Source organism: Xenopus laevis, chromosome 7L (assembly GCF_017654675.1).
Source record: "Xenopus laevis strain J_2021 chromosome 7L, Xenopus_laevis_v10.1, whole genome shotgun sequence".
Classification (NCBI taxonomy): Eukaryota; Metazoa; Chordata; class Amphibia; order Anura; family Pipidae; genus Xenopus; species Xenopus laevis.
In genome coordinates, this window is record NC_054383.1 from 79526062 (window position 1) to 79598150 (window position 72089).

At 39.7% G+C, this 72089-nt stretch overlaps 1 protein-coding gene across 1 annotated transcript; it reads left to right on the forward strand.

The window, feature by feature from the left end:
- Positions 1 to 1111: 1111 nt before the first annotated feature.
- On the forward strand, positions 1112 to 51371 carry LOC108696419 (jhy protein homolog). Its single transcript, XM_018225756.2, has 8 exons — positions 1112 to 1190; positions 11604 to 11944; positions 30458 to 30935; positions 36364 to 36905; positions 38030 to 38246; positions 45329 to 45403; positions 47777 to 47911; positions 49087 to 51371. Exons 2-8 carry the CDS (start codon positions 11640 to 11642, stop codon positions 49282 to 49284), a joined length of 1950 nt encoding a protein of 649 aa, XP_018081245.1. The 5' UTR covers positions 1112 to 1190; positions 11604 to 11639; the 3' UTR covers positions 49285 to 51371.
- The last annotated feature ends 20718 nt before the right edge of the window (positions 51372 to 72089 follow it).

Sequence of the window (72089 nt, forward strand, 5' to 3'; positions counted from 1 at the left end):
GGGGATGTCCATAGACTGGCACAATGTACCACATTTGGCGGCCCAATTATTTCCAGATTTTGGATCCAGGTGTACAATGTAATTTTTTCTGTTATGTTATGTCTATGATTAGGCTAATGATTGCAGGCTAATGTAAACAATGCTGTAGCCTGTGCAAAGATTGTGCCACCCCCCCATTCCAGAATGAGTAACAGAACCATCACTCCAGCGTAGGCACTTTACTTATTGGAGTAGATACCATTGGGCTTGGAGGTGGTTTGGGGAAGTTTTGTCAGAAAACAAGAATGTGGTGTTTCATAAGTAAGTAAATAATACAGGCATATTCTTATATGTTATAGAAAATGCCAATATAACGTCTAGTTACACAACTGTTGCTCCCTGTTGCACTCAATATCCCCTAACCCAAAGAAACATTTCTGGTAATCGCTGTTCTATTTACTGTTTCAATTAGGAAATGATTTCTGAAGGTGGAACACCTGTGATGAAGTGATTCAGCACTGATAATGAACATGTTTAGGATATTTTGGATATTCTTCCATACTTTAGGGCACATTAAAAATTTAATTTTAATGTTCACATTAAAAAATGTGAACAATTGAGACCAAATATGACTGTGAATTTTCCCACAATTGAATTTTTTTTTTGTCACGATTTTCATGAACATGAAAAATCTTAAATGGCTTAACTGTAGTTTTCCCCAAACTGTAGCAAAATCCGACCTCAAAAATGTGTTTTTGTTAGGTCGATTGGTTATCTTGTGTAATCCATGTATTAGCATGATAACTGTGAATTATTGGTCTAGGTTTACAAAGCTGTCATTTTATTTTCACTTGTTTCATCATTCAATCTCTTTTGAATGATATACGTATTCACTTAGAAACACATGTTGTTATAAAATCTTCAGAAACCAACATATAGTAGCCTGGCAAATGAACGCATAAAGTACATTGAACATCTTTCCGGATGTGTAATGAAATAACCCATCTTTGCAAGGCAATAATCTCTCTCCTATTCAGCCACATTCAGCAGTGATGACTTCCTAGGCCTCAGCAGTGTTGTGTGCAAAGAAGTCTTTTGTTATGGGCTGTTTGTTGTTCACTTGGGAGCCATAGCAACCCCGGGATCACTAACAAGGAAGCAGTTAAGAGAGAGCATGTTATGTTGCTGGTATCCTGCTTGTAACCAGCCAGGTAAGGAATAAAACACACTTATCTTAGTACTTTATTTCAGGATTTCAAGTGTTTACTGTTATCAGCACTTTGTTACAATGGCAAATCCATTAAAAACAACTTTGCTTCAAAGCCTTAATAGTTAGAAAACAGCATTGCATTAAACATATAACCCTGCATACGTTGTAACGGGGCATTGTGTATTGTGAAGTAGACAGCACATTCACAGCTATTTTTATATACTAAATATCATGTACAAAATAGGAAATTGTATAAAAGCAATTCCCGTGTATAAATGCATTCAAAGTGGCATTTAGGCCCTATTGATAAAATGGTTAAAACGAAATCTGAGTAAATTCTAACATTTTTTCATATTGTTTAACTCATTTTTTCAGTGAAAAAGTGACAATTTTAAGATGTATTTTTGTTTCAACAGATTTCCACAGTTTTTCCTAATTCTAGAGAGAAGCCTTTTCATAGAAAACGTTTATAACATTTGAGGTCATACTCAGACCAGGCAAACCCCATTGAGCCCATTACTAATGATAATAAATATTCCAGTTCAGTTGCAGATTTCCCTATATATTCAGTAGAGTGTTCCTTAGACTGGTAACTAAATAGCTAACAATTGTGGGTGTGTAGGAAAAGTCTTCTCTGGCACATTTATTGACACAAAGGGGTGTAACATTTGCACTTGTATTAGTGTATCAGTATTGTGACTGGCAAAATTACATTGAAATTCTGGCATAACTATTACTGGTTATGGTGGGTACCACATGGCAAATTGTGCCGAAATGTACTATTTGATGTTCAGCAAGTGAATGGGGCCCACCGATTGAAAAAGGTTGAGTTGCTGCAGGTGAAATTACTGCAAAGTGTATACAAATTCGGACTATCAAATCGGGCATTTATAGTCAAATTATGCATTTCTGATGTGTTTTGTTAGCATTTTTCATTTTTATTATATAATACATTTAATTTTTATTACATTAATACATTGTTACGTGCATGATTTAAAGGAAAACTAAAAATCAACAAATAAGTAGGCTAGAAATGTTGCACATTATGCTTTTGGGTTTTTGTATCAGCCGAAGGCAACCACAACCCTTTAGCGAGGGAAGATCTGTGCCTCCAAAGATGCCCTAGTAGCCCCCCCCATCTTATTTTCTGCTGATTCACTGCACATGCTCTGTGTTGCTGTCAGTTACCTGAAATTACAGACTGACTCACAATATACTGTAATGTCACAACATAAGGCTAATCAGTAATTGATTCAGATTCTCATTAATAACAGCTCTAAAACCGAAGCTATTAGCATCTGATAATGGATAATAAATAGATAATAAATAGGACTTTTGTTTTTTAACCAAGAACTTGTTGCTCATTCAACAGATATACAAATTAATGTATATAAAATGTTTCTAATATGTAACTGAACTATCAATGTTACTCTAATAACATAGTACAATGACCTATTAAAGGAGAAACAAACCCTAAAGTAAAAAAAACCCTACCCACTACCCTACATAGACCCCCCTCCCTCCCCCCCAACCTAGCTGCTACCCTTAACTCTTTACTTACCCCTCTGTGCAGATTCTGTCCAGCGGAGTTCACGGCAGCCATCTTCTTCTCTTCGGTAATATTTGGAATGAGACCAGCGAATCGGCGCATGCGCAGTTGGAGCAATTTTCTGTTCTTCACATGCGCCGAAACTCACGAAAATTGCCAAAGCGCCTGTCTCATTCCGAAGATTATTGAAGCAGCTGAAGATGGTGCCCGTTAACTCCGCTGGACAGAATCTACACGGAGGGGTAAGTAAAGACTGAGGGGCATTTGCCTGGGTAGCCGCTAGGCTGGGGGGAGGAGGGAGGGGGTCTATGTAGGGTAGGGGGTAGGATTATTTTTATTAAGGGTTTGTTTCTGCTTTAATAGAAAATCATAAACTGTATATGACACACATTATATATTTGTGTACATGTCACACTACTAGGGGGTATCTAGAAGGAGGCACAGGGAAAGTTCCTTCATCAAATTCTTTCCTAACTTTACCCAGCCTAGTGAGCCTACTATCTGTTAGGGCTTCCACAGCAGGTGAAAAGGCCATGCGATGCTCTAGTTGTGTGAATGCACCTAACTCCTAGGTTTTGTATATCAGTGGGATCAGCAGAGTCACAGACAGACATCATTGATCTTTCATCTGAATGATTTGGGCTTGTATAATGGTATGATTGATTTGGGCCTAGTAGTAGCAACCTACCCACTGTAACAGTCTGGTGAACACCTTATCTGGTTTATCAGATATAGTCATTTAACACACATTGGGAATAGACAAAAGACAGAAAGCAGGTCTAGGAAAGAGAGATGTAAAGAAAGAATGGCCATTCTTATACCCTACAATGGCATTTGCTCCTAGGTAAACCATGGGTTACATTTTCTATTCAGGACTGAAGATGTGTAATAGGGTGAGAGAGAGGTAAGACAGCAGGCAAGTTAAGTGTTCCAAATGGAATAAAGGTGAACATTTTGTAATAGATATGTATTACAGTGTTCATTATTTTGATGTAGGGAGCAATAGTTTGACATTTTGTTAGATGTTTGATTTTTGTATGCACTCTGTATATAAATTTTTTTCTATTTAGGGGGTATTTATTAAAGTCTGAATGCCAAATATTGGAAAAAAAATGTTTTTTTATTAGAAAATAAGAAATTTTAGTGGGAAAAAAAACCTTTAATTTTTTGTGATTTATTATACACCAAGGATGGAAAAAGTCTTAAAACTAAAATCCGGCATCTCAGACCTGCCAAGGTTGTATATAAGTCAATGGGAGAAGTCCCAAAGATTTCCTGATGCAAAAATCTGAAGATTTTGAGGTTTTCGGGCAAAAATCCTAAAAGTTTGTACGATTCGAATTTTCATATGATTTTCTCGAGTTTTTCCCCACACTGGAATTTTTCGGAAAAATGTATTGATAAATAGAGATGTCGCGAACTGTTCGCCGGCGAACTTGTTCGCGCGAACATCGGGTGTTCGCGCTCGCCGGAAGTTCGCGAACGTCGCGCGACGTTCGCCATTTTGGGTTCGCCATTGTTGGCGCTTTTTTTTGCCCTCTCACCCCAGACCAGCAGGTACATGGCAGCCAATCAGGAAGCTCTCCCCTGGACCACTCCCCTTCCCTATAAAAACCGAAGCCCTGCAGCGTTTTTTCACTCTGCCTGTGTGTGCTGAAGAGATAGTGTAGGGAGAGAGCTGCTGCCTGTTAGTGATTTCAGGGACAGTTGAAAGTTTGCTGGCTAGTAATCGTTTTGATACTGCTCTGTTATTGGAGGGACAGAAGTCTGCAGGGGTTTGAGGGACATTTAAGCTTAGGTAGCTTTGCTGGCTAGTAATCTACCTTCTACTGCAGTGCTCTGTATGTAGCTGCAGTGGGCAGCTGTCCTGCTTCTGATCTCATCTGCTGACTGCTGCAATAACAGTAGTCCTTGTAAGGACTGCTTTTATTTATTTTTTTGTTGTTTTACTACTACTACTACTACTACTATAAGAGCCCAGTGCTATTAGTCTAGCAGTGTTGGGGAGTGGGACTGGTGTGCTAATCTGCTGCTCCTAGTAGTTCAGCAGCACCAACTTTAATTTTTTTTTTTTAATATTCATTTTTTTTTATTTTACTTTTTTTTATTTTACTACCGCTGTAGTAGTGTATAAGTTGACCTTTTAGGCATTATTTGCCCTGTAGGCATTATTTGCACAGTGTTTTCTTCAACCCGCCATCTAGCTGTGTGACCTTGTTCACATTCTGTCTAAATATCCATAATATTACCGTCTCCAGAAAAAACACCGGAGTGACTTTTTTCAAGCAGCCATAATATATTTTACGTAATCCGTATCCACCGCTGTAGTAGTGTATACGTTGACCTTGTAGGCATTATTTGCACAGTGTTTTCTTCAACCCGCCATCTAGCTGTGTGACCTTGTTCACATTCTGTCTAAATATCCATAATATTACCGTCTCCAGAAAAAACACCGGAGTGACTTTTTTCAAGCAGCCATAATATATTTTACGTAATCCGTATCCACCGCTGTAGTAGTGTATACGTTGACCTTGTAGGCATTATTTGCACAGTGTTTTCTTCAACCCGCCATCTAGCTGTGTGACCTTGTTCACATTCTGTCTAAATATCCATAATATTACCGTCTCCAGAAAAAACACCGGAGTGACTTTTTTCAAGCAGCCATAATATATTTTACGTAATCCGTATCCACCGCTGTAGTAGTGTATACGTTGACCTTGTAGGCATTATTTGCACAGTGTTTTCTTCAACCCGCCATCTAGCTGTGTGACCTTGTTCACATTCTGTCTAAATATCCATAATATTACCGTCTCCAGAAAAAACACCGGAGTGACTTTTTTCAAGCAGCCATAATATATTTTACGTAATCCGTATCCACCGCTGTAGTAGTGTATACGTTGACCTTGTAGGCATTATTTGCACAGTGTTTTCTTCAACCCGCCATCTAGCTGTGTGACCTTGTTCACATTCTGTCTAAATATCCATAATATTACCGTCTCCAGAAAAAACACCGGAGTGACTTTTTTCAAGCAGCCATAATATATTTTACGTAATCCGTATCCACCGCTGTAGTAGTGTATACGTTGACCTTGTAGGCATTATTTGCACACTGTTTTCTTCAACCCGCCATCTAGCTGTGTGACCTTGTTCACATTCTGTCTAAATATCCATAATATTACCGTCTCCAGAAAAAACACCGGAGTGACTTTTTTCAAGCAGCCATAATATATTTTACGTAATCCGTATCCACCGCTGTAGTAGTGTATACGTTGACCTTGTAGGCATTATTTGCACACTGTTTTCTTCAACCCGCCATCTAGCTGTGTGACCTTGTTCACATTCTGTCTAAATATCCATAATATTACCGTCTCCAGAAAAAACACCGGAGTGACTTTTTTCAAGCAGCCATAATATATTTTACGTAATCCGTATCCACCGCTGTAGTAGTGTATACGTTGACCTTGTAGGCATTATTTGCACAGTGTTTTCTTCAACCCGCCATCTAGCTGTGTGACCTTGTTCACATTCTGTCTAAATATCCATAATATTACCGTCTCCAGAAAAAACACCGGAGTGACTTTTTTCAAGCAGCCATAATATATTTTACGTAATCCGTATCCACCGCTGTAGTAGTGTATACGTTGACCTTGTAGGCATTATTTGCACAGTGTTTTCTTCAACCCGCCATCTAGCTGTGTGACCTTGTTCACATTCTGTCTAAATATCCATAATATTACCGTCTCCAGAAAAAACACCGGAGTGACTTTTTTCAAGCAGCCATAATATATTTTACGTAATCCGTATCCACCGCTGTAGTAGTGTATACGTTGACCTTGTAGGCATTATTTGCACACTGTTTTCTTCAACCCGCCATCTAGCTGTGTGTATTATCGTTTCCAGAAAAACCAACTGAGTTTTTGTTGTTGTTGTTGTTTTTTAAAAAATAATGCCAGGCAAAGGCAGGCCGCCACGCAGAGGCCGTGCTAGGGGCCGTGCTGCTATGCAATCCTGTGGCCCTAGCAAATTGCCCAGTTTTAAAAAGCCAATGACCCTGAACTCCCAAAATGCTGAAGAGGTAGTTGACTGGCTTACACAGCACACCCCATCCTCTACCGTTTCTAACTTTACCACAACATCCTCCTCATCCTCCACTGCTATGGCCACCCCACGTAACACTTCCTCCACCACCGGTGCCCCTTCTTCACTGGGGTCAGAGGAGTTATTTTCCCATGAGTTTCTTGAACTGAGTAATGCGCAACCATTATTGCCAGAAGAAGATGAAGGAGATGAGGACCTTACACCAGATTTAATTCTGGCAGAGAACACGACAGAGATGGACATAATGAGTGATGAGGAGGAGGTCCCCGCTGCTGCTTCCTTCTGTGATGTGTCAGAAGAAATTGATGCATCTGAGGAGAATGATGATGAGGAGATTGATGTTTTGTGGGTGCCTAGTAGAAGAGAGCAAGAGGAGGGTAGTTCAGATGGAGAGACGGAGAGTCAGAGAGGCAGTAGGAGAATAAGACTTAGAAGAAGCAGGGAGGACAGCCCGCAGGGATCAGTAGGGCAACAACATGTATCGGCACCTGTGTTCAGCCGGCCAACGCACCCGCCATTGCCGCCAATGCCGCCAACTTCTACTGTTACCGCCAGATCGCACACTTCCAAAAAGTCAGCAGTGTGGGATTTTTTTAATGTGTGTGCCTCTGACAAAAGCATTGTAATTTGCAATGAGTGCAGTCAGAAACTGAGCCTTGGTAAGCCCAACAGCCACATAGGTACAACTTCTATGCGAAGGCACATGAGCGGCAAGCACAAAGCACTTTGGGAGCAACACCTCAAAGGCAACAGGCAAACTAAAAGCCACACTCCTTCTGGTCCAGCATCTTACTGCTCTACCTCTGCTCTCCTTGACCCGTCTGAACCACCCTCCACTCCGCCTTCCACCTTGACCACCTGTTCCCATTCCCAGTCATCTGCCACCAGCCAAGTTTCTGTGAAGGCCATGTTTGAGCGTAAGAAGCCAATGTCTGACTGTCACCCCCTTGCCCGGCGTCTGACAGCTGGCTTGTCTGCACTCTTAGCCCGCCAGCTTTTACCATACCAGCTGGTGGACTCTGAGGCCTTCCGCAAATTTGTAGCAATTGGGACACCGCAGTGGAAGGTACCCAGCCGCAATTTTTTTTCTAAAAAGGGAATACCACACCTGTACCAACATGTGCAGAGCCAAGTTACCGCATCTCTGTCACTTAGTGTTGGGCCAAAGGTCCATATGACTACTGACGCATGGTCCTCCAAGCATGGTCAGGGCAGGTATGTCACCTACACTGCCCACTGGGTGAACTTGGTAATGGCTGGGAAGCAGGGAATGGGTAGCTCAACAACAACAGTGGAGTTGGTGTCACCGCCACGGATTGCACGCGGTTCTGCCACCACCTCTACTCCTCCATCGCTCTCTACCTCGTCTTCTTCTTCTTCTTACTCTGCTGCTGGGTCCTCCTTCTCCTCCTCCACACCTGTGCACCCCCAGCTCCCCCTAGGCTATTCGACGTGCCAGGTACGCCGTTGTCACGCTGTCTTGGGGATGACGTGCCTGGAAAGCAAAAACCATACCGGATCTGTACTCCTGTCATCTCTGCAGTCACAGGCCGATCGGTGGCTGACCCCACACCAACTGCAGATCGGAAAAGTGGTGTGTGACAATGGAAGCAATCTGTTGGCAGCGTTGAGACTAGGCAATTTAACACATGTGCCCTGCATGGCACATGTGTTAAATTTAATAGTCCAACGTTTTGTCTCCAAGTACCCAGGATTCCAGGACGTTCTCACCCAGTCCAGAAAGGTGTCGGCCCATTTCAGACGTTCCTACACAGCCATGGCACGCCTTGCTGACATTCAGCAGCGCTACAACATGCCAGTCAGGCGTTTGATTTCTGACAGCCAGACTCGCTGGAATTCAACGCTCCTTATGTTGGAACGTCTGCTGCAACAACAAAGGGCCGTCAACGAGTACCTTTTTGAACTGGGTGGTAGGACTGGATCTGCACAGCTGGGGATTTTTTTCCCCCGTTACTGGGTGCTTATGCGCGATGCCTGCAGGCTCATGCGACCTTTTGAAGAGGTGACAAATATGGTCAGTCGCACCGAAGGCACCATCAGCGACCTAATACCCTTCGCTTTATTCCTGGAGCGTGCCGTGCGACGAGTGACAGATGAGGCTGTAGACCAGCGTGACGAGGAGCTGGAAGCGCACGATTTCTGGTCGGAATCACCAGAACGAACCCAGGCACCTGCTGCAACGCAGGGAGAGGTGCCAGAAGTGGAGTCAGAGGAGGAAGGTGGCTTTGTGGAGGAGGAGGAGGAGGAGGACCAACAGGAGCAGGCTTCCCAGGGGGCTAGTGGTGACCTTTTGGGGACCCCTGGTCTTGTACGTGGCTGGGGGGAGGAGACAGTGGATGATGCAGTCCTTGATAATGAGGAAGCGGAGATGGATAGCTCTGCATCCAACCTTGTGAGAATGGGGTCTTTCATGCTGTCATGCCTGTTGAAGGACCCCCGTATCAAGAGGCTTAAGGAGAAGGACCTGTACTGGGTCGCAACGCTACTAGACCCTCGGTACAAGCATAAAGTGTCAGAAATGTTACCAACATACCACAAGTCCGAAAAGATGCGGCATTTACAAACCAGCCTGCAAAACATGTTGTACAATGCTTTTAAGGGTGATGTCACTTCAGGAACTCATCAACATTCCAGGGGCAGAGGTGCCAGTAATCCTGCCACGAGCACACCTGCAAGGACAAAGCCCTTTGGCCAGTCTGTAACGTCAGACATGCAAATGTTTTTCTGTCCAAGGCAGCGCCACAACCCTTCTGGATCCACCCTCAAAGAACGCCTCGACCGGCAGGTAGCGGACTACCTGGCGTTAACTGCAGATATCGACACTCTGAGGAGCGATGAACCCCTGGACTACTGGGTGCGCAGGCTTGATCTGTGGCCAGAGCTGTCACAATTTGCCATGAACCTCTTGTCTTGCCCAGCCTCAAGTGTGCTCTCAGAAAGGACCTTCAGTGCAGCAGGAGGGATTGTAACTGAGAAGAGAACTCGCCTAGGTCACAAAAGTGTCGATTACCTGACCTTTATTAAAATGAATGAGGGGTGGATCTCGGAGGGTTACTGCACGCCGGAAGACTTGTTCTGACTTCTATGCAGCTGTCCTTCTCTTCAAGCCTCATGACTCCACACACAGCTGTCCTTTAGCGTCCTCCTCCTCCCTCCGCCACCGTTACAAACTAGGGTGCAAACCCTACTGGTTTAATTTTTTCTGGCCTCTGTGCTTCAGTGGCTGCAACCAAAAAAACTGGGCAAACAATGTCTACAAGGTCAACGTATGGCAAAAAATGACTATTTTCAGCATTTATATGGCATATTTTTTCTGGCAACTGTGCTTCAGTGGCTGCGTCCAAAAAAATGCATATTTTCTGCATTTATATGGCATAATTTTTCTGGCCTCTGTGCTTCAGTGGCTGCAACCAAAAAAATGCATATTTTCAGCATTTATATGGCATAATTTTTCTGGCCTCTGTGCTTCAGTGGCTGCAACCAAAAAAATTTATATTTTCAGCATTTATATGGCATAATTTTTCTGGCCTCTGTGCTTCAGTGGCTGCAACCAAAAAAATGCATATTTTCAGCATTTATATGGCATAATTTTTCTGGCCTCTGTGCTTCAGTGGCTGTAGGCATTGTTTGCCCAGTTTTTTTGGCCGCAGCCACTGAAGCACAGAGGCCAGAAAAAATATGCCATATAAATGCTGAAAATAGTCATTTTTTGCCATACGTTGACTCAACGTATATGGCAAAAAATGACTATTTTCAGCATTTATATGGCATATTTTTTCTGGCAACTGTGCTTCAGTGGCTGCGACCAAAAAAACTGGGCAAACAATGCCTACAAGGTCAACGTATGGCAAAAAATGACTATTTTCAGCATTTATATGGCATATTTTTTCTGGCAACTGTGCTTCAGTGGCTGCAACCAAAAAAACTGGGCAAACAATGTCTACAAGGTCAACGTATGGCGAAAAATGACTATTTTCAGCATTTATATGGCATATTTTTTCTGGCAACTGTGCTTCAGTGGCTGCAACCAAAAAAACTGGGCAAACAATGTCTACAAGGTCAACGTATGGCGAAAAATGACTATTTTCAGCATTTATATGGCATATTTTTCTGGCAACTGTGCTTCAGTGGCTGCGTCCAAAAAAACTGGGCAAACAATGCCTACAAGGTCAACGTATGGCAGTTGTTTAAAGAGAACAATAGATTACTAGCCAGCAAAGCTACCTAAGCTAAAATGTCCCTCAAATCCCTGCAGACTTCTGTCCCTCCAATACAGAGCAGTATCAAGCAGATTACTAGCCAGCAAACTTACTATCATCTGTCCCTGAAATCACTAACAGCTCTCCCCCTACACTATCTCTTCCAAGCACACACAGGCAGATTTTTCAGATACATTTTTGCCCTTGATCCCCCTCTGGCATGCCACTGTCCAGGTCGTTGCACCCTTTAAACAACTTTAAAATCATTTTTCTGGCCAGAAATTTTTTTTTTAGATGTTAAAGTTCGCCTTCCCATTGAAGTCTATGGGGTTCGCGAACCGTTCGCGAACCGCTCGCGTTTTTGCGCAAGTTCGCGAATATGTTCGCGAACTTTTTTTCCGACGTTCGCTACATCCCTATTGATAAATAAGGGGAAATTTCCCGTGTGGATTTGGTCAGAGTATATTTCAGAAAATAATGATTTTGATAAATAACCCCCTAAGTGTGGTCAAAAGGAACCTAGAAACATGTTCTTGTTTTACTTCAGTTTAGGATTGGTTTGCTGAACAGCCTCTAAACATTAATGATGGGAGAAAAAACAAGACAACCCTTAGAGGAATTAGATCTAAATCTAAGTTTAGATAGCTTGGAAGAATCTGACTCTGAAAGCTTAACCCAGGAGATACAATATCAATCTCAACTACAAGACAGGATTTTTGACATTGAAGAACTTGTGGAGGATGTACAGACTGCCAAAGGCCAAAATGATGGCAAACAAAAGGTTGTTGATTCTGACAGAGCAAGAAAAGAAGTTATCCTTGATGGAAATGTTAACAGTGCAAATACACCTAACCACAACAATAAAGAGACTGGGCACAAGAAAATAAGGTAAGGTTCTACATTTTATAATACATCTGAATAATATGTGTTGGTAAATACAAATAGGTACACTTCTGATTCTGTAACAACACAATCTCTCCAGCTGTTCCTTACAAATATCTGAGGAGCATAAATAATAATATTCATTAAAAGTAAGAAATTTATAGTAAGATTTGTTAGATAATAGTTACCTGTAGCATTAGAACATTGTAGGGGTAATGTAATCGAAATTCTTGATGGGGAACTATTGTAAAAATAAAAATCTAATGTAAGCTTCATCTCACTGAAATAAGAAAAGTTCTAAATATATTATATATTTAAAAATTCTGTACCATTTCTTAAAGGGATACTGCCATGGGTAAACATGTTCTTTTTTCAAAACGCATCAGTTAATCGTGCACCTCCAGCAGACTTCTACACTGAAATCTGTTTCTCAAAAGAGAAAAAAGATTTTTTTATATATTTTTTTTAAAAGGTTTTTATTTTGTTTTTAACGACATACAAACAAGACAATGACAGTCTATGTATAGTTCGATATAGACCTTACAGCATTATCTTCTGACAGAGCAATCACAATACTTATACAATGCAAAAAGAAAAGGAATACAGTTTAGATCCCCAAACAATGATCCGTGCACCACCATCAAGAAAACTAAGCAGGAGGTACCTCTGGGAGCTGAAGCGTTGGGTTGGCATCCAGCCAAGAGGCCCATATATTATCAAATTTGGTAGGAGAGCCTCGAGCTGCATACGTTAGTTTTATAAGTGGTAAAGTTTTATTCACTAGCGTTACCCAGTCCAACAGTTTCGGTGATTCAGAACTCATCCATTTAATGGCAATTAGTTTTTTTGCATAGAACAAGATCGCTCTCATTAGTTTTCTTGAATTAGCACGAGGGAGGAGATCTTCAACTACTCCCAGGAGACACACTTCTGGAGACTTAACCCTAGGTAAGGCCAGTTGTTCATCTACATAGCACATTACCTCAGACCAGTATCTGCTGATGTGTACACATTCCCATACCATATGTTCAAATCCCGCGTTTACAGCTTGACATTTTGGGCACTCGCCATTAAGTGATCTCCCCATAATTTTCAGTTTAAGTGGAGTAATATAGACTTGATGGAAGAACTTAAATTGTATGAATCTATCTCTAGTGGCAATGAGAAAATCATATATATGCTCAGTTGCTTCTACCCAATGTTCCTCCTCAAGCTCAGGAATTACCTTAGTCCATTTGAGTTTTGCTTTGGCAAAGGGGGTAGGTGCAGCTGAAGGCAGCAATTTGTATAGTTGCGAGAGTAGCTTATCAGTTTTAGGCTTCCAGAGTCTATCCTCCCATGTGGTTGTGCCCAAATCCAGTTTGAGAGAACCAAACTGTGACTGAAAGGCATGACGTAATTGCAGATATCTAAAAAATTGCAGATCGTGATTTCCCAATTTCTCCTTCAACACTTCAAACTGTGGGAACCTACCATCCACTGTTAGATCAGATAGCCACTTAATTCCTAACTGAGGCCAGTAATAGAAGTCAGGAAGATCGAGGAACTGCTGGAGATTAGAGTTCCTCCAAACGGGCATATGCGGGGATATAACGGTACTAACCCTTGACTTTTGTTTCATTACCTTATCCCATACTCTGATAGGGGTGCTAAGTACTTCTGGCATACCTGATGTGTCTTTTAGGGACCTATATGGCGCGTTACGTAGGGCCTCTAGTGAACCCACAATATTTCCGTGCAAGGCTGTTAGGGGATTGTCAGGATCCGGATTAAACCAATTATGCACATAAGTTAACTGTCCTGCAAAAAAATAATGTTGCATATGAGGTAAGGCCAGGCCCCCCGTGTGATACGAGGCTGTCAAGGTTTCCCAACCAACTCGAGGGGATTTATTTGCCCAGATAAACGATCTCAGTTCGCTATTGAGTTTAGCAAAGAATCGGTTTGTCAGCATTATCGGAGCATTTTGGAGCGGGTAGAGGAATTTCGGGAGGTATATCATTTTAAAGAGATTAATTCTGCCCCAAACTGTTAACGGGAGCTTAACCCAGTGCAAAGCATCATTCTTAAATTTGGCAAAGAGTGGGTCTATATTGATTTCGCAAAACTTGGATGTATCTCTGCTAATCTCTATGCCCAGATATCTGAATTGGGAAACCCAATTGAGACCACTACTAGTATCCCCCTCCCTCGAGTCCGCTAGAGAAAACAAATTGCTCTTTTGTCTATTTATCCGAAGCCCACTGTGATCGCCAAATACTTCTACCGTGGTTAAGGCTTGGGCGAGTGAGTTACCCTCATCATTCAGAAAAAGGATTATGTCATCCGCATATAAGGCTATTTTGTCTTCTGCCCTGTTGACCTTAAGGCCTCTGATCTCTTCATTTCGACGTATCGCTATGGCAAGGGGCTCAACTACTAAGGCAAATAGAAGGGGGGATAGTGGGCAGCCTTGTCTAGTACCCCTACCCAAGTTAATTATGTCAGATAGAATAGTATTGACACGGATACGTGCAGTGGGTCTTTGGTATAGTAACTGTATCCAAGCAATAAACCTAGGGCCAAACCCGTATCTTTTTAACACTGCCCAGAGGAAGGACAGCTAACTGAATCGAATGCTTTTGTAATCTCAAGGGATGCCATTAGGCCCTCAGAGTGTGTCAATGCGGAAAATTGTACGTGAGTAAAAACCCTTCTCAGATTAAGGGAAGTAGTTTTCTTGGGCATAAAACCTGACTGATCACAGTGTATCAGTTATGACTTTCGCAAGCCTATTTGTCAGTGTTTTTGCCAAAATCTTGGCATCCGTATTAAGTAGGGAGATAGGTCTGTAAGAGTCACAACGGGTCGGATCCTTCCCAGCTTTAAGAATTAGTATGATAACTGCCTCATAGAACAAGTCAGGGAGCATATGGGATTCTAAAGATTCATTGAGGACATTGGCTAATTGGGGAGCTAATTGTTTGCACAGGAGCCTATACCACGCTGCCGGCAAACCGTCTGGGCCAGGAGTTTTATTGGAAGGTAAATCATGGATTGCCTCTGCAATTTCTTGAGGAGCGATAAGATTGTCTAAAAAACAGCTTTGCTCAACAGACATACTGGGAATGGGAATGCTATCTAGGTAATTTTCCATGTTGATACCTTCATTAGGGAGTTGTTCTGCATAGATGTCGCTAAAGTACGAAGCAAATATATTGGCTATTTGTTGAGGGTCTGTATGAAGGATGCCAGCACTATCTTTAATAGTCGAGATTACCGTAATATCCTCTTTAGTTTTGGAAAGATGGGCCAGTACCTTACCATTTTTGTCCCCTGATTCAAACACTTTTTGGCTTTGATTCAGTAATTTCTTCCTAGTCATAGCCACTAATTGCATGTCTAATTCCTTTTGGGACTTCACTAATTGAGCATGTTGTTCATCCGATTTCCCCGTAGCAAAGACGGCTTGTGCCTCTTGCATTTCTGCCTCTTTTTGTTTCAAAACTTCCCTAACATCATCCCTGGCACTTTTTATCGCAGCAATAAGAGACCCCCTCGACACTGCTTTAGAGGCATCCCAAATTATATTAGTACTTGCAGTTTCGACATTAGCCTCCCAATATTGTTCATAATCTTGAACACATCTGGATGCTACTGATTCATTAGTTAACCACAATGGGGAGAGTCGCCATAATGTATGTCTGGAAGCTACTCCCAGAGAAATCGTAAGTTCCAGTGGAGAATGATCTGAGTGTGCCCTTGGCAAATATTGGATCCCCTGGAGAAGCTGCGCAAAGGTTGCAGTGCCTAATGCTAAATCAATTCTTGACAACGTGCTATGGGATTTAGAATGACATGAGAATTGCGTTTCCGCTGGGTACTTATCACGCCATAAATCTAACAACCCTAGAGCTGCCATCCAGCCCTTGAGAGGGGCGGCAGATGCTTCCACACCTGAAAGTCTGTCAACCTCTGGGTTCACCGTGCTATTAAAATCTCCCAAATAGCATATAGGATCCGCAGGTAGGGCCAGTACCCTTTGGGATATTTGTTCTAAAAGTGCCAGGGAGAACGGAGGAGGCATGTATATATTTACAAGGATCAATGGCTGATTGTGAATCTTGCAATGTAAAATTATAAATCTACCAAAGAAATCAGTATGAAGGGTAAGGAGGTCAAATGGGACTCCTTTTTTAATCAAAATAGAAACTCCTCTGGAGTAGGTTGAAAAAGGCGCATGATATGCATGTCCCACCCAGTGGCGCTTGAGGGCCAGCAGCTTTTGGCCAGTCAGGTGAGTTTCCTGTGGTAGGACCACCTCCGGGCACCTTTTATGAATTTGGTTAAGTATGAGCGCTCTTTTGAATTTGGAATTTAGACCTCTAACATTCCACGTTACAAGTGTCACATTCGCCATAATGAAAAAGGTAGAAAGGATTGCCACCAATACCAAATTCCCGGCCGTAGCCTGTCAGATAGCAAACATTGTATAGACTGTGAAAACATACAACAAAAAACATGACATACAAAACCCCAACTTGATGCACATATCAGAATATTCCATCTCTTTATGAGACTGATTATGGCCTTGAGACCCCCTCCACCCTGCCCACCCCCCAAACCTGGGTGGGCCTATACCAAAAACTGCTAACTTGCCGAGGATGATGTCCAATTAGCAAAGCAGTTACTCAACAACCTATAGTCTTACAGGCCTGGAAGACGGAGAATTGAGTTCCAAATTCTGCATGCCGTTGCTTTCGCCATGTTTTCCCTCCATAGAAATAGGACTTGGAACCATAATATGCAATTATAAATGTAGAACACATAATCATAGTATACAAAAAAAATTTGCACTTGCAGAAAAAGAAAATCTCCTTGCAGAGGGGACATGATGGGCACTGCCTGAGGGCCTGTATAACTCCCGCCAAGGGGGGGGAGACGCCAGTAGCTTATCAGGATAGTCATCCAGCAGCTTATCAAAAGTTGTGTTCAGTGGCCATCAGATGCAGGACTTGCTACCACCATAGTACATCAGGCCAGACGGCAAAGTGGCTTAGACAGAAATAGAAGGCTAGATCAACTTTCATCTTGAATCAACTGGATTGAGTTGTGCGTCTGCATAGCGAACGCCTATTGTGCTGTTGGATAGGAGTAGTGTTGGACCCAATTTGCCAGTCTGCGCACTATGGAACTGGTGGTTTATGTCGGGGCCCTATCACCAGGGACGTCACCCTCCCGTTGCGGGCTAAGGCGGGGATCGAGACGCAGAGTGTCCAGCCATTGATCAGCTTCTCCTGCTGTTTGGAAAAAATGTGTGCGATCCCCTTTAATTACTCGCAATTTAGCCGGGTACATCATTGAGTACATAAAGCCAGCACCTCTAAGTCTCCTCTTCACCCCTTGGTAAGACGCCCTTAGCCTTTGCACAGCCTGAGAGTAGTCGGGGTACAGTGAAATATTCGCTCCATTAAAGGTCAGTTGGCCTCGTTTTCTTGCAGCCGCCATTGCTGCGTCACGGTCTCTATAGTTAAGGAGCCGCATTATCAGGGGCCTAGGAGGAGCGCCCGGTGGTAGGGGCCGTGTGGGGATACGGTGTGCCCTTTCCACAATAAAAATATCAGAAAAGGTGTTCTCACCCAGCGTCTTTCTCAGCCAGTCCTCCACAAAGACTTCAGGTGTGTCACCTTCACTGCCCTCCGGTAGGCCCACCACACGCAGGTTATTGCGCCGATTGCGATTCTCCAAGTCCTCTGCTTTAGCAGAGAGAGCCGCGACTTGTTGCTGTAAAGTTGTCAGCATTCTGGGATAAGGGGCCACAGTATCCTCTAGCGTAGAAATACGTGTCTCCGCTTCGACGGTCCGCTCTCGCAGATTTTGCAAATCTTGGCGCAGAAGAGACGTGTCCACTTTAATCGCTTCGAGTTGCGCTGTGGTGCTGGAGTGCGAGCTAGTAATTGCCGCTAATAATTCAGCATTCGAAGGCTCACCAATAGGCATGTCTTGGCTGGAGGCAGGCGGAGGAGGGGATGCAGGCCGCGAGGCCTGATCGTCCTCATGGTCTCGCTCAGGGTGCAGCGTTTGCAGGTATTTGTCCAGTTTCTGCGACTGCTCAGACTTCCCTCTCTGTCCATACTTTCCCATGACTGTTATCGTGCAATTATATCACCAATCAAGCGCCGTTCCAGCTGCTGTGGCATTCAGGATAACTGGGTTGTTAGAGAGCTGCTTTAAACACAACCGTTCAGATCGCCATCTTGGCCACGCAACCAATTTTTTTATATTTAATTTTGAAATCTGACATGGGCTAGACATATTGTCAGTTTCTCAGCTGCCCCCAGTCATGTGACTTATGCTCTGATAAACTTCAGTCACTCTTTACTGCTGTACTGTGATATCACCCCCCCTCCCAAAAGCCTAACAACAGAACAATGGGAAGGTAACCAGATAACAGCTCCCTAACACAAGAAAACAGCTGCCCGGTAGATCTAAGAACAACGCTCAATAGTAAAAATCCAGGACCCACTGAGAAACATTCAGTTACATTGAGTAGGAGAAACAACAGCATGCCAGAAAGCAGTTCCATCCTAAAGTGTTGGCTCTTTCTGAAAGCACATGACCAGGCAAAATGACCAAAGATAGCTGCCTACAAACTAATATTACAACTTAAAGAAAATACACTTGTTGGTTCAGGAATCAAATATTATATTGTAGCGTGAATTATATGCAGTGTAAACAGTGTAATTTAAGAAATAAAAACGACACCATAAAAATCATGACAGAATCCCTTTAAATAATCGTGTTTATCTTTACAGTTTCCCTCTTTGCACCTGTTTCTCTCCACTCTCTCCAATCTAATACCTCTATTAGGCAAAAGGAGCACCCCCCTCAATTAGACCTAACTGTCAATCAGACACACAACATAGTATGAAGAGAGAATGAAGATTTGTTTGTCTTTAAACCGCTGACCTGATTATTGGTTGCTGTGGATTGCTACCTGGTGATTGGTTGCTACTGGTAGCAAACCTAAAAAACCTATTATTACATAACTCCCAGTTTTTTGCGGCACCTTGCTTCAAGTGGATTTGCATGTTGTGCCCTCTTTGCACTCCTAGAATGCCTCACTCTATAGGCAGCACTGCTTGTGTTCAGGAGGTCTGCATACATATGAAGTCCCCTGTGCCTGCAGTGTTTTGCTGTGAAAAATATTTTTACCCTTTGATAAACATGCTTTTAAAAATCATATAGAAGTAAGTTGAGAGTTGTGAAATTTCCCTCTGGTGAACTGGGGTTGTATTCTATTTTTACATTTTTGGTGGTAAAACATGTGTCGCTCTGGCTTTCCAAAGTCTCCCCAAGTTGGCAATATTATTATTATTCAAAAAGCTTGATTTAATCTGTATGGGTAAAATACAGATAGAAACAAGCAAAAACCTGAATAGTACGATTTTTTCAGGGTTTTTCCCACATTTTTCAGATTTTTGCCCGAAAAGTCAGAAATAGTCGGATTGTCGGGCTATTTCCAGCGCAGACCACAGAAACTTCCAAATAGGACAGGGACCTCTGCATTGACTTATACACAACCTCGGCAGGTCTGAGATGATGGATTTTCGGATTCTGGCTTTTTGCAGCATCGGGCTTTAATAAATCTCGAAAAATTTTAGTTTGAAATAAAAAACCTGAAAAATTCTAGTTTTTGGCCCAAAAAGTCAGACTAGAAAAATTTTGAGTTTAGTAAATAACTCCCTTAATGTCTCTGGTTTTTCAGTCTGGCAGTTCAGTAATCCAGGTGCAGATTCTTAACAGTTACATTTTTCTACATTAGTTGTACATTTCTCAGCAGCAGGGCCACCACTAGAAATCACAGGGCCCCGTACAACAAAATTATCGGTGCCTCCTGAACCCCGCCAACCCCAGCCCTCAAGCCCCACCCCAGATCCCGCCCATTCCACACAACAATTAAAAGACCACACAGACATCAGTGCTAAAAAGATAACCCCCCCCCCCAAACACACAAGTTATAAAAAGCTACTGATGGTCAGGGCCCCCTTATAACTGTGGTGCCAGGGCTCCCCTTAAAAGTTTTTTAAAAAATTGGTGGTCAGGGCCCCCCTACAAGTTAAGAAAAATAATTGGTGACCAGGGAGCACCTATAAGTTAAAAAAAAAAACATTGACGCCAGGGCCCCCCTTACAAGTTAAAAAAAAATTGGGGCCCTAAAGAATATTTTTAAAAAAAACATTGGCGCCAGGGCCCCCCTTGCAAGTTAAAAAAAATTGGGCCCCAAAGAATATTTTTTAAAAAATACATTTGCGCCAAGGCCCCCCTTAAAAGTTAAAAAAAATTGGGGCCCCAAAGGATATTTTATTAAAAAAAAAACATTGGTGGCAGGGGCCTTTAGAGTATTAAAATAATACATTGGTGGCCAGGGGATTAAAAAAATTAAAAAAACACAAATTGGTGTGGAGTAGAATTGAACTCATGGCTTCAGGACTTCAACTTCGCCTCCTTTCGTGGCTTTGGGTCTTTTCACCGCTTCAGGACTTCAATTTCGGCTGTTTTTGTTACTTCGGGTCTTTTGGCCACTTCGGGAGTTCGACTTCAGCTATTTTCGTGGCTGTGGGTCTCTTGCCGCTTCGGGAGTTCGGCTTCGGCTGTTTTCATGTCTTCAGGTCTTTTCGCCTCTTCAGGACTTTGGCTTTTTGGCACTTCCACATTTCGGCTGATCTTGACATTGTAACTTCGGAAATAGCTGCATGGCTTCGGCGTTGTCAAAGGGGGGCCCGGCTCCCCCAGCACTGCCGGGCTCCCCTTCATGCCCGGGCCCGGGACACCTGTACCCCCTGCCCCCCCTGATGGTGGCCCTGCTCAGCAGCATCTGCTTTTGAAAAAAAATCTTTATTTCTGATGAATTATCCAAAAACAACTGAACTGAAAAAAGTATTGTAAGGTGAACAACCCCTCTAAGGTTCTTACTTGTTTCCTGTTCTGCTTTTAGAGGTTGTAGTATCTCCAGGTTTCTCACAGTGGCCTTAGTCAATAAGCAAAACACAAATGAATTGGGCACATGTGTCCTGAAGCATTTGCATCTGGAAATGACGTTGAAAACGGACAATGCAGTGGTGTCTGATTCTATATACAGTAAATATGCTGCATTGTTGGCAAATACATGGTGATTGCAGTTGAAAATGCACTTTGCACCTCTGTAGTGTTGTATATTAGACTGTTGTGGATTTTTTTAGATATCAAAAAGATTCATTTACAACAAAAAGTTACTATTATTATTCGCATGTGTTTATAAAACGTTAATATATTCTGCAGCATTGTACAATAAATAGGTGTATACATTAAACATACGAGCAAAAAAACCCCAAACCACGAATAAAATTGCCCATTTGCTTGGCTATTTGATTGTATATACGTGGAAATGGGAAAACAGATGGATCAACATGGCTTTATACAAATTCATAAGGTAGTGTCTTATTTTTGCAGAGAAAAAGTAATTTGTTAAAAAAATATATGAATAGCTAAGCACTATGGGAAGTAGCCTTGCTGTATTGAGCCTTCTGTATTAGTGGCTTTAAGATAATACATCTCATACCAATATACATGTATATGTGTAACAATCTTAGTATGCCATTTGTCAAATAAACAAAAAAAACACATTTATACTGAAAAAAATGAATGTGGTAAGTAACCTTTGAATAAATAATGTATGTTGCAGAATAAAAAGTTTGCTAAAGCCTGGTATTTTTTTTTTATCGATAAAAACCACAGTTTTGTAAATTTTCTGAATAGATCCGTATGAAAGAAATAGTCATTAAGGCTACATGCAGAGTGGCATTGCTCTCATGAAGACTAATGGAATGGAAAGAATAAAAAAATCTGTGGGGAGCTGAGCTGGCAATGATCACTTACACATCCATTTTCTCTACCCATGGAGTTATTACATAATCTATCAAAGGCCTAGGCTGGCAAATTAATTACGTAATGTGCATTAAACACAGTTTCCTGTCAGATAAGAAAAAAGCAAATTGAATTGATATGAACAAATTTGGTAACGCAAACCTGAATTTACACCCCCTGTGCTTATTTGGGTATTACTAGAAATTGCTAACCAAATGCATATTAAAACAGTTACTGTTGTGGGTATTATCTCTATGATAGACAAGTACGTATTATAAGCAAAATATTTTAGATGTTTCGGACGTGAATTAAAAAAAAAATTTTTTTGAGACGTGCAGTTTGGACATAAAGAACGAAAGCAGCATTGCATCTACGCTCCCATCGGAATAAATCCAATAAATTTGTAAATGTCTGAACCAATCCCTGCAGAAGTTGTAGGTCTCCAAACAATCCTTCAAACCAATGACACAATATTTGGAACTTCAGCACCAAAGGCTATGGCATATAAATAACAAAATAATAATTCTCTGTAGTGTAGTCTTTTTTAACAATAAAATTACACCTCTGTGTAAAGTGTCTTAATTTTGTTCTTTAAACGCAACAGAAATAAAGAAAATAGTGAAAGGAGAAAATGAAACATAAATAAATAAAAGTAAAATCCCACGGGATCAAATATATGCATACAACAATGTTTCCATAAATGATAACCACCCTTATTAGTCCTGTAGCTACAGAGGGGAAAAAATGCACATAATGTTCTTGACATATAGGGGCAGATTTATCAAGGGTCGAATTTCAAAGTTAAAAATACTTCGAAATTCGACAATCCAATAGAAATACTTTGACATTGAATATCGAAGTCGAAGTTTTTTTCATCGAATTTGGGTATCCTGCGGTCTAAGTAAAACCGTTCGATCGAACGATTAAATTCTTCGAATCGTACAATTTTAAAGGATTTCAGCGAACGATCGAACGATTTTACTTCAACTTCCAAAAACGTAGAAAAATGCTCTAGAAGTTCCCCTTAGGCAAACAGTCTAGTATTGAAGTCCTGGTCCTGGAACTGGTGTGGAAGGAGAAATGTCCAGCCTGTTTAGGTAGTGCGTTACACCCGACAAGTTTCACCATGTCAGATTCTTCAGAGGCGTTTATGCTTCCACATTAGCACACAAGGCCCTGTTTTCTATTTGCTGTTGCAACATCTGTACATGTTAAAATGGCATACAGCATATGCTTGCACCAAATATATTTTGCCTAGTGTCAATACTTGCCCCTATCAATTGTGACTGAACCACAAAACACATTGCAGATTATTCCAAGGCAGAGCAGGTGAATAGTACAGGGTTCCTCTGTGGTGTATTTTGTAATCTTTGAAATTGCCCAGAGTTGTATAGATTCTGCATTATGGCCATGCCTTTTCCAACTGCTGCTTATATTGACCAACATGGGACTTACACACCATTTTCACCTGTACTATAGGATTGTTGTGCCTCATGTGGGTGCATGACCTAGATTTGCACAAATACTTGAGAATTCTGTGCTGCATTGTGGAAAATAGCATGGCACCAGTTATTTATTTTTTTACACGTATTCCCTTTATGTAAATAAAGCTAACCCTATCCAAAACCCTTTATCTTTCCCAATATGTCCACTTTCATTTTTGGTTTTGCCCTCCTAAAGCTTTATTAGTTAGAACCTCACTAGTGACTGAGTGTAAGGGTTACAGCGTGGAACCGCTGTGATAGTGGATAGCCATTCCATTGGGAGAGGATATGGCGGAAGCCCAGGGGTGTACCCATAGATGATAGGGGAGGCAGACATGGTGAAAATAAAGCAGGTTTACTTGGAGCTTGCAAATAACACAGGAACAGTTCAAAATAAGGTAATTACCAGGAAGGTGAGGATAAGGAAACAATGCTGGAACAAGGCAACACAGGAGCTTGGAATCCAGGAGCTTGGGATACAGGTAAGGAACAAGATACAGTGACCAGATACAGGATACGATTACAATTAATGACTCAGCCCTGAGCAAAGCTCAGGGCGGGGTTAATAAAGGGACGGTAATTGGGAATGGGAAACACATGAGTGTAAACGAGGTGGGTGGAGAATGGGGAGGAACACACTAGAAACTGACAGGTACATGAAACACAAGGCTAAGGATCAGCCTCAAAGAGCCCCCAGTGGCTCAAAAGAACACACATTGTCCAGAATCTGGGAAATAAAGGTTCGAGTCCCGGGCTGATCCTTACAGTACCCCCTCCTTAAGGGTCGACCTCCGGGCGACCCAAACGAAAGACCCCCATCCTTTTTAGTCCAATGACAGGAGATGGGGACAAAAGTTTTGCCAGGGTCAAAGGCTGGAGAGCCGCCAGGGTCAAAGGCTGGAGAGCCGCCAGGGTCAAAGGCTGGAGAGCCGCCAGGATCGGAAGCCAAAACGGAGAAGTCACCAGGTTCAGGTACCGGAGAACCGCCAGGGTCAGGAGCCAGATCAGAGAAGTCGCCAGGGTCAGGAGCCAGATCAGATGGACGGCCAGAGTCAGCCTGCATAGCAGAAGAACCAGCCAAGGCACCCATTACAGGCGGCGGACCAGCAGAGGCACCCATTACAGGTGGCGGACCAGCAGAGGCACCCATTACAGGTGGCGGACCAGCAGAGGCACCCATTACAGGTGGCGGACCAGCAGAGGCACCCATTACAGGTGGCGAACCAGCAGAGGCACCCATTACAGGTGGCGAACCAGCAGAGGCACCCATTACAGGTGGCGGACCAGCAGAGGCACCCATTACAGGTGGCAGACCAGCAGAGGCACCCATTACAGGTGGCAGACCAGCAGAGGCACCCATTACAGGTGGCGGACCAGCAGAGGCACCCATTACAGGTGGCGGATTGCCCAGGACAACAGGAAGACCACCACGAATAGCAACAAGACTGGTAGACTCTGGAGCACCAGAACTATCAGATCCTGCAGCAGGAATGGCAGGTCTAGAAGTAGATTTGTCCGTGGGCCCAGAGGCCATGGTACACAGGTCCTCACAGGCTGAACCCAGCAAGGCTGCTGGCACAGAGGCTGGAAGCGGCAAGGCTGCTGGCACAGAGGCTGGAAGCGGCAAGGCTGCTGGCACAGAGGCTGGAAGCGGCAAGGCTGGGAGCGGCAAGGCTGCTGGCACAGAGGCTGGAAGCGGCAAGGCTGCTGGCACAGAGGCTGGAAGCGGCAAGGCTGGGAGCGGCAAGGCTGCTGGCACAGAGGCTGGAAGCGGCAAGGCTGCCGGCACAGGAGCTGCAGGCGGGACCACTGGCACAGGAGCTGCAGGCGGGACCACTGGCACAGGAGCTGCAGGCGGGACCACTGGCACAGGAGCTGCAGGCGGGACCACTGGCACAGGAGCTGCAGGCGGGACCACTGGCACAGGAGCTGCAGGCGGGACCACTGGCACAGGAGCTGCAGGCGGGACCACTGGCACAGGAGCTGCAGGCGGGACCACTGGCACAGGAGCTGCAGACTGGACTGTAGGAACTGGAGCTGAAAACGTAATGGGAGACATGGAAATTGACAGAGACAGCTTTCGGGGAGCCGGCACAGGAACAGGCAGCTTTCGAGGAGCCGGCACAGGAGGCAGCTGCTGGGGGCCTGGCATTGGAACAAGAGGCAGCTGCTGGGGGACCGGCACTGGAGCAAGAGACTGCTTTCGGGGAGCCGGCACTGGAGCAGGAGGCAGCTGCTGGAGAACCAACACTGGAACAGGAGGCAGCTGCTGGAGGACCGGCACTGGAACAAGAGGCAGCTGCTGGGGGACCGGCACTGGAGCAAGAGACTGCTCTCGGGGAGCCGGCACTGGAGCAGGAGACTGCTTTCGGGGAGCCGGCACTGGAGCAGGAGACTGCTTTCGGGGAGCCGGCACTGGAGCAGGAGGCAGCTGCTGGAGGACCGGCACTAGAAGAAGAGGCAGCTGCTGGAGAACCGACACTGGAGGCAGCTGCTGAGAAGTCGGCACAGGAACAGGCAGCTTTCGAGGAGCCGGCGCAGCAGACAGGACAGGCTGGGAAGCCGGCACAGCAGACAGGACAGGCTGGGAAGCCGGCACAGCAGACAGGACAGGCTGGGAAGCCGGCACAGCAGACAGGACAGGCTGGGAAGCCGGCACAGCAGACAGGACAGGCTGGGAAGCCGGCACAGCAGACAGGACAGGCTGGGAAGCCGGCACAGCAGACAGCCAGTTGGGAGCCAGTCGTCGGGAAGGTCCAGCTGGACACTTGGGTAGCCGATGCTGCTGCGAAGCCTCCTCTCTTGGGGGTACTAGGCACGGCAGAAGCCCCATTTTGGGAGGCACAGAACATGACAGAAAACCCCTCTTCTGGAGGCACAGGATCAGGCAGAAGCCCCACTTCTGGGGGCACAGGATCAGGCAGAAGCCCCACTTCTGGGGGCACAGGATCAGGCAGAAGCCCCACTTCTGGGGGCACAGGATCAGGCAGAAGCCCCACTTCTGGGGCACAGGATCAGGCAGAAGCCCCACTTCTGGGGGCACAGGATCAGGCAGAAGCCCCACTTCTGGGGGCACAGGATCAGGCAGAAGCCCCACTTCTGGGGGCACAGGATCAGGCAGAAGCCCCACTTCTGGGGGCACAGGACAAGGCAGAAGCCCCTCTTCTGGGGGCGCAGGACAAGGCAGAAGCTGGGCCAGGACTGGAGGTAGCTGTTGCAGAGGGGTAGCAGGACCGGGAACTGAAGCAGACCGCTGTGGGGTAGAGGGCCCAGGAATAGACTGCGGAGGGATGGCTGGCGCTGGAACAGGAGCAGACTGCAGAGGCATAGCTGGCGCTGGAACAGGAGCAGACTGCAGAGGCATAGCTGGCCCTGGAACAGGAGCAGACTGCAGAGGCATAGCTGGCCCTGGAACAGGAGCAGACTGCAGAGGCATAGCTGGCCCTGGAACAGGAGCAGACTGCAGAGGCATAGCTGGCCCTGGAACAGGAGCAGACTGCAGAGGCATAGCAGGCCCTGGAACAGGAGCAGACTGCAGAGGCATAGCTGGCCCTGGAACAGGAGCAGACTGCAGAGGCATAGCTGGCCCTGGAACAGGAGCAGACTGCAGAGGCATAGCTGGCCCTGGAACAGGAGCAGACTGCAGAGGCATAGCTGGCCCTGGAACAGGAGCAGACTGCAGAGGCATAGCTGGCCCTGGAACAGGAGCAGACTGCAGAGGCATAGCTGGCCCTGGAACAGGAGCAGACTGCAGAGGCATAGCTGGCCCTGGAACAGGAGCAGACTGCAGAGGCATAGCTGGCCCTGGAACAGGAGCAGACTGCAGAGGCATAGCTGGCCCTGGAACAGGAGCAGACAGAGGTGGGGATTTCAAAGGCCAAGAAACTGGAGGTGGACGACCAGACACAGGCCAGATAGCAGTTTGTAGCTCATCTTCGCTCGAATCTGAATCCTCCCAGCCCACATCGAAGACTGAATCCTCCCAGTCATCGTCAGAGAGAAAATCCTGCCAGACATCATCACAGAAATGGGAGCTGACTTTTGCCTCATTCTCCCCACCCCAAGGGAGTTGTAGTTCCACATCGGGACAAGAAAGCATGGAGGGCTTTCCCAAGGGCTTCTTGTTTGGCTGAGTCATTCTGTAAGGGTTACAGCGTGGAACCGCTGTGATAGTGGATAGCCATTCCATTGGGAGAGGATATGGCGGAAGCCCAGGGGTGTACCCATAGATGATAGGGGAGGCAGACATGGTGAAAATAAAGCAGGTTTACTTGGAGCTTGCAAATAACACAGGAACAGTTCAAAATAAGGTAATTACCAGGAAGGTGAGGATAAGGAAACAATGCTGGAACAAGGCAACACAGGAGCTTGGAATCCAGGAGCTTGGGATACAGGTAAGGAATCACAGGAACAAGATACAGTGACCAGATACAGGACACGATTACAATTAATGACTCAGCCCTGAGCAAAGCTCAGGGCGGGGTTAATAAAGGGACGGTAATTGGGAATGGGAAACACATGAGGGTAAACGAGGTGGGTGGAGAATGGGGAGGAACACACTAGAAACTGACAGGTACATGAAACACAAGACACACAAGGCTAAGGATCAGCCTCAAAGAGCCCCCAGTGGCTCAAAAGAACACACATTGTCCAGAATCTGGGAAATAAAGGTTCGAGTCCCGGGCTGATCCTTACACTGAGCCATTTTGAAAAACCAGGTCTCCTAAACATTTACACTGCTAGTAGAATGCATTCTTCTGGTTTCAGACATTTATTTGTTTCTTTGCATATACTGTGAGTGGTTAGAAGGTATACTGTCTTGTCGAGAACCCTGCTGTGAATGGGACACATTCCAGTTACATTCCAGTGAGTGGTGTGTTGTCATTTCTGTCATTTGTGGACCCAACCAATGTTCTCTGCAGTTATTTTGGATTATTTTGTGTGCACGTTTTAAAACTTTATGCAGAGAAGTGGGTGGGTCAGAATAAGTACAAGTTTGTATTTCCACACAAAAGTGTTTGTGTGCACCACAATTGTTTGTGTGTTTTTTAAACAGATATTTATAGCAGTTGGCAACAATTTATGAGGGGGGAGGGTGTGCACCTTACCATGGATCCCTTAACTACTTGGATATGGAACATTAAGGGGATTATTTATCAAAGGTCGAATGTTTTAATACCTTGAATAATCTCAAATGGTTTCTTATTTAAGAAAAAACTTGAATTCTGCGAGTTTGAGTTGAAAAACCCTGAAACTTGAATTAAGCAAACAAAACTTGAATCACTCGAATTGATCAAGTTTTTGGGCAGAACCCTCAGAAAAAAAACTTGAACATCATTAAGGCTTTTAACATCTTCATATGGTTCAAGGGACGTCTGCCATTGACTCCTACATGATCTCGACAGGTTTTAGATGGTGTATTTTCCAGATTCAAGCTATTTCCACGGTTGGGGTATAGTAAATCTCCAGAAATTTCAGTTGTTTTAAAAAAAAACTCGAAAAATTTCAGTTTTTTTAACCTGAAAATGTGAGTTTTGGCCCAAAAAACCAACCTTGAAACTTAAATTTTCATGGAAAACATGTCTCAAATCTTAATAAATAACCCCCTTAATCTGCCTCAAACAGGTGTAGCATCACATCAAACCATTGGCTGGCTGGGTGTAGGTAGGTCCTTTCATTTTACAGTCTTTTGGACCACTACATCATCTGGGGCAAGACTCAGTTTTTCAGAAAGTGGCCATTGAAGCCTATCTCAGCCTTGTATTATATTAAGGCACCTTCAACAAAAAGAGCAGTCTGTTTTTTAACCATTCTTACAGCATCTTACTATATTTGGATGCAAATGTTGAATATAATTAAAAATATTAGTTTCACTTGGATAGGACCTTAAAAGAAAATAAATCCTAGCCAAATAAATCCTAGAATTTATATTTTATAGCAGCTCTACATGAAGAATTTTAAATGCTCCACTTTTGGATGTAAATGATAACTACTAATGTGCACCAGTATGGCATTAGGCTGTAGAACACAACATTTCCAGATGGTGCTAACTGCAGCAGCTGCTGCTCTCTTGGTTCAGATCCTTTTTAATTGTGACTGTAAATGTTCATAAATAGTTGCAAGGCAAGGTGGGCAGATGTTATTTCAGGTGAAACTGTATCTTAAACAGTTGAAACAATTCTATCCAGTCACTCTGCATGATTTTATTCTTATGTGGCTTGAATCAAATTATGATTTTAAAAAATGAATGGAACTGTATACTTAGATAATTCAGGCAACTTGTGAACTGCAGCTTTTTATTGTATGCCTTGTTAACTCTAGCTGGAGAAGACATTGCCTACACGCAACACGCATTTTTAATACATTGATTCAAGGGAAATGTTTTACTGCTTTCCTTTATTTTCTCTGATTCGTTTACTAAAATTCAAAGTGGGAAATCCTGAAGAATTGCCAGAAGTTAATTTTCTTCCTAACTGGCCACCACAAAATCTCAAATGCCCACTTATTTAAGATGTGCAACTAAAGAACAACATCCCTTATGGGCACAGATTTATCCAAGGTCGAAAATTGGAATTTATGTGAATTTATTTTTACTCTAATAAATTTGAATGTACTACTTGAATGGGAGGTTATTTAAGAAAAAAATAGAATGCATAATATTGACCTGAAAATTCAAATAGAATTCAATCAAGTTTTCCATCTGAAAAAAACTCGAATGTCAGGAGGGCAATTAACATATTCAACAGACCTCTGCCATTGACTCGTAAATGAACATAGCAGGTTTTAGGTGGCTAATATAAGAATTAGAACTGGAGTATTAAAATTCAAATGTGTAAATTCTGACACCAAAAAAGATTTGAATTCACTAATAACCCTTAATAAATTGCCATTTAATAACTTGGAAAAGCATTGCAGTGATATTGCTTTCTACCCTTTATTTTCAATGAATCTACCGAATTTGAAATTAATCTCAAAAACTGAAATAGCAAAATAGCTTAAAATTTGAATATGAAACTTCTTTTTTGACGTCTACACAAAGTCGCTTGTGGTACCTCTGCTTTCTGCTTGATTACCGCGACAGTCAAAACATTTTGTGTGCAATAGGATTTATTCATTAGCAGCAATGCAGAAATAAGTGTTGTTTTTAAAGTTTTCAGGAAGAAGATAGCAGTTATCGTCATCTTAGATATGATCCTAACTGGAAAAAACACCAAAGCCATGGACATAGCATGAATGCTTACCAGGACCAAGATGACTTCTCTGATGACTCTTCTGACTGTTCTAGTTTTTCAGATAACCTATCAGTAAATAATAGATCTCAGCATCAGAAAGCACTTGGTATAAGTGGTAAAACTGAAAATAAACTGCCATATAGGATGAACAATAAACATGCAAACAATGTACCTAATGATTTCAGCAACAAGAGAAGTGAATCGTGTGAGGAATTGAGCGATACCAACTACAGGGTTTTAGTCAATAAGCACAGGTTTAAGTCTGCAGAGTCAAAAGCCTTTAAGTCAAATAAAGATTTTATAGAAACAAACAAGCTCACTCTAGGGGTCTGTACCACTTATACCCAGCATTCATATCTCAAGATGTACTCGAAGAAAAAAGATGCACCAGAGAAGGTAGGATATCACTTGTAACTGATCTTTTTTTCTCAGGATTGAACTCTTTTTGCATTTGTATATATTGGTATATATACCATTACATCTTTAAAGATACACATCCTCCATATTGTCTGTATACAACAAATACGATGTATGCATTTTTTTCTTTTAGCTAGAGTAAGCCTTAGAAGTTTCCCAAAGGAAAAATTCCATTTATTATTATTATCACGCAAAACTCATATTTACAAAATAATTGTGTATTCATGAAACATGCATTTACATTTATCAAGGGTCGAATTTCGAGGGTTAAAAAAACGCAAAATTTTCGATCGAACGATTGAATAAAAATCGATCAAATGATAAAATCCTTTGAATCGAACGATTTGAATGATTTTTAGCGATCGATCGAATGATTTTTATTCGATCAAAAAAAACTTCGAATAGCGCTGGGGAAGGTACCCATAGGCTAACATTGCACTTCGGTAGGTTTAAAGTGGCAAAGTATGAAGTCGAAGTTTTTTTTAAATAGACAGTACTTTCGAATGGTCGAATAGTCGAACGATTTTTACTTCAAATCGTTTGAATCATTCTATTCAATCTTATTCGATCGAATTTGACCAATTCGATGGTCGAAGTACCCAAAGAAATACTTAGAAATTCGAATATTTTTGCATTCAAATTATTCACTCAAGCTCAGTAAATCTGCCCCATAATATAAACAACATTATTATTAACAGAATATGTGTATTTGGATCCCTTGAGAAAGGTCACAATACATGACTACACGATAAACCCCAATATTTTGTTTTGGAAGTCTTGCGAGTGTACTTTTTTTGTTTTTATTTATATATCTCAAAACAAGCACAACAAGCACAGAGGTGCATTCCCAGTTCCCACACAAATCAAATATCAGATGTCTGCGTGTAAGTGAATAAGCTCAAAATAGTAGTAACCAACGCTGCACTCAGCGGGTAAAGGTCAGAAATATATATATATATATATATATATATATATATATATATATATATATATATATATATATATATATATATATATATACATACACACACACACACACACACATACACACACACTACTTAACTGTATTAATAAATATCCCTGCCATTCTACATTACCCACAATAATTGGCATTCATGCAAAAATGCCATTTACCTTAATTCCACAAAACCATAATTCTCAAGGTTTACTGTTTTCAGTTGCTGAGTGTGTTTATGGGTATTTTTTTATACACATTTGTCAACTCATAATATTCAGCATAATATGAACTTTTTAGTGTTTTCTTATTCTCTAAGAACCTTATGAGTTTCTTTGAGAGAAAGAGAAGTAGATGTCCAATCTAGCTCAGCTGTACTCAAAATGAGTTGCTTTCCTACCTACAAACCATCACTTCAAAGGGAGGAACATAATGTACAAATTTTTAATGGCTCTAGACCAAGGCACTCAGACTCTCACTGCACTAGGCTTGCCTCCGTGTAAACACCTAATCAAGATTGTCTGCGCTTCTACAATAGCAGCCAAATGCAATTCGAGAACCACAAGCCTTTGAAGTCTTGGCTGCTAAGGCCGGTTTTCTAGTCTTGGATAATGACATGACATGATTGCTGTCTTTGTTGTACCTTTTCTGTAGAGAAGCAATTATAGGCCTCAATTTAACAGAATAGACATTACACAGCTTATGATGCTCAAAATGCAATTTCATTTGATCATTTTCTCAATTTGATTGGTATTAATAGAATAGTTCACAAAAAATGCTGGCAGAGGTTGTGTCCTGTTCCACTTTCAAAGGCATAATGTAGATGTATGCTTTACTGGCCCTGTAAACTATCACTGCACTGATACAATGTGTTTTCCAAAACAACATAATCACAAAAAGACAAAAAGAATATCAAGAGGATTTTTTTTATTTTAACCAAGTAGATAATGTTTAATGAAAAGTACATCATATAAAAATATATATTTGTAAATTGCAAAGTATGTAAAAATATCTCTCTATTCTATATTTGCATACTGGAATCTGTTGTTCTAATTACTAATCATTGACAACAGTTATGATGTGCTTCTCTACAACTTTGTTCATTTTATATCTAGCATTCCATATCCATATCCCGCTAAGTCTAACTGACATTTATCGAGTAATGTCAGTGCTAGCCAAACCATTAGATCTGTAGTATTCCAATTAATGCCTCTAATCTAGTTTGGGCATATCATGTGTGGAATAATGCCTTGGAAGATGAAGCACACATTTGGACTTCAATGACAAAAAGTACTCCTATAGTAAAATACAAAGTAAAATACAAAGATATTAAATGTTAAAGGGACACAAGCTTGTTTATTTGGTATAAAAAGGTGTGTATACACTATGGGGCAAATTTACTAAAGGGCTAATTTTCGCCTTGGAAGGCTCTTTGTGCAAATTTGTCAAACGTTAATTCGCAGCACATACGATTAATTCGAATTTACGAGTTGGCAGACAAATGCTGCCGAAGTGAAGCAAGCATTTCAACTTCTGCAGCGCCGGATTTCTTTGCCGGCCGCCCCTAGGCCGCACGGTCCGACCAGGCGGCCCCGCGGTCCTAACGCCTGCCTACACTTCCCCTTCCCAGCGCGCCGGCGCAGCTGGTGTAATTGAATGGGGACGCACATGTCCCCATAATGCGGCTGGGCGGCATGCCGCCCCTATTTTTTGCCGCCCTAGGCCCGGACCTATGTGGCCTGAACCACCGCTAGCATTACTTTCTGCCTAGCAAAACTTCGTTAACACATTTACACTTTTTTACACCAATTTGAATAGGGCAGGTACATATAGGTCATATATATGTCTTTATTAGTGATGTCGAACGATTCTAACGATTTTTAAAAAACGTAGAAAAGTGCTGTGGAGGGTCCCCGTAGGCTACAATAGCACTTTGGTAGCTTTAATTTGGCGAAGTATGAAGTCGAAGTTTTTAGTAAAGAGACAATACTTTGATTATCGAATGGTCGAATAGTTGAATGATTTTTACTTCGAATCGTTAGAATTGAAGTCGAATGGTCGAATATAGCCTATTCGATGGTCAAAGTACCCAAAAATTTACTTTGAAATTCGAACTTTTTGACATTCGAACCATTCACTTGAGCTTAGTAAATCTGGCCCTTAAAAATATATATTTAACAGTTACAAATTTTAAACATAATCCAACTTTAGAGCAGGAAAAAACGCATACAGGATCTGAAGTCACTGACATGAGATTAAGGAGGATGTTGCTTCACCTTATCAGTTCTTCAGATATAACCTGTAGAAGCAGACTCTGGTGAAAGGGATAACGTACTGGAAAATTCTCACTTTTGTGTAGTAGAATAGTTAGCCCGAGTGTAAATTCGCCTGGCAAAAGGGCACAAAAGTTTGTTATCGCTGAGCTCTTTTGCTAGCGAGCGAATTGCCCTCTATACCTATAAGTAAATTGGCGTTTTGCCGAATTTTTGCTAAAGATGGCCACCTTGCCCTTTAGTAAATTTGCCCCTATGTGAACTTATAAAAAATAATTTTATATTTATTTCACCCAGACATACATGATTCTTCAGACTGAATGGAAACCCTGATGTTCTGCCTCTAACTTGCACTGACCACTTTGCCGCCCCCACTCTTGCTTAGAGTTCCATGACCATAAAAAGGCACAAGTATACAGTAACAGAAAATCATGTACAAACGAGATGACTGACCACCAAATGCAAGTAACTAAAATATCACTAACAGTAGTATAACAACACTGTGCCCCCCCCTCCCCTGTGGAGGGGCCTGTGAGGCACATCGAACTTCCCGCCAACCCCCTCCCTGCCCACTTGCGGGCACACAAACCTGCCCAGTGCAATTTTTAATGGCCGCACAAATATCAGGAGAGTACAGTGGCTATAGTGAAACCAGACTTAGCTTCCAGGTCCCCCTTCCCCAGACCCAATTTGCTTCCTCTATAGTTACAACACTGATCACTAAGATTGTAATAACATTTTATAGCTTATTAAATGCCATTGCTTCCACTAAGAACTTGAAAATGTTATCTTGTAGTATTTTAAAAACTTGACATGGTTATCTTGCAGTATTTTATAGCACTGATAAATTAATGAGCTACAACCTAATGTGCCGGCCTTGTCGGACTATTCCACTTCTTTCTGCTGAACTTGGGTCAAGAATAGAATTGATGCTCAATGACAAAAATACTCAAAATAGCCCATCTGAATGCTTAGGTTGTTTCTGTTACCAATTACATGCTTTTTCTAAAAACATGTTTACAAAAATTGAGTTTTCTATGATTTACCTTGCAAGCAGTGCCTAAAATTGATCTTATCAATTTCACCTACTGTCTATTCTATCAAGATCTAAAACCTTTTATTGTCCATTTTGCTCATGTAGTCTAGACTATATGGCATATTTTCTTTTGGAACAATGACAGCACCCTCACTGCTACTGCTATCACTTTGTTTCATTGATCTTTTCTACATTAAGGTTTATAAACCATGATTTATTTTTCTCCGAATTACTGTCAGTTGTTTGTATGAGTGGCCATAGAAGAAACCTATTCTGCTGCATTGATTTGGCTTATCTGGCCACATAAAAGGCATGTTTATTCGCTGAGCCATCTTCGCCTATCAGGTAAATGTCATACTGAGTTGCAAAAACTGCAAAATTATTGCAGGTATTATAAAGATAACAGACTATAACTATTGAAAGTGTCATAATTATAACATACTGGTTACCGAATCCCAGTATCTAGATACAATTTTTAGAACTTAGACCTTATCTTGTCTACTAGAAAATCATGTAAACATTAAATAAACCCAATAGGCTGGTTTTCACTTAATTTAAAGAGCTATTTGGTTGCTGAGGTCAGTCACACTTGCCAACCAGACAGTTCATTGTAATTGTATTAGTTTTATTTATTAAAATGTTTTGACTTTTATTGAGAGGCCCTTTGTAATTACAATCTGCCATTTGACCTGCTAATCTAATCGAATTGCTATAGTCACCATAATAACTTGTCATGTCCTTACATTAAAAAATGAAGTTGTGCCTTTTAAGCACTCCACTCTGTAAATAACAGTGAGTTGATAGGTCTCACCATGGTCAATAGCTTTTCTAAATGTATTATTCTCCTTACCTTGATTCTATTGTAGCAAGTCAAATCTCTCATTCCTCATCTCAAAACAAGCAGGCAAATAGGACGAGGGACAATTTAACAAAGCAAAATTGATAGTAGTAGGAGCAATAAACAACACAGAAGGATGGTGTGGCATGTCAGTAAGAGCTGCCTGAACTAAAGAATGCAGAAAAACAATTAAAGTAATCAGCGCCGGCTTTACATAGCTGTCATTTGTCACCCCTATCCCCTCCCTTTTATTCGCTTAAACGTTCATCATGTTTCTAACATTTCAACAATGCATGTTTTTTTAGGTTAAAGAAATTAAAGAAATCAATTCTGTTAAGAAAATAACAGATCCTAGAAACCAAGATCCAAATTTGGTGATTCCATCTGGGAAACCGAATCGTAAGCTTCAAGAACAAAACTTATCAGCACAAAAATTGAAGCAAATTGTTTTAGCAAATGAAAAGCTTAAGGATACAGATATTCCAAGTCACATCATCAAAAAAAGGCAATTCAATAACTTAACACCTTCAATAAGCACGCCAGATTTATTACTGAACGTGGATTTATCAAAGCTAAAATACACTACAACAAACCACTTTATTCCCAAGGAGTCTCCTGCTGGATTTTTCCCAGCTCCAAAAGAAAATTATTATGACAAACATTTTCTTTCTTCTGGTCAAGCATTGAACGATGATATTGCTGCAGATAACCTTCATCTCAACCAATGGCAAATTCAAAACGCACAAAAACAGAATAAAACACATCCACCAAATCAAGACAGTCGCAACGTTTATGATGTTGATGAAATGGAAAATATAATTTTGGGTGGACACAGTTCTAATACAAGGTACCGTAACAATTTCTAGACTTCTCTAAGCACCTGTACATATACATATGTATGTGTAAGCATTGGCATGGAGGGGCAGTTTCAAGAGGATGCACTGACATTTTTTTTTATAATTTTTTTTTATTGAATTTTTAAGGTTTTCATCCAACAAAAGAAAACGAAAACAAAGAAAAAACAAATAAAAATATTCCAGTTTACATAATGTATCCGAGACATTTCAGCATGCACTGACATATTTTTTTCCATAATTTTTCATAAATCCAAATAGCCATACAGTGCCCTCCTTCCTGAATGGAAATATAGGGGGTTATTTATCAAAGGTCGAGTTTGTGAGGTTTTTTATACCTCAAACAAACTCACAACACAAATATTTTCTAATTTATGAAAAAACTTTCTTAGTGAAAAACTCAGTACGAGTTTTCGGCAAAAAAAAAACTCGAGTCACATCACTAAGGCTACAAACATCTTCAAATGGTTCCAGGGACCTCTGCAGTTGACTTCTACATGACCTCGACAGGCTTTAGCTGGAATTTTCTCAGATTCAAGCTATTTACAGCTTCGGGGCATAGAAAATCTTGAAAGATTCTATTTTTTTTTTAAAACAGAAAAATTAGATTTTTTTTTTTACCCAAAAATCTGAGTTTTTACGGAAAACTACCCTTGAAAGCTCTAATTTTTTGGGAAAAAACTTGGCCTTTGATAAATAACCCCCAGTTATGGGATTTTGTATCTGGAAACCTGATATCCATCTTTAAAATGATTTCCTGCATTTCCTGTAGTAATAAAACAATACTTAGTTCTTGATTGTAACTACACTGCATAAATCCATCTTGGTTGCAAAGCAATCCAGTTGCGATTATAAAATATGTTATTGTTATTTTAGCAGAGGGATTATACATACATATATACACGTATACATACATACATACATCTGGAAACCCTTAGATCCCAAGAATTTGCATCATAGATTCCATACTTTGTACCTTCTCATCTTTCCAGGTTAAATTTTTGTAAAAGTTCTACAGTCCCTGTGTGTTCATTCTTTTTCAGTTCATCTTGCCTCAGTTGCCCCATTTCTTTCTTTATAACAAATAAAATTATTTGTATTTTTTTTTCATAAACAGTAATGACATCATATTGAATCAAAATCATTTTGAATCGGGATATGAACCATTTAATGGAGTTAAAGTCTATGACTATTTAGCAACAACATTGCAAATGGAAATTGGTACTTTCAAAAGTGAAGAAGAGAGAAATCAGAATATTCATTCCAATCCAGAATCAGATGGATGTCAAGCAGTACTGAAAAAGACTCAGGAAATCAGAGGAAAGCAAAGAAAGGTGAGCTTTCAAAAATTAGAAATTAAATAAAAGTATTTTATTGTATTTTTTAAATTTTGTAATATGCTAATACTTATATAAGGTACTTGAGGTATCTGCATAGTGAGCACCATTTTTGGAGTATCAAGCAAACATTCCTTCCCCTACTCCATTTATAGAAAGTAGCTGTACTCTCATTTAAGCATATATGCCTGGGTGCACAAATACATAAATATGAAATATTTAATGCTGGGCACTACTTTTTGTAGTATTCATAGGAATGAAAGAAATTGAGTGAGTTTTCCTGTGGTGAGCTCCAACCACTTTGAAAAATGTGCCCCTAAGTCTCAGAAACAAGGAATAGATATAGAATATACTATGTTTAACCTGTTGCTTACTGAAGTTGGCTCCAGTAATCTATACTGCACACAGCCATGTAAAAAATATATGGCAATATTGAGGAGTCAATCAGAAGTGTAGAGACTAGAGTGCTTGAAATGCAGTCTTTTTATGTGGCTGCTGTAGATTTTACTTTAGTTGGCATATTAATAGACAACCACAAAAATGAAACAATATATTGCACTTTATATGCTTTTAAAGGAACACCGGCTTGTCCATTGAATATGTTGCACATGGAAAGTCAACAATGTATCTTCATTTTATATATTTATCCATTATAATGATAGAATCTAGAATATTTTTCTTGATAACATATTTCTGCTCTATGTATAGATAATGATGTTTGACTAGTTTAGCTGTTATCTGTTTTTGTCCCTAGTTTTTTAATTTTCAATTCATTAATAGATTTGTAAAAGAATTACATAAAGTAGAACCCTCATTTTACGTTTTTCAGGGGACCACATAAAAATGATGTAAAATCCAGGAAAATGTAAAATGAGGGAAAAGTATTATGCATAATATATAGGTGGGACCACAAAAAAACAATGTTAAATTAGGGAAAACTTAAAATCAGGGGATGTAAAATTGAGGTTCCACTGTAATGTATCCTTTCATTGGGCAGATTAGCATGCAGTTGTTTATCACACTTAAATATGTAGCGAATAATATAGTTCATTAAATCCACTGCCCTGGCCCTTAAAATCCACCACATAATATGTGCTCCATAACAAAGCAGTGTCGCTCTATGCAAATATACTGAACTACAACCCCTGTATTCTCCAGCATATTATTAAAGGGATGGTTCACATTTAAATGACCAGTAACATCTATTTTTAAAAAAAATAGAATGGAAAAAAAAACCTAAGGACAAATTAAACTTTTAAATCGTCTTTATTAAGAAATAACTTCAAAAAAAGGTGATCTGGCGATCCACTGTGCGATACTCTTTTTTAATTAGAATTTCGAAGTTTTTTAAATTCAAAATTCAATCCTTGATAAATCTGCCCCTTAGTAATGCTTCCAGTGACAACCCTGTCTGCTCTGCCTTGCTTCTATCTTCCTGGTTTCATTTGATCATCACCAAAAACATTAAACACATTTTTCTAGCTCAACTCCTAAACAGCACTAAGTCTACCCTTCTGAATTTTGATTACGCTGTAATATTGGCAAGGAAAAATTGCATGGTAATTTCAATAATAGATAACAAAGAGAGGACCCATAAAGGGCTAATAGGGATGATTATCAATAGAAAATCCTCTTGCATCCGGAATTAAGTTAGAAAACCCTACAATGGAGAGGTAGGGGGGCAAAAGAGGAAATTACTGATTTTCACAGAATTTTGATTTTGACTTTCTGTTTTTTTGAGGGTTTTGATGTTACAGTGAAGGTTTTTATTTGTTTTGGCTAGCTGTTCTTCTAGGATATCTGTAAATGTTTTATTATGGGGAATTTATAACCAGAATAACCAGTAGCCTTTCTTTTTCACCACCTGAACTACAAAATCATTTCATATGTTAAAATTCTCAGTATTTCAAAGCTGAAGAGATACCCTATATTTACATGAAACTCTCTGATCAATTTCCATTCTTGATACTGACTATTAGCCACAGGGTTTTAAGCAGCTCGAGGTAGGAAGAATTTCAGACTTAAAATCTTGCCAGTGGCATGACATTATTCGGCCACGCTGACTGCAAAAAAAAATCTGAAGTGTCCTCAGCTGCACAAACTATACCTACCCAATTACAGCTCTTTTACTTTGGAAAGCAATGGACAAGGGTGGTTGAACCTAACAGAAGATCCATTCTCACCCAGGTCTTCCCAATATAAGGTGGGAAATTATAAAATGCAAAGATCAGTTAGCTGTAGGGATCATGATCATTAAATTGGGCACAATCCCTTTTTATAGTTATTTTACATAATAAACACTATTGGGGCAGTTGCTCCATACAGCTCCATATATCCTCTTCTAGATTACAACCCAGTTGATATGTGGGTTTACGTTTATTGACTTGTAGATGTCAATTGTAGTAGGGGGTTATCTATCAAAGTCCGATTTTATCTCAACATTTTCTGCTACAAACTCCGATCAAATCCGCTCTGGTATTTTACACTTATTTATTATTAAATTTTCCAGAAAATTTGCTTTGCAGGAAAAAATCAGATTTTCATGTTTTTTCAGATTTTTCCCCCTGAAACTCAAATTTCTTATGCTTTTTTGCCTGAAAACTCCAAAAACTTTGGGGTATTACACAAAACCCAGTACACATCAAAAAATCATTGGGACTTCTACCATTGAATTAACCTTAACAGGTCTGAAATGCTGGATTTTATGATTCAGACTTTTCCATGCTCTGGGTTTAATAAATTCCAAAAAATGCGAGATTTTTTAGAAGACTGATTTTATAAAAAAAAAAATTACAAATAATTCAGGATTTTTACATTCGGAGTTTAGTAAATAACCCCCGTAGTCTCTGCTAGCTGCTGTCATGTTCTGTTTGGACCAAAGAATGATTGAGGATGAGATGGGATTGATTTACGATCAATCATGGGCCATTATGAAAATCTGTGTTTTGTACTCATTGGTGATTACATATCCCAAATCCACCCAGGATTCCATAGTTATTGTCCTGTATATATTTTGTGCGTAATGATAGAGGTTAGTGTTATGAGGGGGGAAAAAAGTATTTATTTATTTATTTTTACTTTTTACATATTAACACATAACACATATGTACCACTATATCCTATATCTCTCCTACTTATTAAACAATACTATGACAATACTATATACATTGAAAGTAATTATAAACACTGTTAATTTAGCTACTTGGTTTAAGGGCAGATTTATCAAGGGTCATATTTTGAGTTCATGGGAGTTATTTAAAACACCCATGAACTCGAAATTCGACCAACTGCAATCTATTAATACATTTGAATTATTAAAACTCGGCTGGATGAAATTCGAATTGAATTCAAAATTAATTTTAATCAAATTGGATTCGAGTTTTTTCTCCGAAAAAAACTTGATTTTCAGGAAGGCAGCAAACAACTCCAAATTGATCCCAGGACATCCCCCATAGGCCAAAACAGCAATTCAGCAGGTTTAAAGTGGTGAATAGTCAAATTCTAATTCTTAAAGGGCCAGTGTATGATAAATTTCGAAAATCAAATTTTCAACTATTCCCTAGTCAACTGGAACTGATTTTAAATTGTGTACAAAATTGGATGTAGGGGTGGGGGTAATGCTATGGCCTTCCTCTGCTTAGAACCTCTACACCCAGTGAAAAGTCAGGAGTCAGAGAAAGCCCCAACTATTACTATATGTTTCACCCCACTGGTAACAATGAAAGGGGTGCACTACTAAGGACTCTGAGTTCCTCTATTCAGGGGATCACTAGCAGCTTCATTTTTTAATTGTTGTTGTTTCCCCCTAATTCAGCAGGCACGGGGTGAGATCCGGTGGAATCATAATCCTTATTTATATGTGTGCTATGAAGGTCGAATGGGACAGAGGATGTTAACAATTCACTATGAACTGATCCTCAGCAAGGAATCTTAAATCAGTGCAGAGTAGTTTGTTTGAATCGATTGCTGATCTGTAAATGCTTCTCTCTACAAAATCTGTTTGAATTTTGATTCATTCCCTTCGAGTCACTCATGTATCTTGCCTTATGCTGTTATTTGTAGGCATCAGCCGATTCTTCAGAATGGTTCAATAAGAGCATTTACAACAGAACTGTTTATTTTATTGATTGCTTTTTGTAAAATGGACTGCTCAGAGGCTTGACACGTCGACAGGCAACAAGGGTGTCTATTGATAAACAGATATTTAAAGAAGGCTGCTAAGCCATAATGTCCCTCTTAGTCCTGCTATATAGTACATGTCCTCAAGCAACAACATGCTGGGTGTATAAAGTCATTTTATATACTGAATGCTTCACATATTTCTACTTTTACTATTGCTTTAAGTTGCTGGCTTAGTTATTCTTTTTTTGTTATAAACTTTCTGATGTTCTCTGATCAGTTGGCCACACCCTCAAATTAATTAAATAAACTTTATTGGCTACATTCTGATTCCGGTTAATTTGTAAAGTGGAATTGTAATTGAAAATCAGTATTTGTTTATCCCTTTTTGATTTTTGAGTCTGACCCAATGAAAAAGGAGTCGCATGAACGCATAATGGAAAGTAGCTTAGAATTACATTTTTCATTTAAAGATAAATAATCTGTTGTAAGTATAGTATGAAGGATATTATACACAACCCATTGCTGAAATGTATTTTTATGCAAACAAAAACAGGAAAATTCATAATATGGAAAAGCATTATCCTAGTCTAGATGATTGCTTTTTACTATTACCAGGCCAGGGGTCAGCAACCTTTACTATCAAAAGAGCCATTTTGCCCCCTTTTCCACTAATGAAAAATAGTCTGGAGCCGCAAAACATAACACAGCTTATAAACTTTTAAAAGTTTTAACCTTTTTTTAATTTTAACTATTACAACAACAGAATACAACAAACAGTATTGTAGTGTGTATGTATAGGCCTACTTTGAAATTAATTAAATACTATTAAATGTGAGTGTTCTCGTCTGTTTAATGTGACTTCTGTTTCTGAAGCTCCATGCTGATCTTCCCTCTCTTGGTGTGTGACTGTGATAAGGACCATGATGCATCATCTTGTTGCGGCTCGGTCTTGCCTGTGGATGTCTATACAGCAGCTTCTTGAGTGTGCGACCGTGGTAAGCTAACCATTAGCTTACCGCGGTCGCACACTCAAGAAGCCGCCAGCAGGTGCGAGAGCTGTATAGATGACGTGACAGGCAAAGCCGCAAGAGCCGCAGCAAGCAGGATGAAGAGCCACATGAGGCTCCGGAGCCGCGGGTTGCCTACCCCTGCCCTATATCATGCCCTTGAAAACATTTTTTTTTAATTTATATTCAAAATAATTTTATTAAGCACATGTATAGTATGTAGTATGTATTAAATTTAATGATTACACAATACAGTCATACAATCATACCAAATACTGTATTTTTCCTTTTTTTGCTTTAATATAAAATAGTCTATACAGTTTTTCATAACACCAGAGGTATTCTTAAATATTTCCTTATTATTCATATTGATTCTGAGTTACAACAATCTTTAACAGCAATAGGAACGTGTTCATTTTACTACATTAATGAATGACACTTTATTCCATTAGACTGTATCACATTAAACAAATGTACCCACTCTATTTAGTCAATACCATTTAGGACAAAATCTGCTATAATACACCGAGTTATGTTATGTATCCCCAGGCATAACTTATTTTTGCTCGGTAATCCACTTCTCATTTTGTTCCAGGTATTGATTTTGTTGCTGGCTAAGGACTGTGGTTTAATGCAGGTTGTTTTAGATTATAAATTGGTCTTGCCGGTCAATGGGTTTTTGTTATGCACAGCTGTATACCTTTCATATGGCACTGATCTACAGGAGTGTTTATTTAACGATGTATAGAAATAATTATAAGAAACGCTATTGTGTTTTTAAAAGAAATATAGCAGCCACCAGGTAAAATTGTGAAATCTGTTGCCCCATTGAGATAAAGGGTCATTTTGATAATATTAGTAAGCTAGTGCATATATTCATATGTGGAAATGATATTTAGCTAAATTTAAATGCTAAATTGGTTTATCTTCTGCCATGTTATATAAATCTGAATTATTAATTGGCCTTCTATCATGAATTGTATATATATACTGTGTATTGTTGTTTCCTGTGCTCTGGTAACTGACAGGAACCCAGATTATATGATATGGTTCAGAGAAGATGTGTATATCATGGGGATCTTAAAATGCACAGATTTGAACTGTTGAAGGGATGTGGTGGTCTTGTGTTCGTACAAAGGTCTAAAACTTAAGGTGCAGCATATCTAGCCTAATCTAGCTCTAGTTCTCATTAAATACATTCTGTCTATAAAGTCAAGATCAGTCTATACATATCCCTAGATCATTCTATCTAACATACTGCATTAGCACCTGCTGCCTTTAGCTGAGTTTTTAATCGTGATATCCTTTCCATCATGCAGTAATCCCAAATAAATTTTGTGAGCTAATAGTGTTTATTTTCAGATCTTTAGTTCTATACTTCAGTAGATGGGCTCTTTCTCAAACCTGCTTTGCTCTTGTATTTTGTTAAATATCTTAATGTATATGAATATTCCGTTCTTTGTCACCTTCTTCTTCCAAAAGCTATCTACATTAAAGTAATTTAGTCTCTGTAGTGAGGTCTTATTATGAATGATTATCATGTATCCATCTTTGTAGGTAATACTTCTCTCTGTACAATCAAGGTATCAGCTGTCTTTCTCTCTTCCTTTGCTGCTGTGTCTTTAAATCCTCTGAAATATTTAATTATCTTTTATCTTAAATCACTGAATGGCTCGATCCATAAAAAAAGTATTTTGATGTTTCTTTATTTACACAGCCAAGCGTTATTACTATTTCTGAATTATAATAAAGATATATTATAGAGACTATATAATGTATATAGACGACAGCCCCTTTTGTTTGTGCTTTACAAAGTTGTATTATTTCATAAGTTTTGTAATTAGTAATCCTGAGTTACGAACTTGTGAACTGAGTACTTCAAAATCCAGATAAAAAAATGTAATCTGTTTGCAAAGTAATGAATATTTAATCTTTCTTTGTTTGTAACAGATCCCTAAAGGATATGTAAACCAGGAGATAAAGCTGGGAGGCATTGGTCCTAGTTATACAATTAGCAGACAAAAAGTAAGTCACATGTCGTGTAAGTAAACCTCACTATGTAACTAAGAAACTAACTATGTAACTCTTGTTGCATTTCATTCTGTTTTGGTTATGAAACATGCCATAACCAGAATCACATTTTTTGACATATTTAAATAGTTAAATTAGGTTGAAAAAAGTCCACCTAGTTCAACCCCTCTAAATGAAACCCAGCATTCATACATATACACACTGACCCCTTCCACACCCTCACATCAATTCTATATACCCATATCTATACAAACTATAGAGTTTAGTATCACAGTAGCCTTTGATATTATGTCTGTCCAAGAAATCATCCAAGCCATTCTTAAAGGCATTAACTGAATCAGCCATCACAACATCACCCGGCAGTGCATTCCACAACCTCACTGTCCTGACTGTGAAGAACCCCCTACGTTGCTTCAAATGAAAGTTCTTTTCTTCTAGTCTGAAGGGGAGGCCTCTGGTACGGTGATCCACTTTATGGGTAAAAAGGTCCCCTGCTATTTGTCTATAATGTCCCCTTATATACTTATAAAGTGTAATCATGTCTCACAAGTGTCTTTTTTTCCAGAGAAAACAACCCCAACCATGACAGTCTACCCTCATAATTTAAGTCTTCCATCCCTCCAACCAATTTAGTTGCACGTCTCTGCACTCTCTCCAGCTCATTTATATCCCTCTTAAGGACTGGAGTCCAAAACTGCACTGTATACTCCAGATGAGGCCTTACCAGGGACCTATAAAGAGGCAAAATTATGTTTTCATCCCTTGAGTTAATGCCCTTTTTTATGCAAGACAGAACTTTATTTGCTTTAGTAGCCACAGAACGACACTGCCCAGAAATTAGACAACTTGTTATCTACAAAGACCCCTAGATCCAAGTTCTGAGTTAAGGAAACTCCAAACACACTGCCATTTAGTGTATAACTTGCATTTATATTATTTCTGCCAAAGTGGTAAACCTTGCATTTATCAACATTGAACCTCAGTTTGTTGCCCAGTTTTCTAATCTAATCAAATCACTCTGCAAAGTGGCAGCATCCTGCATGGAACCTATAGTTCTGCACAATTTAGTATCATCTGCAAAAATAGAAACAGTACTTTCAATGCCCACCTCCAGGTCATTAATAAACAAGTTGGTATTAACTTTGGGGCTGTATTTTGTACCATCATTTGTGCTTTTTTAGCTGAAACTATGAATTCTAAATTTAAAATTTAAATTTTAGAGATCCAATGCAAAAAAAATAAAATGCTGGTGAATTCATTTAAAAGTCAATGGAAGTTGTCCTAGGCAAAATGTAAACTTTTATCATTTAGATTTTTTCTATTTTCTTATTTTTTGACCCACTGAAAATGATGAGTAGAATATGAATGTGTTGCATTTGGATTTTTTCACTTTTTTTCAAGTTTTTTATATTTGAGTTCTTTCATTAATAAGCACACATTCAAGTTTGGTAAAGTTAAAAAAAAGCATAAAATCCTCTAATTCAAATTTTGATAAATAAGCCTCCCAGCCACTCTTTTTAAGACTTTCTTTATTTCAATAATATCCTTTTTCAATAATCTTTTGTGATTTTGATTGCTCTATTCTGTGCATTGAGAAAAGTAACTGGGTTGACACTTTATATTTTTCAGACTTCCTTGTAACCAAAATATTTTTATTTTTTTTGTAATGGAAGACTTACAACATGCTTTTATTGTTGCAATCAGTCCCTTATTTTATGTTTTTGCCAATGTTTACATTTCTTTCCTATGTTTTTAGCTCAAAACCTAATATCCCAAACTGTGGGGGTTATTTACTTTAACTCAATTTTTTTTAGGTCTGCCTTTTTGAGGTCAAAAACCTGAATTCTTCATGGAAAAAAAACTTGCATTTTTAGATATTTGCAAAAAGCCAGAATCCGAAAATCTGAAAATCTGCCATCTCAAACTTGTCAAGCTCATGGATAAGTCAATGGCAGATGTCCCTATCCCAATTCTAAGATATCATGGTTTGCGCTGGGTTTAGCCTGATTATCAGAACAATTTTGGGTTTTTGGACAATAACCCGAAAAAATCAATCGCACAATTAGGGTTTTTGCTCGATTTTATTTAGTTTTGTTCCGAATGCTATTTTTTTGAGTTATTTTAATGATAAAGAATGATAAAGAAGGCAAAATCATGGATGGGAGTTTGGTTTTTTTTTAAAAAAAATTATAAAATTGGATTTTAGTACATAACCCCCTATGTATTGAAGTAATGATCTTAATGTAAGTTCTCACTGAAATTTAGAGCTATCATGACAGTCTTTCTTTGATTTTATTATTTGGACAATATGTTGACAATGACTTGGTAGTTGTTAAGTTTACAGAGAAATCGATTTTTTTCTTTTAGAAAGAACAATTATACAATCAGAAGGAATATGCCAAAGCTATACAAGAACGCAACAGAAATAGAACTGCTACCATTCAGAAAGCTCCTGAAGGGCAGACAGAGCAAACTGACCAAAATAAAGGAGCACGGCACAAAGTACATTATAAAATACTTACTATTTATGTTTTTTTTTTAATATCTTGCAGGTGTATTAAAAACTATCTTTAAAAAGATAAAAGTCCAATTAGGGGATAAGGTAGAGGCCCTGGCCTAGCCACTCGTCAGTAATATACAATTTGAAAAAAATTTGATGCCAATACCTTGTCTGCTGCAAATGGGGGGTTCCCAATCTTTATTCCATGGTGCTTCACAGCGATCAAATGTTTCAGGACCAGGTCACTGAGGAAGGGCCATGCGGTCCCGAAACGATTGATCACTGTGAAGTGTCATGAGCACCATGGAATAAAGATTGGGAACCCCCCATTAGCAGCAGACAAGGTATTGGCGTCAATTTTTTTTCAAATTGTTTAGCAAGATAAGCAAGATTTACCAACATAAGCCAGTTCATAGTGATACCCTGAACACAAGAGTGGCCAGATTACATTATCTACAGTGGTTGTTGATTATGTACTTGGATTCCTTCTGGTCAAATCACACTACTAGTACTCCCAACATGAAAAAGATTCTGCATTACTATTGGAAATAAAGTTGCACAGAGCCACAAATAAAGTCATTTGATTGATTAATTAATGGAGACATAGATTTAACTTATATGATTTTTTGCAGATACCATTATGAGGATGTAACTTAAAATCATACTAGCTGGCAGCTTTATTTAGTGGCAGTGTCCAGAGTTTGTGCTCTGACTATATAAATAGGCTTGAATCCCCTTTTAGCAATGTACTTCTTTTATGATATGGATTTCTACATATGAGTAAAGGTGAATCATGCTTTAAAACCTTGTGATAAAATTATAAACAAGCTGCTTGTGAAATAGTAATAACCTTTACAACTCAAGTGGGTTTTCTATAATGTATTACTGATATATAACTATATGTTAAATGTTTTGCGGATGTGGTTAATGGCTCATTGCCGTATGCAATTTCAGCACTTTTTGCTTTTCACCTATCTTTCATGGAACTCCTTCCCCTGGATTTGTGTATTCTGCAATTGGATTCAGGATAAAGTTTTTAATGAGGAAGCACAAAGTGCAAAATGTGACACCCTAAACCAAAGGCATCCCTTGAAATCAAGATTCCTTTCTTTGGAATGTATACATTGGTATTTTTTATAGCACTGACCATTTTAAATACCATAATTTTATTTTACAGAGTCTGGAATATGCAAAGAATATCCCAAAGCCCCAACCTCTGCCAAAGCCCACTGAGCAGAAGAAAGAAGAAACAGCCACACAGCCAGTAGTTCATGATCAATTCTCCTCCCAAATCAAGTTGTTGGAAGCGCTACAAATGAGGCACGAAAAAGAAAAGGTTGCAGTTGCAGCTTTGAGTGCTCTTCATATCCTTTAGTTGATCATTAGTTAGAAAATAGCCTATGAACTGTTATGGCTATTGTTCCAATATAACTCAGTTGGACTCCAATGAAACCAAAATGCCACAAATCAACACAAAGATTCCATGGGAAGGATGTACTTAGTAAAGAGAAAATACCCCTTCCAAGTCCTTTAACATTATTCTTTTGAGCTTATTTCTTTATGAGTAACTATGAAGAGTCTCCTTTCTCTGTAAATGGGGTTTTTTTTATATTGCAAAAGCAAACGCATGCAGAGTTTTACTCAATAACGAGTCTCCATCATTCTGCCACACTGTTCTGTACTGTAGATTGAAGCACCATTACATTTAGCCAAAAGAGATTTACAATCTTTCATTAAATTATCATTTCCAACAACCATGTCTGTCTAAGATGGTGGGAGCTGCAGGTCAGGAAATTGCATATATACGATACAAAACTACATTTAATGTAATTAACCTAAACTGCTCCATGAGGGCAATGACTTTTCTATAATGTATTTATTACAGAAATGTGAGTGTTTTCATTCTTGCATTATCCAGGGTATATGTACACTTGGTTTATAACACTTATATGACTTTGGAAGTTTCTGGGTTTCCAGTACCAAACCATGGTTTACTTCTGAATGCACTTAGCAGCAGCTTTTATACAATTCAATGAGTCAAGAAAGCATTAATCAATTGACATATACATGAAAATGTACTGAATTGATAGGGTGTTAGAGTTCAGAACTCTACATCTATAGGAGAGTGTTGAATGCAACTACTCAAAGCAGTGTCAGATTGGGGGTGTGGGCTGCACTTTCAGGGCTCCCCATCCCAGCCGCAATCCCACTGGCCCCATCCCAGCTGCAACCCTGGGACCCCGCCCCAGTTGCAAGCCCTCCTTGGCCCCCAGCCATCGAGCTTCCTGTCCCAACAGCTACCCCCTTCACCCACCACCGGTGTGTACTTTATTACCTTATTTCCTTATTTCAGAGCCAGGCAGGAGGTCAGGGGTGCACACGATTCCAGAAGGGGAGCGGGTCTGGTTTGAGGGGGGCCATAGGGTTATTTCCTGGTGTCCCACTGCTTTGATAAATGGGTCAATTTGCAGTAGAAATGATGCGCAAATATCAACCGCATGCTTTATATGTTTTTTATTTTGCCATTATTGCCACACAATCCTTTTATGATCCTGGACAGTTATTAGAACATTTAGTAAAATGTTATTTAAGGGTTCAGTCCTATAACTCAAATAGACTTGTTTGTTTTCACTGCATTTATTTCTGGCAGAGATATTAACTGTGAGGGTGTTCATGTCATCAATATAACTCTGCTTTGCCACTTACCTGTGAACTGCTGGCTGAAAGAGGGAAAACGTAGAAGTCTTTGTACTTATAACTAACCTGCACACTCATTTACATTTTTTCCAAGACCAGGCAACATGAAGAAAGGTTTGAAATAATGCAAGACCAGACTTTCTGCAGGTCCCCTATAGAGCACTAGAACATTGCAAACAAATGTAAGGAGTGCATTGAATCCCTTTTTTGCCTTTTAAGGATCCATTTGAATTAGATGAACTGAATCACAACCCTTAATGTTATGTGTCACAAAGTGCTGGATACTTTTTAAAGGTGATACATTTTTTATTAAAGAGGTTGCATTTTTTATTTTACTCAAATTGGAATACAGAAATTAAGATTTGTGTTTGGTTCAGTATTCAGTTAAATCTTCTGTGAGAGTTCTGGAATTCAGTTGGATCTAAAATTGCTGAATCCAAATGGAACCATTCAGTGCAACCCTAGTAATAACATTTATTTTCTTTGCATGGTAGTGATATAGATTGTAACAGTAATTTTCATTTATTTGATTTTTTATTAATAAAGCAGTGACAGTGTAAAACATTGTTCTTCAGTCATTTTATTTGTGATTCAGATACAGAGTAAAAGACAAACTGCTGCCTTTTACAAGATACTTATCAAACGTAATGAGTCTGAAATCAGGACTGATGATTTTATGTGGCATATACTACAATATAATTTACTTACACTGTAACGCTGAATTAAAACAGACACTGTGTGAATAAAAAACACAATTTCTTAATAGATTTGAGCATTTTGTTTTATCTATAAACTCCTTAAGGGCTTCTTCAAAGAGTCACAGATAATAAAATACCTTTAAATAGATCCTATACTTGATAGATCCTGTACGGAAACTTAAACGGACAATTCATGAAATGAAAGTTTCAAAGTCTATACCATACAAAATGTTTTTTTTTCTAAAGTATCCTAAAGCTACAGTAGCTGTACACTGGTCTACATTAGACTAGGTCACTCCAGACCCAGTGCCTTTTTGTATGTTAATTCAGACTCATTGTAACTTGCCTTCTGCTCAACAGGGTTAAGCGGATACTGCCATGGGAAAACATGTTTTTTTCAAAATGCATCAGTTAATAGTGCTGCTTCATAAGAATTCTGCACTGAATTCCATTTTTTTCAAAAGAGGAAACCAATTTTTTTAAATTTAATTTTGAAATCTGACATGGGGCTAGACATAGTGTTAGTGTCCCAGCTGCCCCAGTCATGTGACTTGTGCTCTGATAAACTTCAGTCACTCTTTACTTCTGTACTGCAAGTTGGAGTGATATCCCCCCTTCTCTTCCCCATGAGCAGCCTAACAACAGAACAATGGGAAGGTAACCAGATAACAGCTCCCTAACTCAAGATAACAGCTCCCTGGTAGATATAAGAACAGCACTCAATAGTAAAAATCCAGGTCCTACTGAGACACATTCAGTTACATTTAGTAGGAGAAACAGCAGCCTGCCAGAAAGCAGTTCCATCCTAAAGTGCTGACTCTTTCTGAAAGCACATGACCAGGCAAAATGACTTGAGATGGTTGCCTACACACCAATATTACAACTAAAAAAAAATACACTTTTTTTGGAATAAATTTTATATTGTAGAGTGAATTATTTGCAGTGTAAACAGTATAATTTAGAAATAAAAACTACACCATAAAAATAATGATATAATCCCTTTAAGTCAGTCACTCAGACTGGTGAGTTAACGTCACAGGCAACATTTTGTGTCCAGTTTAGTTCAACTGGCTGAAAAGCATTTGTGAAAGTGAATATTGGCTTAAAAAAAACACATTTTTGATATTTATTAAGAAAAAAAAACATGAAAAACATATAAAAACATCTAAAAAAGCCTATCAAGTACAAGTCAGTGGGGGATCTCTTAGCCAAAATGTAAACTATTTTTTTAAAAGGTTGGTTCACCTTTAACTTTACTTTTAGTATGATATAGAGAGTACTATTCTGAGACAAATTGCATTTGGGTTTTACTTTTTATTATTAGTGTTTTTTTAGTTATTTAGCTTTTTATTCAGCAGCTCTCCTGTTTGCAGTTTCAGCAATCTGCATGCTAGGGTCCTATCAACCATGTATTAATTTAAAAGAGAGAATTGGAGAGGCCTTGAATAGAAAGATGAGTAATAAAAAGTAGCAGTAACGATACATGTGTAGCCTTACAGAGCATTTTTTATTTCCCCAATGGAAAGCTGGGAAGAGTCAGAAGAAGAAGGCAAATGATTTAAAAACTATAAAAAAAATTAAGACCACTTGAAAAGTTGCTTAGAATTAGCCCTTCAATAATATACTAAAAGTTAACTTAAAGGTGAACCTCCCCTTTAATTCTTTTGAGTTTGTAAACTCACTAACAATGATGAGTAAAACACAAATTCGAAGTATTCAAATTTTTCCACCACAATTTTATTAATTCATGTTTTTTATATTCAGGGTTTTTGTTTTATAAATAAGGTAACATTTCATGCTTTCTTAACTTATGAGTTTGTTCAAAGTAAAAAAAAAATCCTCTAAAATTACAAAAATCGTATTTTGATAAATAGGTCGTCCTGTACTAAAATACATTTTATCTGATATCTAAACACTGATGTGGCAAAAAAGGTGTTATAAATGCCCTTTAAACTGGCTCATCCAGAGCTATTTGTTCACTCCTACACCCCAATGGGATCATCTAGCTCACAAAGGATTCTGTTCAGAAAATCAAAAAGTAAGGGTTTTTGCTCTTACTCTATTTTTTATATATTTTATATATTATTTTACTATATTTTATCCCCAAGCCTGTATCTATATGTTCATGTCAGCCCTGTTCTGGTTTATTATACATTGGTAAAATAGTGTAAAACATTGCAAATCAACCACATTATACTCTCCTATTTCTATTGTAAAAATGAACAATTAAAGCGGAATTAATTTGGCTCTAACCAGAACAAATAAAAAGGTTTGGCCAGTTGCTGTACCCTGTCTGAGCATAGTTTAGTGACATGATTACTAGTTTTATGCTGCAGATGCACTTAAATGAAAACTCTCAACCTGCTTCATGCGGCGAATAAATAACTTATCAGATAAATATACAAACTATTTATAGCTAATCTAATTTTGATAGTTAATTCAAAACATAAAATAATATTATTGAAAGAGCCTCGTAATTGCCTCAAATTGTTAATGGCCTAATTTTAAATTGCCATTTAAGTCACAGTGTATTACTTTGAAAGTAATTGAGTCCTGCTGCTTTGCAACCATTTTAACAACATGCTGGAAATCATTTTTTAATCCTGTGACCACAGGGGCTGGGATCTCCCAGGGTTAATGCAAAATGCATTTACAATTAATGGTTACCCGTTTCAACCTGATGGTGCCATATTGTGAGCTGTTAACAAAAGTGCGCTCATTGAAAACAGCAATGCTTTTTAGGGGTTTTTTTTTGTTCGTTGTCACAATTATAAAGCATGCCATTTCATGTAGTTTTATTTGAAAGCCTTTTTTTTTTTTTTTTTACAATTCCACACTTCTTTCAGAGATAAACTGAATTGTGGAGCTTTTGCATACCTCTTAAACGAACGTTTTCATTTTTCGGCAAACAAATCGTTTTAAACTGCAATTACAATGTTAACACTCAAAATCCGTTTCTGCTCAGTTTATTATTATAAATCGTACATTACTTTTTTTTTCTTTTTTAAGGGCTGCAATTGTTCTAGCTCATTTTATTTGATGGAAAGTACACCTGCACACACACACAATTGTATTGGTTGTATTGTGTGGACACTTATACAGATCTGTGTGTTCAGCGGTTTTCATATTGTAGGACAATTATTCACTATATATTTCAGTGCCGGCTTATATTAAACTGATCATGTGGTCCAATGATGTCATTGGAGCACCTGAGAGTCTGGAGGCCATAAAAATCTCTTTTATGGTCACATGTCCACTAAGATAATAATAGATCAGTTGCCATGTCAAGTAGGCTAAAGAGAGTTAATTTTTTGGGTGGAAAGTAACAAAAACAGGTATTTGATCTGTTATCCAGAAACCTGTTATCCAGAAAGCTCCGAATTACATAAAGACTGTCTTCCACAGACTCCATTTTATCCAAATTTTAAAGAATGATTTCCTTTTTCTCTGTAAAAATAAAACAGTTCATTGTACTTGATCCAAACTAAGATATAATTAATCCTTACTGGAAGCAAACCCAGCCTATTGGGTTTATTTATATGTTTACATGATTTTCTAGTATGAAGATCCAAATTACGGAAAGATGCGTTATCCGGAAAACCCCAGGTCCCATACCTGTAGTTTTAAATAAACAGTAGCATATACAAGGAGAAGGAAAGACGCTCTTTATTTGAGGGTGCCAAGATAGGCACCTCCAAGTGATTATATATACTTACTTCACACCCCGGGCCAGTGCTCCTATCAGCAGAAAACTGCACTGGCCCAGGGTACTTTCAGTGAGCATCACAGAGTGATCGGCTTCCACCTTCTTCTTGCACGGGTGCGCATGTGCAGTAGAGCGAAAAGACGAACTTTAGGAGAACTAAAGCATAACTAAAAAAGTAACTAGAAATGTTGTACATTATATTTTGGGCTTCTGTACCAGCCCAAGGAAACCACAGTCCTTTACCAGTGAAGATCTGTGCCTCCAAAGATGCCCCAGTAGCTCCCCATCTTCTTTTCTGCTGATTCACTGCACATGCTCTGTGCTGCTGTCACTTACTGAGCTTAGGGATACACTCACAATATACAGTACACAAAGAATATAAATCTCACAATAAAAGGCTGAATTAATGCAATTAATACAGATAATTACTACATGGCAGCACAGAAACCATTGCAACTAGCATCAGAATTTAATAATCAGCCTTGTAGCATCAGCTTATATTACAGGCCAACTTTATTTTCTGCTGGATAATTTGCTACCCCTAAGCTTAGCTTCTGACTGATGCAGTTTTCTCTTGTTAGAAGCACCGGCCTGGGGTATAAGGTAAGTATATATATATAATCCCTTATATAGGTGCCTAACTTTTGGCACCCCAATTAAATATGATTTCCTTCTCCTTTAACAAAATGAACTTGCAGATCTTTGCTCAGATATTTATAGTTTTTTCATTGGCTCTGTGTTGGCAAAGGTAATCTTTAATACTTAATTAAAATAATAATAGCCTTAAGCCTGAAGTAGAGCTTGGAAACATTCAACTAGACACACGGTTATCTCTTGTATTACCCATGACCTGAAATCACTGTTCGCTGGAGTTTGTAATGGGTTGAAACAGGTCATGTTTTTCCAAAGATGTGCCATCACAGAAATAAAAAATACATCCTTTGCTTAAAGTGCAAAAGGTGAATGATGGAATTTTAGCCCAGCTGTTAAACGTAATAGTACATGTCACAGGCAGTGTAATTAGAACTAGAAATAGAGTTATAATGATGTTACATTATGAATCAGTGTCACGGTCAGTACCCTAAATCCAGAACCAGTGCTAAGCACCCTGTTCTCGGCTCTTGCTTCTGCCTTTAACAGCCGCCTTTCACCTCGGGAGGAGCCCTTGGCTAATCGGATGCCACTAGGTCTTATTAAGAGAGGTGCCAAGCAAAAGGTTCTGGACGAGCAAAGGGGCACCATGGTAAAGCACAAGTCTTTTGGGAAGAAGGTCAATCAGGCTGGGTCGGGGCAGGCAGAGTACAAGCGGAATCAGACAGGCAAGGGTCAAAGCAGGAGATCAATCAGAAGAATACAGAATCAGATCACAGAATACAGAAGCTTTTAACAGCACAGAGGCACCAGGAACTCACAATGAGGAAACCTATAACGGGCAAAGAACTATCGGCCAAATGCGCTTTTTAAACATTTCAAATTTCGCGCCATTGTGCCTATAAAGAGAACAGAGACGCGCCACACACACCCTAAGAACCTATAATGCTGGAAGTACCTTGCGGTGGGCGTTCCCGCCGAGGAGGCGGCAGGCGTACCTGCCGACCCCCTCCCACTAGACCACCACGGTAAGTTGTTACATTACTCCCCCCTCGAGGAGGGGCCACTGGACCCAAGGTTTCTCAGGGAACTTAAGATGGAATTGTTTCCTGAGACGATCAGCCCTAATGTCACAAACAGGAACCCAAGAATTCTCCTCAGGGCCGTAACCCTTCCATTGTACAAGATATTGCAACTTAAGGTGGCCATACATGGAGAGATCTGCTCGTTTGGCGATGTCGCCAAACGAGCGGATCTCTCCCCGATATGCCCACCTTGAGGAGGGCAATATTGGGCTGATCCGATTGTCGGCCCTAGGGCACAACGATCGGATCCTAACAATGGGTATTGGGCGGTCGGATCGAGGGACCGCATCAACGAACAGATGCGGCCGCGATCCAACGAGATTTTTAGTCCCGTCCGATCGACATCTGGCTGACTTTCGGCTGGATATCGATCGGGGAAGTCCATCGGAGGGCCCCATACACGGGCCAATAAGCTGCCGACTTGGTCTGTCAGCAGCTTTTATCGGCCCGTGTATGGCCACCTTTACCCTGGACAAGGCGAGAATCATGGAGTTCCTGGACTACAAACTCAGGCTGACCAGCTACCAACACGGTGGGAGGAAAGGACTGTTGATGAACCTGTGAGGCTGGTTTTAAAGGGATACATGAAATGAGTAAGAAATTTTAAAATTGTCAGGTAATTTGAGACAAACAGAAGAAGGATTGATTATTTCAGTAATGGGATATGGACCAATAAACCTGGGTCCCAACTTGAGTGAAGGAACCTTAAGTTTGATGTTTTTGTAGATAACCATACTGAGTCTCCTACCTGATATTTGGGTGCTTCCCTTCCCTATCAGCTGCCCTTTTGAATGGCCATAGCTGCAGAAAGAGAATCGTGCAAACCAGACCAGATCTTGGCAAATTGTTTGACAGAAGAATTGACAGATGGTACAGAGGATAAGGAACCAGTAAAAGAAAATGCTATGGGATATAAACCATTAACAATAAAAAATGGAGATTTACCAGTAGAAGCATGGGTAACATTATTATAAGCAAATTCTGCCCAGGGTAATAGTTCAGCCCATGAGGATTGGTTGTCAGACACATAACACCTTAAGAATTGTTGAAGGGACTGATTAACCCTTTCAGTTTGACCATTGGTTTGAGGGTGGTATGCGGTAGAGAACGACAAATCAATCCCAACCAAAGAGCAGTATGCTCGCCAAAATTTAGAAACGAACTGTACTGCATCAGAAACAATATTGACCAGAAAACCATGTAATCTGGAAATATTAGAAATAAATAACTAAGACAAAGTCTTGGCAGATGGAAGGTGTAGGAGGGAAATCAAATGACTCATTTTGCTGAACCTGTCCACTACCACCCAAATCACAGTTTTCCCTTGAGAAGGAGGGAGGTCAACAATAAAATCCATAGACAGATGGGACCAGGGTCTGTCAGGAATAGGTAATGGCTTTAGCAATCCCTGTGACAGGTTTCTAGAAGACTTTGACCTTTGACAGACAGGACAGGAATTAACAACATTTTTGACATGGATGTACTTTGTTGGTTATCGGATGCCTTTGAGAAAGGACTGCTCCTGCCCCAACCTCTGAGGCATCAATTTCTACACTAAAAGAAAGAGTAGTATCAGGGTGACGGAGAATGGGAGCAGACACAAATTCTTTCTTGAGAAATTCAAAGGCTTGAATAGCCTCAGGAGGTTACATACTTGGATCTGCACCCTTTTTGGTTAGATCTGTAATTGAAAACACCAAAGACAGTTTTTAATGAATTGACGATAATAATTAGCAAAACCTAAGAACCTTTGGGTTGCACGTAAAGAAAGAGGCTGAGCCCAGTCCTACACTGCCTGAAAGGAACAATGTAAAAGTGTTTTAAAGTAATGAAAATATAATGCAGTGTTGCCCTGCACTGGTAAAACTGATGTGTTTGCTTCAGAAACACTACTATTGTTTATATAAATAAGCTGCTGTATAGCAATGGGGGCAGCCGTTCAAAGGAGAAAAGGCTCAGGTTACACAGCAGATAGCAGATAAGCTCTGTCTAATGGTGATATCTGTTATCCATTCGTTAACCTGTGCCATATAGCCTTTTTTCAATTTCCACCATTGCTCCACAGCAGCTTATTTATATGAACAATAGTAGTGAAGCAAACAGATCCGATTTACCAGTAAAGGGCAACACTACATAATATTTTCATTACTTTAAAACACAGGTGTTACTGTTCCTTTAACCTTCCCAGGATCCATTTCTAGACCCTTACCGGAGATATTGAACCCCAAAAATTGGACAGAAGAATCCTCAAAGGTGCATTTCTCAAGCTTCGCAAATAAATTATTTTTCCTTAATCTGAGCAACACCTCCTGGACATGTTTTTGATGGCCACCCAAGTTAGAGGAAAAAAATAGAATATTGTCAAGATATACCACAACGAATAACCCCAGCAGGTCCCGGAAGATATCGTGACGAATTCCTGGAACACTGCAGGACCGAATGGCATAACTAAATATTCGTATTGGCCATCCCTGGTGTTAAAGGCCTTTTACCACTCATCCCCTTCCCTGATACGAATAAGGTTATATGCGCCTCTAAGGTCAAGTTTGGAATAGATAGTAGCATTCTTGACCTGACCAAATAATTCAGAAATCAGCAGAAGGGGATAGCGGTTTTTGATGGTAATTTTATTAAGGCCCCTATAGTTGATACATTGGTGAAGACCTCCATCCTTCTTGCATTTGTTTTTTTTTTCCGGACAATAAAACGCTTGGAGGTACCTTGGGTACATCGCATGCAAAGTATTGCTGCCTCAATGTTTTCTTCGTTACTACTGGCTCTCATGTTGGACATCCAGTCACTCCAGCCTTTATACATTACATTTTTGGCTAAGTAACTATATTAGAAACATTTTTTATTTTGCACAACCTATTTACACAGTTTTTATTTTTACACAGAACTTTTCCTTTAAATTCAGTGGGTATATAAAGGTAATTTGTATGTATTTATTAGTGATGTTGGCCTTTATAATTTAAAATGCCCAAGGTAGCAAAAAAATTACAATAGAGATATTCTGTTGACATGGATGTAGTAGGTCAACATTAAAATGTATATCTAAATCTGTCATGCTAGGATTGCTGGCAAAGTAGCAGTGGAACTTCCTCCTGTTGGATGTGAGCCACAAGGGCACCGGGCAAGGTACACTTCAAAACTGCCAGTGCAAAGCTGATATTTAAACTACTGTTTGAGTGTGGATGAAGGTCCACCCCTGGGACATGCCACCTCAGGTCACACAAGCAGTACTTCTGTAGCACCCCAATTTGGAAAAGGCACCTAAGCAAGTGTGTGGCTTAGTGGCTTGGGTATAGTATTTTATCATCAATGTGTTTCCTAAGTTTCTGGCCCTTTTAAAGCCCATAATAGTCCTATTGGTTTTGCCAAAGAGTATGAAGTGTCTGCGTCAACAATGTGCTAATGTTCAAACAAGGCAATACATATTGCAAAACTTTCTGTAGAAAAGTGTTTGTGAAGATCAATCGTGTATCTTTCAGTTTGGTTGTAGACCCTGGAGATATTAGGTCAGATTGTGAAGCAGGTAGCCTGGTTGAGCTGTAACACAATCTTTTTTTTTGGATCATATCCGCAATTGCTAAACCACTGAGACATCAAAAGTAGCAGCACATGAGCCCTTTCTGATCTTAGTCGTTCCTTATGATGGAAAAAAACTGAGAGTATAAGATCCCCCTGGAGGTTGATTTTGGGCAGTGAGAGTGGAGAACGGTGTTACATTCCATGGGTTTAAGGAACAATGTAGTACCCAAACAATCACTACAACAAAAGGGACTGTTTAAAATTCTGCAGTTCTTCTAGAGAGCCATGCCAAAAAAACTAGCCATCAGTATAGCAACATTAGAACACATGGCAGTGCCAGCTATCTGAAGACAGAACGTGTCCTCAAACAAAAGTAATTATGTGACAAAGCCAAATCAAGCAGATTGCATATACTTTAAAACCTAATGGTGGGGAGGACTAAGTCCTCTTATTGAAACCAATGCCATGATCAGGAGACCCTTATCCCAATAAATGCTACCATGCAGGGAGGTGCTAGCCTTTGGATACTATGACCAGAACCACCATAAGGGGTTACCTTGACGTGGTATGGTGGCTTATTCATTTTATGATCATACTGTTAAAAAAACAGCCCTGATTGTGAAGTCAATGCATTTGCTTATGGATAACTGGATTGCTTGTGAAGCAGGGGACCAGGGAATGTGCATTGATCAATCCCCTCTCTCTTTTTGTATTCTTGGCTAGATCAGTTGCACTTGCATTGTATTTGTGTATTTTTATTTGGCCTTCGAGTTCTCCCACAACCGCCCTTATTTGCATTTTTGTATTGTGGCAGAGTTATTCTGTCGGTAGTTTAGCAGTTGTGCTGCAGGCCAAGCTTCCATGTGGTTGTAGCACCCTCATACCTGTCCCTTTTAATGGTGGTCAGCTTGTTGGATTTGCCACATGCAACTGCAGAGCTCTCATGACCTCTTGGTGGTTTTGTTGCTGAATAGCATTAGCTTGCTGCTGGAATCTCAAAGCCTCCTAGTGGTTTGCATTAGCTTGCTGTTGGTTAGCAGTATTTTGCTGCAGAGATTGCAGCATTGCCTTTATTAATTCCTCAATTTTAGTATCCATTTAAATACTTCACCTTTGTGTTGGCCTCTTTACATTTTTGACAAGTGCTTTATAATTTGCCCATTGCATACCTTCACCAATTAGGCAGAGGATCAGATGAACAGACAGTTCTTTAAAAGGAAAATATCCACTTTATTGTGAAAATCCAGTTTTTCAGACAATTCAGGCAAATAACAAAAAAAAGCAGAAATAAATCTAACTGAACACAGGATTTAAGTCCCTTACTAGAACTGGTTCCCTACTGCTGGACAAATACAAGTCCACAGGTTCACTGTACCTTTTCTAGAACCAAAGATTTGCTTTTGAGAGCCCTTTTTGGGCACCTGCTCTCTCTGGGCTGCTGGCAGATCTAATTTGCTAATTATTCCCTAGGTAAGACGTCCTAGGGAAATTAACCTACTCAGGAACCCTGTACACGAGGGAGTAAGAGATGATTTCAGTTTCCTGTGGCAGTTTCGGGCTTCCTTCAGCGTCTTCGGCTCCCTTCCGCAGCTTGGCAGCTTCCTTTGACTCTCTTCAGTGGCTTGGGCTTTATGCCCTTTAAACTTAAAATCGACTGGGCCTGGCATGGTTGTCCCCCCTCTATCCCCTGATGTTGGCCCTGGGTGTATTAATAGGTTCTACTTTACAATTGGTTATGGCAGCAACTCATAAATTTATATACAGGTATAGCATCTACAATCTGGAATGCTCCTGGGCCTGGGGTTTCTGAATACGGAAACTTTCTGTAATTTGCATCTCCATTCCTTAAGTTTGCTAATCATTTAATTAATCATTGAATAAATCATTGAAACATTAAATAAACCCAGTAAGATTGTTTTACCACCAATATGGGTTAATGCAGCTTAGTTAGGCTCAAGTACAAGGTACTGTTTTATATTACAGAGAAAAATCATTTTTAAAAATTAGAATTATTTGCTTAAAATGGAGTCTATGGAAGATGGTTTTCCCATATTTGGGAACTTTCTGTATTGTCTGGATCCCATCCCTGTACTTGTATTATATTATAGAAGTTTTCTCTTCACTGAATTACATTTTATTGCATCTGGGAAGCAATGTCTTCACAAGTGATTGAAAATGAAGAGACTATTTCTTGAAAAATTGGTCAAATATACTTCAGTGTATGTATGCATGTGTATATGTATATAGTTAAATTTTTTTTGTATAGTGCTCCTTGAGGGCAAAGCATACCTCCCAACTGTCCCGTTTTTCACGGGACAGTCCTGATTGGGCGTGGCCCTAAAATGGATATGGTTAAAATATTTTCACCAAGCTACACAAGACAGATCTTTTTGTCCCTCTTTCTATTTTTTTAAATTTTGGGCAAAGCACTGTACAGCAGAACAATAAATTAGTAGAACAAACAGGTGGTCATTACAATACTAAATACAAAAAAGTACAAAAATACAATACATATAAATAAAAAGTATAATTACAATACAGATTAAGAGCTTTGTGTCAAGGAGACATAGAGCTTACAGTCTAAATGGGAGGGTAATTTACTGACATAAATTCGGGGATTTTAAGTGCTGTAGCCTGTAGGTTACAGTTACACTGCCATATAAGTGCAAGTTTTTGCGTTTAGATCTAAAGCAATTGAGGGAGGATTCTCTCTGGAGAAATTAAGGAATGGCATTCCAAATATAAGAAGCAGCAAGGCAGAAGGGTTTGAGATGGGAAACAGCATTAGCAGTGGGGGGTGCAACCAAGCAGTTCCTCTGAGAGGAACGGAGAATTCGGCCTGGAACATAAATCAGAGGCCCAGGCCCCTTGCACAAAAAGTTATTTTAGCTTCCCCCTCTGCATGAAAGTATAGCTCTCTGGCAGACAAGTTTACTGTACCCTCTATAGTTACACCAATGATTATCCAGAATGCTGAGGACCTGGAGCCTGTAGTTTAGGTCAAGTACAAGGTACTGTTTTATTATTACAGAGAAAAAGGAAATCATTTTTAAAAATTTGAATTATTTGATTAAAATAGAGTCTTTGGGAGACAGACTTCCCGTAATAAGTACTGGTACTTCAGCATTGGTTAGTATACAAAAGACAGAGATTTAATTCACAAATGTTAATGATAATGTGAAAAAATAACTTTTCTCCTGTTCAAATTCTATTTTAAGAGCAAGGAACTCCTACCAGTTTTGTGTTTAATTTCCAGCACTTATCTCACTGTACTTAAGTGCATGTGCCACAAGTGTGTATTAAGACATTTTGCCTGGTCAGGTATCATTATGTGAGTATAATTAACAACAACCGTCAAACAAAAAATCCTCATAATATCTAATTATGCATTGCTTTGTAAACCTGAACTGTTCGAGCTTCCCATACATGTCAACAGAAGTAAATATTTTAAAAGGGGGAAAAACTGTTTCACAAAAGGTGTTTTATTCTGAAATGCGTTTAAACCCAATTAGATGTGTCCCTAATTAAAAAAATAAGCCAGGCCAATAAAGGAAAACAATAACCTGGGAAGAGCATTACTGATCCTATTTCTGATTCTCACACTGTCAGAGTTGTTGGGAGCAGCAGCAGATGGATGTCCATTATTTACTTGCCCGATTGTTCATTTACACTAAGATCCTTAAATAATTTTCAGAACTATTAAAAGAAATCAAACAATTTCCATTTCATAAAAAATCAATTAAAACATGCTGCGCATCGTTCTTTTTAAAGGCCACTTTTTCTTCCCTTGTATTGTTAAAAAAAAGTCCCTTATTCACAGAATCTGCTGACAATATGTAAATATCCGAGAATGCCCGTTTTTATTAACTCTTTTAAATGAAACATATGATACTGAGCTCCATATTGTATAAAAAGGGCAGACTGGATAGTGGGAGCAGAAGGTGATCAATTAAGAAATTAAGCATTTTGCTACACATGGCAGCATGTGCATTTGATTCAAATAATGGGCTATCAGCTCATTTTCAGTGAGCCATTGCCCACTTTAAATCAGTCCTTAGATCAAAGGGAACATGTCTGCCTCTACTTTTTATTCAGGAAAGGTTTTGCTAATTCAGAGTCCTTAATGTGTTTTGGTAAAAGACCCCTTCAATTAAACGAATTCTATAGCTGGCAAAATAAAAGGATACAAAGAGTTCCTATCTTGATGGCCTGATTCCTCATTAAATCAAAAGGGCAGTATTCATTATACCTTACATCTGAGGCTAACTACTAAAGAGCAGTCTTCAAAGGGAGATGAATGGGTTAAAATGAACACATGGCTTAATTAAAATATTAGATGCGGGCAAATAGGTCTCTGATACTCACCTAGAGCTCCCATTAAAAACACCACTTGTGTAATTGACAATGATGATCTTCATTGGTGCCAACATGTTTAAGGGTCTTTTCATTTAAATCCATATTCAGATACTTGTAAGTGTAGTCATTAAAACATGTGCCACGTAATCATGTAGGACACTGTTTGTGATCAAGCATGGTTAGCCAGCAACAGCCGTACATTACTGATGAGACAATATTACAATAAGAAGGAAGTCAATGAATATCCAGGTCTTTTTACATAGCCCCATTAAGTTTCGGAAAGTTGCATTTGTGCATGCCAGTGAATAAGAAGAATAGATCTGGATTGCATGGAGCTTGATTTACATCTGTTTCACGCTTTCTTATTTGCCTGTACCTTTAAAATTCCATCTTCTACTTTTACTTTGTAGGACCTTCTGGCCTATTAAATGAATAAATATTTCATGGAGCTCTACTGAAAATAATGCACCACAATTAAATTAGTGTGGATAAGGGGTAGTTCACTTTAAAATTAACTTTTACTATGATTTAAACCAGAGGTTTTCAGGCCTTTATTTGGTCTATAACCCCCCCCTCCACCTCACCAAAAGTATATTTTAGAGCAACTGCTGATCTCATAATATTTAATGCTTGCCCCACTTTGGGAACAGTGATATTTTGTGACTATTTGTAATTGGTCATCATTTTTATTACTTTTTTAGCCATTTCCCTTTCTGGTCTGCTTTTTACCTGATTAATCTGGAGGCAAAATGTTGTTGTTATTGCTACATAAAATAACGAGACACATTGGGGCAAATTTACTAAAGGGCGACATGACTAACCCTGGCAAAAATTCGCCAGTGTGACGTACTTTTGGAACTTCGCCGATTTCCTAACGGACGCAGGCGTAACTTCGCTAGCGAAAGAGACTAACGCTGGTGCTCATTCGCACTCAATCACCAGCCGGAGTTGCGCTCTGGCGAATGGACGTAACTACGCAAATTCACTAAGATGCGGATTTTAATGAACGTTACCTCTTGTGCCAGACTTGCCTTCGCCACCTGAGACCAGGTGAAGTGCAATAGATTAGATAGGACTTCCTCAAAATTTAGTTGAGAATTTTTCTAAGCCCCAAAAAATACTGGCGACTTTCCCTTTTTTCAGGTTGATAGGCTGAAAAAGAGCGTACATTTTTTGGGGGTAACTGGCTTCTCCCCTACATTTCCTAACATATTGCATGTAAACTGAGCTCATGTGTAGGGCAATATAACAACTTTATTTTATCTTATTAAGCTTCCCTGGACTTGTGTAATGTAATGTATTTGCTGCAACATATACGTCCATTCCATTTTAACTTCCCGCCTTATCAGGGGCGTAACTACAGAGGAAGCAGACCCTGCGGCTGCAGGGGGGCCCAGGAGGTATAGGGGGCCTATGAGGACCTAATTAATGAGAAATGTCAATATATATTGGTAAAACAGTACAACCTCTGGAAATGTTGGGGGCCCTAAAATTAATTTGCTGTGGGGCCTAGTAGCATCTAGTTACTCCACTGCGCCGTATGCAAATTAGACAACGCTAGCGTAACTTTGCTTTGCTTGCCGAATTAACATTAGCACAACTTCGCCAGCGTTCGGTGCCCTGGACGCAACTTTGCATGTTAGTGAATTAGCGTTGTCCTGGTGAATCTACGCCTGGTGAGGTATTGCGATGCCTGCAAAGCTGTCGCTGGCGAATTTTTGCCGCTTAGTAAATTTGCCCCATTTTTCTTTTATGGATTACTATCTACTCCGTATTAAAAGTAACCCTTAAACATCTGACATTCAGAAGCACATTTATCGAAGGTCGAATTTCGAATACATGTGAATTTTTTTAAGCTCTAATAAATTCGAATATACTCGAAATTGGATTGGGGGTTATTTAATAAAAAGTTAAATATCTAAAACTCTAACGAATATTACCGGCCCGAAAACTGAAATCGAATTTGACTAAACTCGAATCAAGTTTTTTTCTCTAAAAAAACTTGAATGTCAGGAAGGCTAGTAACATTTTTTAAATTGGTCACTGGACCTCTCCCATTGACTTATACATGAACTCGGCAGGTTTTTAGGTTGCGAATCGGCGAATTCGAAAAGTTTTGATAAATCTCGAAACTCAAATTCGAATTAAAATTCTAATCGAGTTTGGATTATTCACAATTCGGATTTGAGAGTTTTGACCATATAAAAAATTGAATTTGAATTTTCAATTCGACCCTTAATAAATCTGCCTCTCAATGCCAGAATGATAAACTCCTACCAAACCAATTTATCAGGGTGTTCACGCAATCTGAATAAAGTAGACAGGCTCAACTAAAATGTATTATACTGCAGAGATATTGTCAATCTTGTCAAAAAGAAACTTTCACTGCCAATCTATGCCTGGGTGGGGTGGGGATGAACAATCATTTATTAAGAATCCCAGCCATGGGACACTGTATTAAATCACTTGGTTGCCTTTTGTCATAACCGTTTGCTAAAATAGTGTGAGCAATGAAATATGCACAAGCAAGTACATTGTATGTATCTATACTGCTTTATACATATATATATAATGCACGCAAAGCTTATAGTATAGTAGGGACTGAATCAGGTCCGGACTGAGATTCAAAATAGGCCAAATTCAGTTTGACGAGAAAAGCTTATCCCCACAGAGCCAGATGCAATTCAGTGATAAGAACTTATCTCACTGTTTATCACATGACAAATCTATTTGAAGTCTATGGGGGAGGGGGAAAAAGATGGAACTGAATTATGAGAAAAGTTTTTTCTTCTACAAATTAATCTCAACCACATTTTTTTCACATGATAGCTAGGCCATAAAACGTTTTTCTCTGTGTATGAAGAGCAAACAGATCCACTTGGTTTTTTTTCTTCCAGAGGAAATTTTTCTTGTGGCTTGTTCAGAATTCCCTAATCCTGCTAACCCTTCCATGAATGCCATTATTTCACAAACATACAAACAAGTCTATTGATATAATGGCCCTAATATGTGTGAATTTGATAGGGACCTTATATTGTAAGTTTCGCTAGGCCAGGGACTAAAGTGAATGATATATAATCTCTGTAAAAGCGCTATGGAATATATCAGTGCTCTATAAATAAGTGCAACACAATAAATAACTCCAATCCAATTATTTTCTAATGAATAGACTTTATCATTTGTTGTGTTGACAGATATATGTCGTTTTTGGTTCATTTTGATTTCGCAGTATATTCTACAGCCCATTTTATGGGTAATGATGAGCTTTTGTTTTGGAAATGCTTTTTTAACTCTACCTAGATAAGCAGCACATATTGCTTTTACTTAAAGGGATACTGTCATGGGAAAAATGAATCAGTTAATAGTGCTGCTCCAGCAGAATTCTGCATTGAAATCCATTTCTCAAAAGAGCAAACTGATTTTTTTATATTCAATTTTGAAATTTGACATGGGGCAAGTGCCTTTTTTCCAGAGAAAACAACCCCAACCTTGACAGTCTACCCTCATAATTTAAGTCTTCCATCCCTCTAACCAGTTTAGTTGCACATCTCTGCACTCTCTCCAGCTCATTTATATCCCTCTTAAGGACTGGAGTCCAAAACTGCACTGCATACTCCAGATGAGGCCTCACCAGGGACCTATAAAGAGGCATAATTATGTTTTCATCCCATGAGTTAATGCCCTTTTTTATGCAAGACACAACTTTATTTGCTTTAGTAGCCACAGAATGACACTTGTTATCTACAAATACCAAGATTCTTCTAATTTAAGGAAACTCCCAACACACTGCCATTTAGTGTATAACTTGCATTTATATTATTTTTGCCAAAGTGCATAACCTTGCATTTATCAACATTGAACCTCATTTTCCAGTTTGCCGCCCAGTTTCCCAACTTAGACAAATCACTCCGCAAAGTGGCAGCATCCTGTATGGAACCTATAGTTCTGCACAATTTAGTATCATCTGCAAAAATAGAAACAGTACTTTCAATGCCCACCTCCAGGTCATTAATAAACAAGTAAAAGGGGCTGCACTAGCAGACCCAAATTTCCGGTTTAAAAACCGGAAATTCAGCTCTTAAAGTTACAGTAGGCGGCTTTTTGCCGCCCCTTGTAACTGGCCGTTCACTGCCGCCTGAGGTAAGGTGCTCACCTTTCCTCATGGCAGGAACGGCCCTGGCAAGGGACCTAGTACAGAGCCCTGCGGTATTCCACTAACAACACTGGTCCAATTAGAAAATGTTCCATTTACCACCACTCTTTGTAGTCTATCTTTTAGCCAGTTCTCTCTCCAGGTACAAATACTATGTTCCAGGCCAACATTCCTTAATTTAACCAGTAACTTTCTGTGTGGCACTGTATCAAATGCTTTAGGAAAGTCTAAGTTAGTCTGGCAAGATCTATTACGCATAAAACCATCCCGGCACAAACTCATAGTTTTATGATTCCCTATGAAGTCCGGTATCTTATCCTTTATTAACCCTTCGAAAAGCTTTCCTACCACTGACGTCAGACTAACTGGCCTATAGTTTTGAGGCTGAGAACGGGATCCCTTTTTGAATAGAGGAACCACATTAGCAATTCGCCAGTCTCTCGGCACTATGCCAGATCTCAATGAATCCTGAAAAATGAAGTAAAAAAGGTTTGGCAATCACAGAGCTAAGCTCGCTAATTACCCTGGGATGAATACCATCTGGCCCGGACCTTTGTTTATCTTAACATGTTCTAGTCTCTTTTGAATTTCTTCATGTGTGAACCATGCATCATTAGTTGTATTACTAGAATTGGGACTATTAAGAAGGAAACCTTCACTTACTGGTTCCTCATTTGTGTAGACAGACAAAAAATATAAGTTCAGAATCTGAGCTATTTTTTTGTTCTCGTCAACCAGCTGACCTCCCTCTGATAGTAAAGGTCCCATCCCTTCCTGCTTCATTTTTTTACTATTAGCATATTTAAAAAATAATTTTGAAATCGTTTTACTGGTTGCTGCAATATCATTTTCCCTTATTGATTTTAGCTTGCCTGATAGCTTTTTTGCATGATTTATTGGCCTCCTTGTACCTTATAAATGTTTCGGCTGTACCAGCTAACTTGAAAGCCTTAAAAGCACATCTTTTCTTACCCACCTCAACACCAACAATTCTATTGAACCAAAAAGGTTCGCTTTGCAACGACGTTCCTTGCTTACAAGTGGAATATACTGACAAGTATATTTATTAAGCAGAATTTTAAAGACTTCCCATTTTTGTTCTGTTTTTAACCCTGTGAAAAGCATTTCCCACTTAATATGTTGCAGAGATGCCCTTATACTGTCAAAGTTTGCAGGTCTGAAATTTAGTGTTTTAGTTACTCCCTTATAGAATTGCTTCTGCAACATATTCTCAAAGGAGACCATGTTATGATCACTATTCCCTAAATGCTCACCCACACAAATGCTAGAGATGAGCTCAGTATTATTAGTTATTACAAGGTCCAAAAGAGAGTTATTCCTTGTAGGTTCTTGAACGAGCTGGAATAAAAAGTTGTCATTCAGCATAATTACAAACCTACTAGTTTTTTCTGTCTTGGCAACCCCATTACCCCAGTCAATGTCTGGATAATTGAAGTCACCCATAGTAATAACTTGACCTAGTTGTGAAGCTGATTCTATTTGTAAGAGCAGCTGGGCTTCATACTTGTCACTTATATGAGGTGGTTTATAGCATACACCAATGATAGTTTTCTTTATAACCATTTGCCCAGTCAAAATCTCTACCCAGAGGGATTCTACACCCTCACCAGTGCCAGCTATGGTTTTGATTCTTCTGCCACAAGCCTACTGCACCTATCAACACAAGCTGCTGTGGAAACACTGGAATTGCCCACATTTTCAGGGTAGCTGTAGTTTCAGGGACCCCCAGCATCAATAGGTGCACTTGCACATGATTTGGTGAAGTCAGGACCAACACAAGGGTGCTTAGTGTAGGGAGTGTGTTAATACACAAGTACTTTTAAAGAATAGTGTCCAGTTTAGTGCAAATGCATTTGTGGCTGCGTTCATAAATTACCATATTGTTTTCAAATAGTAAGTCACAAATAATGCCTTTCTTTTATTTGCTTTTTTATCGTTTGTCTTACATTTCTGTTTTAAACATGAATTTAATTCACTCCCCCCCCCCCCCCGTAAAAAGCTCTGTATACCATTTCTAAGCTAATTTGATATATTTGTTCATATATTTCTCAGCAGCAGCCAGAAATGAATATCTGTGACAAAGCTCAGTATGGGCTGATTCTGGTAAGCAATGTATCAACTAGTGTTAAAGGTTTATTGAAAGTCATTTTTTCTGGTTGGCTTTTTGGGTCAAAAACTAAAATTTTTTATGGAAAAAAAAGATTTATTATACCCCCAATGTTCCAATAAATTGTAAAATTCAATTTTCCGCTTGATTTTTATCAAGTTTTTCCCTGGCAAAATCATGGATGGGAGCTGCGTCGAGTTTTTTTTTTTATTACAAATCTGATTTGATAGATAACCCCCTAAAAGTCTGTGATTGGGTTAACTGGGAATCAGAAACCTAATTAACTTTGTTGTTGTTGTAAATGCAAATTTAAAATTGAGCCTAAATAAAGAAAATATAATTTTAATAAACATTCCATTCTCTGCATTCACTGCTAATTCTGACTACTGAAACATGTAGCAGAATCCAGCTTCCTTCAAACAAGACTCTCTTTCCCACAATGACATGTACGTTTCTTCACCTGCCTATTAATCAGCTGTCATCTGCTACATTGGCTCAGTAGGCGGAGGAGAGGGAATTCAAAAGAGTTAGGGTAGGACTCGTGTCGGATCGCGACAAAATCGCTTGTGGAGTCCTACCCTTAGGGGGACAGAAGGTAACAAAATGAAAAGAAAATGTAAGGGCTAGTCCACACGGGGAGATAGCCACGCGTTTGCGGTCGCGGCGGCAAAGCGCCGCGCCAGTCGCCGCGACCGGCGCAGGCGACAGTTTTGTATGGGCGCCTATGTAAAAACGCCTGTGCTAACCACACGAGGCGATGCGCTTTTCAACAGTCGCCTGAAAATGCCTCGCCAGGCTTTTTCAGGCGACTGTTGAAAAGCGCATCGCCTCGTGTGGTTAGCACAGGCGTTTTTACATAGGCGCCCATACAAAACTGTCGCCTGCGCCGGTCGCGGCGACTGGCGCGGCGCTTTGTTGCCGCGACCGCAAACGCGTGGCTATCTCCCCGTGTGGAATAGCCCTTAAAGGTTAAAGAAGGAAAGTCATATCCCACTTGGGGGTGCCAAATGTTAGGCAGCCCCAAGTGAATGTATTTACTTACCTGACACACAAGTGATTCTATTTACTTACCTGAAAGCCACAGTCGGTGCTCCTATCAGCAGAAAACTGCACCTGCCTGGGGTTATACCAGCGAGCACCTCTTCCTGCTTCTCCTTTCTTCTCGCGGCTGCACATTATTAGAGTGAAAAGCCGAACTTTAACAAAAAAAGTCAGCTATTTCGTTCTGTGCATGC

What these genes read in the sequence shown, in the direction of transcription:
- LOC108696419 (XM_018225756.2), top strand. Translation starts at nt 11,640, where the DNA reads ATGATGGGAGAAAAAACAAGACAACCCTTAGAGGAATTAGATCTAAAT. An exon ending in TCAGAGGAAAGCAAAGAAAG is followed by an intron (nt 38,247 to 45,328) that starts GTGAGCTTTCAA and finishes TGTTTGTAACAG; the next exon opens with ATCCCTAAAGGATATGTAAA. An exon ending in ATACAATTAGCAGACAAAAA is followed by an intron (nt 45,404 to 47,776) that starts GTAAGTCACATG and finishes TTTTTCTTTTAG; the next exon opens with AAAGAACAATTATACAATCA.